We start from the raw sequence: 72089 nt of genomic DNA, 5'->3' as shown, positions 1-72089 counted from the left end.
TCCCGCAATATTAATATTACTAGCCCAGTCACCAAAACAAAACTGTATGCTACTGCCAAATCTGTGGCATCTGTCACAGCTAAAGAGAAAATAAATAAATAAAAAGAGCAGAAGAATGCAGGAATGAAGCAGACAATGAAGGGAAACAGAAAGAGGAAAAAAAAGATGTCAGGAAGAATGAAGCATGATCAATGGATGTAGAATTAAGGAGAAGTAAAGAAGAAGAATAAGAATGGTGGGAAACTTCAGGCTTTACATTTACATTTGAGGTCAGATCACTGGCCATACAGACAAAGTGTTTCAGATTGATGGAGGGAAGCAGGAGGTAAAACTATTATTGTCTTGTCTTGTGAACCTCAGAAACATAAAAATGCACAGATTGGGAGGTGAAATTGGACTGTATTTGTTTTCCCACTTCTCTGGGTTTATTCAAATCTACAGTTAGTTCTTGAAAGTTTATCCTTTCACAAGGTCGTCTCGGCCGCGCTTGCTCCAGCATATCAAACAGCTGATGATCAAACAGCTTCTAGATCTTGACTCTCTTTGTTGCTCTTAACATAGAGGCATGGTGATATTGCTGCTGTCTTCGTCACACCTTCTCTATGCTGTGATTACCTCCTCGCTACTTGTCCTAACATTAACATCAGCAGAACAGGAGATTAAACGGCTGCAACCTTTTCTAACAGTGGAAGAGTATGCAGACAGACATGGGAGAGAAGGTTGAAAATGAGAAAATCTAACATTTGCAGCTTGTATATATAGTAAATGCCAGAAATCTGAGGGGAAAAAAACAAACATGAAAACAAGTTATGCTTGGATGTGTTAGGGAAAAAAAGAGAAGGCTGGTAAAAAACTGAATCTTAAATACACTTTGAGGTTGTGCTGCTTCATCTACTGCAAACAAAGCAGCCATGTCTCCCTGCCACTCATTGGTACCATACCAGAAAACCCTGAAAATGAAGAACAAAAATAGTGGAGGGCATAACGGTTATACATAACCAAAACATACCAACATTAAGTCCACAATCAGGCCCTTGTTGTATTTCAAACCCCCACCAAACTTGCAGAAAGATGAATATAGCAACATGAACTGATTTTAATTTGCCAAAACTTCAGACCATGACTATGACTGTAAAAGCATTTTACTGTGATGCTGACACAGACAAAGGACAGGAGGTTCAAAATAGACACAACAATAGGCAGAGCTTTATGTTACATAGTTATAAAAATAGAATTATTGATTTTTGGAGCTGACAAGCGTGCCATAGAGCAGTGGAGGGAGTGAGACGGAGGCTGAGAGTTGTGTTTGTGGGAAAGAAGAAGGGTGACATGGAGTTACTGTATCTTCTCATCAGTACAGGAAGATGAAAATGATATAAGAGATGGCCTCAATTAGGCCAGGCAACACTGGGAGAGCTGTGTAGCTTGTGATGTGGTGATGGAGAGTGGGGGAGTCATAGCTGTGTGTTAAATATTATGTTAGACCACTGACAGAGGAAGAGAGGAAGCACTGAGAGCAGCAGGACCGTCTGTGTCGGCGCATGTGTGTGGTTAGCATTACAGTAAACCAGAGGCTGTGGTTAGTATTACAGCGGAGAGCAGTGCGACAAGCATTGATGCACTGTGCTTACAGCTGCAATCACCTCATTATCCACTGTACTGACAAGGAGAGGACAGAGCATTAGAAAGAAGATCCAGAGAGAGACCAAGAGAAAAAAACAAGAAAACAGCAGATAGCAATGACACCAAAGGATAGAGAGGGAGATTAATAGCTAGAAAGATGCAGAATTGGGTGTGATATAGCAAGAAATAAATAAAAAAGGAGGCAAATAAAGAGAGAAAAGGAAGTGAATCATGTAACAAAAGAGCCATTGGCAAATGTGTGTTTTCTTCTCTTGTACAGATCTCTGCATGTGATCTCACACGTGTGTGTGTGTGTGTGTGCATATGTCTCTATGGTTGTGTGGACACATACTCTGATGCCATTCTTGTGTGGACATTTTGGCCGGTCCTCACAGCTTCAAATTGTTTTTGAGGGTTAAGACTTGGTTTCAGACTCTGGTTTAGAATTAAGTTTAGGTCATCAGGGTTAGGCACTTAGTTGTGATGGTTAGGGTCTGTCCAGGTAATGCATTATGTCTATGTCCTCACAACCACAGTAAGACATGACTGTGTGTGTGTGTGCGTGTGCGTGCAGCTCAGATCCTAGCTGGGTATCAGCTCCATATTGGGGGTGATGGTTTGTCTGAGCCAACAGTGAGTACCTGCACCTGTGTACCTGCGCGAATGTGTGTATTTGTTTGTTCCACTGTGTGTGTATTTACAGGACAGCCAACTTTATTCACTTAGAGATTTTTAATGGCACGAGGGACAGATTGAAACTCTAGACCTCTAATCAACAACACAATAACTTTGACTTTGATGTGACTATGTACCACTATGAACAACCCCAAACTGCCCACAGCATCGCCAACAGCATCACATGTACACAAAGCACTCAGTGTAATACCACAAAATCCCAGTTTACGCCAACACCAGTGATGCACTATCAGAAATATTTTATCAAGAGGAACACAACATTATTATTTTGTTTTTCTCACCCTGGAGCTGCCCCTGGAGTTGTCTTAAATTACTATTTTTCAGTGGAAGTCACTGTAAAGATTCTTGATTTTTACAAGGTTTTCTCAGAGTCGTTCTCATGAAAAATAGCATAGTCTATGTTACTTATATACTTTACTTGCTATAATCGTCATGTTTCTGGCTGACAACATCACATAACAACTTGGTTGTGCAATTATCAACTTTTCCAAGCCAGCTGTCATTTGTTTGCATTACTTTGTGTTACTTGTTTTTGGTGTGGGTCCATTTTACAGTAGCTCCTTTATCATGTCCTGTCTCAAATTAGTTTGCTCTATGTTGCTATTTGCCTTAAAAATGTTCAACTTTACTGGACTTTTTATTTGGACACTTTATGAAAAGTTATTGCAAGAACATTTTGTCTGCTGTCATGTTTAAAGTTTCTTTGAGATTCAGCAAAGCAGAAGGTGCAATTTAATGAGTTAGAGGTTGCTGCCAACTCAAATACTGCATAACGACTCTATAGTAAGCTGGAAAGGATTATATTATACATCAGAAAACAGTTTTTAACCTTTACTACCAAAACTGAACAGTGTCAGAATAGAACAAAAACATGTGGTTAAAAGCATAATTGCAATTCCAGGTTGAGTTATGTCTGTTGACCCTTCCACACAAACCTCAAACCTGGATTGATGGGGCATTGTATTGGACTATAGTGAGAATATATCTATTCACAATTGAATATAATGGAACAAAGACACTGTGGTTGCAATAGAGTCTAAGGGTGGAAGCACAGGTTGGGAAAATGTGAAGAAGTTAATAGAAAATAAAGGGTCACTACTTTTTCTGTTCTCACTTTCTAAATTATAGCCTCACATTTTGTCAAAGAACTTAATTACAGTATTTTCTTTAAGGTTGTTAGCTATTAAATTTTGAAATTGCAAATGGGCTTGAGAATAGGTTTAATTCTCCCTAATATCTCTCCAGTTGTACAACATGTTTCAGATAACATCTCAAGTTAATGTGTAATATTTAGAGCAATCTATTAGCAGAAATGGAGTATAGTATTCATAAATATGTTGTCATTAATGTTTAATCACCAGAAAACACCAACCGGTGCATTTTCTTAATCTTAGAATGAGCCTTTTAAATCTACATCGGGAGCAGGTCTCCTTTCACAGAGGCAGCCATGTTGTGCTGCATGTTTCTACAGTAGCCCAGAATGGACAAACTAAACACTGGCTCTTGACAGGGAATCACCTTTTGTTTTAAAGGCGACTGCCATCACACCTCACTTGTGCCTGAAAATGGGAGGGGAATGGGGGCATTGTGCAATCTCACAACTAGATGCCACTAAACTGTTCACATTTCAAACAATGGCTCTTTAAGAGAATCGAAATAATTTCATAGGTTCAAGCCCTTAGTGTTGCCTCAATGACAAAACTCCAATTTCTGAGGTTAAAGCTGAGGCAGCTGCTATCTTCTTGCAAAGGGGGGAACTAGAACTCATCTTTCCCATTGATTTCAGAAGGTGAAGAGCACACCTCATATAATAATACTATATTATTATATATTTATATATATATATATATATTTATTATAGGCTATAATAATACTGATCCCCACAGAGAAAGTGTCTTTTCTCTTGTCTTTGCTCCACAGGAAGGTCAGGGTCAACTACAGAACACTGCTGCTGGAACCAACAGGGATTTACTTTTGTGGTTGAGGACATTTTGATAGGGCAGATCCTCACTGGTGCATGGGGTTTGTGCCCTATCCTCCAGCTAAAGACTGGAAGATAAGTGTGTGAAATCTAAACGTAGAACAAGTAGGGATCAAAAGAGGCTCATCAAAGATTTATGGTGGGGTTTCTCCAGGAGCCTGAAGAAGTTTAGTCTGAACCTGCTTCAATGCCTAGATACTCACAGTGCAGCATACAAAAGCCAATTAAAGTACCTTAAATATAAGTTATTTCATGGATGGAAAACTATTCATAATATCTCATGTCATGAGACCAAACTTTTTTTAAAAAACCACATACGAAACTTTATATTTAAAACAGAAGCAAGAAGAGGAGTCTGGTTCATTTTAAGCACAGTTAAATACATCTCTACAGTAGATGTCTAACAGAGCTAGTGGTACACAATTTGCAACTTTATTGTGATCCAGAGTTTTTGAGTAGAAAAAAAAATCTGATCTGGATGAAGTGTTGCTATCAAGCGATGCAAAGTAACCAAACTTTCAATGCTTTCTATATAGCAATTAAATCAAAACACTGATGAAGTCTTGCTCATAGTGCAGAAAACCCCAACTATACAGCTCAATGGAGCCTTTTAACAAGCTCCTAGCTCCTTATCTTAGGATTTGCCTGCATTTCTGTGGACAGTGTTTGCTCACTGGTTATTGAAATGAATTTGTTGACATGTGGCTGTTCTTGTTATATGGCCAAAATGTTCCTGCAACACATTTGTCAAACTTCCATTTTCAAAGTCATGAACACACTTTTATCCTTGGTAATTACATTGCTGATATTGCACTATTTAATGCACTATTGTTTTCACAATATTCTGAAGATTAGTGAACTCTTTCAATCACTTTGTTTGTTAAAACACACATTTTACCCTCATCATATTAGTCTTTCAGTGGGTTTTTATTAGAGCTTTAAACAGCCTGAGACACTATGAGCTTTGGCATGATGAGAAAGAAAAAAAAAAAAAAAAGCTTTCATCCAAGTGATGCAGGACTTGCAGGAGAGTGTTTGGATACACTTTGGGTGGAGGGGATTCCCCAACTCATGAGGAAATTTAAAGGAGAAATCACAGGTTTGTTTAATGGGCCACTTATTTCTCTGTGTTGGAAGATTTGTGAATTAAAGCAGCTTAGTATGTTTGTTTTTATAATGATCCAAGGAGACTTTGATGCAGCGTGTATCTTGAACTGTGGACCATTACACTGTTACAACACTATTTATGCAACACAAGTGCTGTCTCTCTCATTCTGTGAATTCTTCTCCTCCACATTCACCCTGTTTGGCGGCAATCCTCCAGATTCATTACTTGCGAGATCTCCAGACCAATCTTGCACTTTCTCACAGCCCCCATCCACACACTCTCACTACACCCCCACAACTATAACACACACACAGACATACACACACACACACACACACACTCTTCCCACCTCCTCACTGTTACCATCCATGTGTCACTGGCTGTTGCTAAGTTACAGGCCCCCACCAATTTTTTTGCAGCCAATAAAAGCATTGCCTTCACCACTGGTTTTGACAGATACCCCATTTTGTAGGAGCACTTTGTTTTTGCTTTAGCTTTATCTCTTTTCATTGCTTTGCCTTGCAATGAAAAGAGGTCTCCACCTGTCCTTGATTCATTTGTTTTCATGCCTTTCCTTGCTTTGATTTCAGTTTTTTTTGGTTCCAATCTCAATCACTCTTTTCCTTTTAATTCCCTTCCATCCAACTGAGGAAAAGAAGATCATAAGATATAATTATTGAGGAAGAGAGAGAGACAAGGCGAGTCAGACAGCAGTAGATGAGGTGCAGTTTTGGTTCAGTAGTCAGTGAGAATTGACATATTGTTAATGTTAAACTCTACAGATATTTTACACCATTAATCACTATACAATTATACAGAGATTCATCTGCAGCATAGGACACTATACTTATAGCCCTGTGGATGGGTACATAAGTACACAAACATGCAATCGCTTTAACACACATACCCCGACTGATCCCTCACAGAGTGTGTATGCACCAAATGGATTTTACTGCTTTTGAGGTCATTAATAACCAAGCATTCTCACCAGGGTAGGTGCTGCAGAAACAGACAGACACACACACACACACACGTGCACATACAGACGTTAACACCTTCATGCTTTGCACAGATACGGTAAATTACACACATAAGACCCTCTGCAGTGGTTCTGCAAGAACATTGACAGGGTAATCCATCTCCATTGCAAGGTGCAGTGTACTCTGGAAAAGCAGGCGGGACACGGCCTAAGTGAGGGGCCAGAAATACATACACATACACATATACACAAACACAGACACACACACACATACACATACACATATGTAATATGCACACATTTAACACACGAGACATACACAGACACACAGACCAGAATGAATTGCTGGTCCTGAGAGCAAAGATCGCTTCAGTGGATTTTTTCCAATTATAGCATAATAAATGACGGTGCACAGAACTACCCTGATTCTGATACAGCAACAATAAATTGACCATCACTGCACTCCATCTATGCTTGTGGCAAAGACTTATTGTGTTAAATGCAGAATTGAAGAGCTAATCATCTGTTTTTATACTCAAGTATTATTGATTTCTGCTTTTAAAAGCATTGACATTCCTGTAGTATTCAAGCTGCATCAAGTGGGACAAAACATGGTTTAAAAAGCACACCTCTGGAAAAGCAATTATTGCTGGTAATTTGATCTTATTTCATATGCATGTACAAATGACGGCACCAACAGAAACACATACACCTCCAGTAAAAGTGGTGGCACTTTTCTGCTTTGGGGTTATCTTTTGGGTGTTCAGAGTTTAAAGGTGCTGCTTTCAAATCATGTATATAGAGTATAATTTTACAGCATATGTCACTATAGTGCTATAATACTTCTTCAGTGACAAGCCTTGCTGATTGTGAGACAAAAGGTTGCCAACTGGAGTAAAAATTTATCATCCTTACTGTAAATGAGATTTTTTTTTAATTTTACCAAGACATAACATCACTGCCATTGTAAAATTATCCCTCAACAGGCAATTAAGAAGGAAAACGAGATGGCATCTGCTTGCTCAGAGGTTACCTTGTTAAGGCAAAGATAGTCTTATGAGCAGGCTCTATACTCATTTCTGGAAAGTAAAAAATGATTTCTATAATTCATTCAGGCTGATGTATTTCTGTAAATGTTAAAACAAATGTAATGAGAAACTCTGGGAAGAAACTCTTTAATCGATCAAAAAATCCACTCAATTATCCACCTCACTTTTCACCATTCTTCCTCACAAGCTGCTATTTCATTCACACTTTTCTCCTCTTCAGACCTGGGCTGAAGCAGAAATGTTCTATGATAATTTCTCCATCACTCTTAGAAGTTTATTTGTGTCTATGTATTTATGTGTGCAGTGTCTTCTGTTGTTAATTGATGAGGGCTGCAATAAGAGTTTAATTCTATAAAAGAGCACTGTAAACGTTGTCTTTTTGTTTGCCATTGAGTATGCAATGAAATAAAGGAGTTTTAGCTGGCTTCAGGGTATTTTGATCACATCTTGTTGTCACTGATTTAAGAACACCAGCTTAATCACAAGAAAGCCCAATTTAATCGAAAGGAGACTCAAGTTCACTGCTTCCTCTGTCAGGGTAAACACTAGCACTGCAGCCAGCTATATTTACAATAAACACATTAGTAAAAACACCTCGTTGTTTCCATTGATTAGGTGTGAAACGGTGTAGACTTAGAAAGGAGCATAAGAGGCTGTCTTTAATCTTCACAGGTAGGGTCGATATAGCCTGTGAAGGAGATTTCCTTCCCTTTAGAAAATGAACGTGTGGTGTTTTTCCAGTATGTGTTGCTAATTACTGCTTGCTTCTGAACTCTCCAGTGTTACTGAAGTGAAAGCCTTTACACTGTGCCACTGTTTTCATTTCCTCCAAAGCAGTGGTACCCATAAGAGTATTTGAAGTGCTCTGGATATCTCTTGTATTTCTAACCATAGCAAGAACTATTTTGTTGCAAAGGGTACGTTCAAATTGCAGCATTTTCAGCACAGTTAGTATTGTGGAATTTTCAGTCTGCTACAATATCTGCCCCGAACACATTGGAAAATACTATGCCTGGGAGCAGCTGATTGATTCACAAATGCAAAGTGGAGATCATACTGTCAAGCAAAACAAAGAGACTGCCAGTATGTGTTTGTGCCTTACTTTGCAAAAACATAAACATTTGTCAATGCTGTAGACATCACCAATGTTCTGGCAGTTTTTACAGTCATTTATAGAAAATTAATAGCAGTATAGAGTTTTAGAATAACTGAGGCAAAATCGCACTTGATGCATTTTGTCTGTTACCTCAAAAATGTTCCACAGAAACATTACACAAAAATGTAATTATTTGACATTTGGCACAATGTAATACCATGTGTCTAGGGAAAAGATATGTCTGAGAAAATGCTTTTAGTGACACTTTTGCAGTTCATGGACTGTAGCAGTCTGGCATTTGGTGGGCGACTTGCAATGTGTGGTCTGTTTTGCCGGCTAAGTTTGACGGTTCTGCTGTGTTTTCCTCTAAATACTGCAAACTAATCAAAAAGATGCACAAAAGCAGCATGCAAAAGTGACTTTTGGATTGCACCCCTGGAGTTACTTCTGCATATAAAAGATATGGCATGGGCAGTCAGGGATCAGCAGTTCAACACAATTTAGTGCATCTTTACACTGATGAAGCTGAAAGTGCCTCTTGCTAAGCTTCCCTCTCTTGCGTCAGAAAGTAATGATTTGTGGGCACTGATGAGTTTTGTCAATGTTTTCCATGGTTACACTTTTGTTTTCTGAGTAAGCACCTAAGAATTTCACCATCAGTACACTTGTGTAAATGATGTGTGACAATAAAGAGATTTGATTTGATTAGATAAGTTATTTTTGGGCTTCATGTGGTGTTCGTGTTGGACCTATGGCATTTGTGGTATATGGGCAATATGCTTATCAAAGTTGGCATTTAACACAAGTGGAATGACTAATTATGTCTAATGTAGGCTAACTCACAAGGTTCTGCCTTTGCTTAACTGCAGGACACTGCCTGCAGGAGACAAAGTCTAGATAAAATGCCAATTTTCATTCTGCTTATACTTGTGCTAATTAACTGACAATGACTTCCAAAAAACCTTTGTGGGTTTACCAACCAGAGCTCGATCAATCAAGACCACCAAAGTTTATTTCAATCACAGAGGAGTCAAAGTCAAGACCAAGAACATGTCACAAAATGGCTGCAAGTCATTATTTCAATACATTTGCAAACTATTATCTCAACTGATCATATTGTCTACAAAATGTCAAAAAATTGTGAAAGAAATGCATGTAACGATGTCCTAAAGCTCAGGGTAGTACCAACACATTCTGTTTTCCTTAACCAACGGTTTAAACCCCTCAAATATCGCAAAGATTAATCAATTACCAATTAAATGACTAATTACTTTAACTCTAACCATAAGAAGGCTGCAAACGACACTCAAGTATTCTCCCAAGACCAATCTTGAACTAGGAATTAACTAGCAGCCGCTAAATAGGCTACATATCTATTAATTAAAATGTAACCTTAAGGCACAGGATAGTGCGCTGGGTTTTAAAGCTCAGTATGAGAAACCTGCCACTAAGATTCTGAACCGATTGCGAAAATGTAAATTGAAAAAATGGTGGTGTTATTCCTGCACACAACTTTTGGTGACTTTGCTTTAACTCCAGGTGAGCACTAGGCACAGGGGGATTATGCCACAAAAAAATTCCGTCTCCATGTGTTTGACTCTCATGGATTGCATTTTGTGGGTAGGCCTGAAGATAGGTCAGATGCACGATTTTGCCACATAGCTGATTCAGATCAGATGGAGTTGTTCAAAGGTGGAAACTGCAAAGGTCTAGTCTCCACCAAATGTGTCTCAACATTAGTGTTAGCATTTACAGAGCATTAGATCGTCATTCAAATCATTGCCAACAACTATAATTGCCCAATCTAACTGGTAACAAGACAGCTTGGATCTGTATCCTCTAGTGTTATTAACTCTCCATAGCTGAACAAGCACAGTAGTGAGTAATGGTGGGTGACTTATCACTATCATCCACACTGAATTACACAGAAATCCCTATACGTCCATAATTAAATAGCCTTTAAAAAAACAAAAAAACCATACACATCATCTCATGCACATGCAAACTGAATGAGTGGGCGTACTAAGTGAAGGATGTTTGCACTTAAAATCACAGTTGGTACCAATTCCTGCAACATAAACGCATCACAAATACATTACAATAAAACCATCATAAGACTGTGGAAGGGAAGGTTGGGGGAGGTGTGGGTTGGGGGAGTATAAAGTGAGCAAAGGGAACCAGAGAACATAGGAGACAAAGGAAGGGGCCTGTGAAATAAATGATCATGAGAAAACAAGGAAAGCAAGAGTTTGGGAGGGCATAATTAGGTATGAGAATTGCATCCTCTATAGGTATCAAGCCCATCCTTTGAAGGAGTCAAGGCTTTAAGAGAGGAAGTAAAGGAAGGAAGAGCTGTGAGGCAGGTAGGACACCACAGACAGCCATAAAAAGAAATATATATCATAGAAACAGGGATGTTAAATGAGTTGGTGCATTAGTTATAGAGAATGAGCAAATGATAGAAAGTAGGTTCACACTGTATTGCATGTGATGTATTCACATGGGTTTAAAAATAGGAATTGAATGAGTGTGGGGAATGGATATGGGCAAGAGGATGATTGAGAAAACAACAGGTGACTAGAGTGCTGTATGAGGGGAATGGACTGGAGGAGGTGACAGGGAATAATCAGCATAAAGGAGAGAAATATCGAATGACAGGGAGCAAAGATGGAAAGGCTCACAGAAGAACGGTATGGATGCAAGTTTTAGCTAACCATTATTTCTGTTCTGCATTTTACATTGTAGGAGGATGTAGAACATGGAGCATCAAAGTAAATCTATATTTAGCAGGCTCATGCGATTGCCTGCATTTTTAGTTTGTTTGTTGCTTGTAGTTACTTGATAGATTTGCTAGTGACTAGTGGATAATAGACAGATAAGTCTAAGATGTATTAGCGGTATGGACAGGTAGTACACAGGCCTCCTACCAAACAGACTGAATAGAAGTTCAATGTTATTGATTAGCTTGGTAGTCAAACTGGGAGGGCTAATATACCACTGCCCACTGGTACACACACATATCACACTAGTCATGTCTACAGCATTCAAAAGCGGAAGCAGTTCCATATTTAGCTTGTTTAGACTATAACATCTAATCTGGAATGACTTTGGTTACCACTTTGCCCCTACAGTTCAACAGCAGATGACATGAAGGCAACTTAAACTGCAAAAAGAAGGTAATCCATTTTATCTGTGTAGTGAAATGAAAATAAATTCATGTAGCTCAGGCAAATTAATTTGTCCTAATGTACAATGTGTTTGTCTGGAGCCAGGTTCAATTAGCGTAACCACGCATCAAAGCAAGGTTTTTGAGTCACCAGCTTTCTGGAGATGCTACAGAAAACATTTAAAGTTGTTGTAAACACACACCCATGACAATTGTTTAACATTAAATTGTCAGACTATTTATTATATGCCTTTTTATCTGCAGAGTGCGTTTCTGACTGCAATGCAACACGATGAAGTATGAAAATTTAATGGGTTCAACTGAAAGAGCAGGTGAAAGAATGCTGAACTAATTGAGATTGACTTGAGCCCTGTGATTATGTGGCCTTACTCATTAAACTGAATATTTTAGGGTTTTGGACTATTGGGCAGACAAATCACGGCATTTGAAGACGTCACTTAGGGCTCGTTATTTCCTGACATTTTCAAGACAAAACAACCAGTCAATTAATTGATAAATGAATCTGCAGATGCATTAATAATGGAAATAACCACCAGTTGCAACAAGACAACAGTGCACACAAACACACTCCAATACATGCTATTACAAATTAATTGTAGAACATAAAAGCGCACTGTTAAAATAAGGGAGATTTTTTTTGACGTTTTACGACTTTGATTAAATGATAATTAAGATTGTATTCAATTTGGTCTTGATACAACAATAAAGCTTTCAGAGAGGAGGGATAAACATTCTGTTATTAAATAAATTAATACTGTTTATAATCTTTACACATCATTTCATCATTACAGTTGTGAGTGATCATGATATGTATTGCAATTACAAATGTTGGGCCTCAGGTGCTGCTTCTGACAGATGAAGGAGACAGGTGTTGTTGGAAACAGATAAGTGGGATAGTCCTCAGGGACTTTCATGGTGTTAAACTTGAAAGAACAGGTTTGTCTGATGGTTTTTTAATAAAGAGACAATGTCGTCATGTCCAGACCTCCAGCTAAATTACATGGCATAAAAACTAGTCTATGAGACTGAGGGGTTTTGTTTTTAAATGTTTAGTGTTGATAAGAGGAACAGACAAAGTCTGCTTTACAACAACTGAGAGTTGTTGAAGCTTTTGCTTGAAGTAACCGCAGGGAGTCTGCTGTGCATAACTGGGTTTGACAAAGTGCATCACTTAGATTTGAGACTGCAGATAGAACACACATCATCAAACCTGGCCTTAAAACCACATTTCAGTTAGTTACTGGCTGATTTGGGAATTCATAATGTTAAAAACAGCCTTCTTTCAGCATGCAAGCAGTATGAGAGACACAAGTACAGATGACATAAGAACCTTTCCTTTAAATTGCTGGAATTATTGCCATAAACAATACTGTACTACTCCTAACAGGTGGAATGCAACTGTGAGACCAAAACTACAGTTTACTGCTGGATAACAGTGACACTTCACATCGATTTTACATCTTCCCAAAACATCAAGCAATTACTGGCGAGGAAAAAAATCTCCCCTGTGTGCCTCTGGAAAATGTCAGCTTACAATGCACCTGCATGATGATGGAGCCTATTATGAGCTCACAGCATTGTGTAATTTTGTCCAACTCATGAGCAGTGCCATGATCTGCTTCTCACCATCTTCTCTCTATATCCTGACTTTATTGTAAAATTAAAATCTGTTTAAGGCAGTATTATGCTCAGTAGCGGTTTGAATGTAAAATGATTCAGGTCAACCAAGTAAGTGTGTATTTACTAGTTACTGGTTTACGTTGTTTTTTGTCCTGAAAAAGCATCAGAGTGACTAGTAGTACAATTTAAAGAAGCTCTCAGGGCTTTACACAATACTTAAATACTTAAACAGTGACTGATTACGTTTCTCCAGAGATCCTCTCTGGTTTGCCACTTCCTAACAGTTTCCCTTAGTGACACATCTTTGTATCCACTTTAATTCATTGGTCCCTTCTGTCTTCTAGTTCCCCTGTTCCCTGTGGAGGATAATGGATCGGCTGTGGATCTCTCTGCTGTTGCTGGCAGCAGCATGCAGGGGACAGCCGTGTCCGAAACGCTGCATGTGTCAGAGCCTTTCTCCATCGCTCGCCATCCTCTGCTCTAAGACAGGGTTGCTGTTTGTTCCTGCTGCCATTGACCGACGCACTGTAGAGCTACGGCTTCAAGAGAACTTCATCACAGGTAACACACCTGCCAGTCTGTCCTGTGTTACATTCAATTCAATATACTTCCGAAATTCAACTGATGCATTAGGTGCAGAGTAGAGTAGGATGTTATCAAAAACGGCTCAATTGAATTCACCCTCTTATGCCATTGTCTGTCATCAGGTGGGTATTGTCAGATTGTATGGTTTTTTTAAAAAAGGGACACAAAAGCTATGGCTGGTTGATAATTGGCAGCATACTGTATGTGACTTCTTTCTAACTTTCACACTTTCTTTGTTTGCTGGTTCAGCCTAGCAAATCTCATGATTCACCTCCTCCTTATATCAAAGAGTTTTCTTTTATACTTTGAAACATGCTTATTTTTAAGAACTGAAATGTTGCTTCTTTTATTTTAATCTCAGTCCCTATTAGCTCCTACCAAGACAGCCACCTAATCTTCCCAGGCGTAACTTAAAAGAAATTCTATTTTATAGTTAAAACAAAACACACGAAAGCTTTTCACAGGGTCATGAAAGATAATCTGATGTGCTATCAACAATATCACACAGCTGTTATATAGAACACAGTAATTATTTGTCATGTTGTTCACATCCAAATCAAGTGTAGTTAATCACAACACTGTGCAAAACTAAAACCAAAGATTCTGTATCCCATTTTAATCGAATACTAGATTCTATCTGGGTCCCTGGGTGTGAATGCCAAAGTATAATTAGGGCTGCATTCAATATAAATATAAAAAAATGATGATGTAGTCAGCAGTCAAACGGCAGCCTTGACAAATGTGATCATAGCAGTGTTTTCAGTAGCAAGGAGCCTTCATTTCCAGCTCAGAAAAAAAAAAGATTATAGAAAGTACAAAACCTTACAAATCTGCTTTAAAACTGCCTTTTTTTCTTGAATACTGCAGCTATATATCAGACTACTTAGGATCTTAGGTTAATGGGATATTTGTTTGTCTTTATTCTGCTCACTCCCAGCTGTCCGAAGAAAGGACTTTGCCAACATGACCAGCCTGCTACATCTGACCCTGTCCAGAAACACCATCAGTCAGATCCTCCCTTCAGCTTTCAGTGACCTGCGGCGATTGAGGGCGCTCCACCTAGACTCTAATAGATTAACTGTGATCAAGGTAGGCATGATGGATGGACAGATTGGATGGATTAATGATGGTGAATGGGAATGAATAGTCGGATGAATCATTGTACTAATAAACAGCCTTAAAAGCTTAGAGACACACATTTGTAGTTAAAATTGTATGGATGGGTACACACAGCATACACACATACTACTATGGCAGGAGGATACCGTCTTTCTATAGGCTATACAGCATAACCGTACAATACATGCATACATCATCTTTTTATAATTTCTCAGCATTTTCACTTTTCACCCACCAGGATGATCATTTCAAAGGCCTGACCAACCTTCGTCATCTGATCCTGGCCAATAACCAGCTCCACTCCATATCTCCACATGCTTTTGATGACTTCCTGTCCACACTGGAGGATCTAGACCTCAGTTACAACAACCTTGCCGAGGTACCCTGGGACACCATTGGGCGCCTAACCAACGTCAATACCCTAAATATGGATCATAACCTCATAGAAAATGTTCCCCAGGGGGTATTCACCAACCTACACAAACTGGCCAGGTAAATGGGTAGACAGCATGAAGGAGGAAGGAACAAGTGGATGATTACAAATTACATGTAATAAATTCAAATAGTAATTTAAAATATCCATAATTTGCTAAATGATATACTCATTCTTTTGCTAATTTTACGGTGACAGGTTAACTGATTATGACTAAATACATTATTATTCATCTAATAATCTATAATCTTTGCCCCTTCTTTCCACCCATCCTCCCTAAACCCTGTGATTTTCCAGGCTAGACATGACATCAAACAAGCTGAAGAAAATCCCCCCAGACCCGTTGTTCCTGAGAATCCCCGTTTATGCCAAGTCCAAAGGCTCCCCCCTCTCCTCCCTGGTGTTGAGTTTCGGTGGAAATCCCCTTCATTGTAACTGTGAACTTCTGTGGCTGAGAAGACTAACCAGAGAGGATGACCTTGAGACATGCGCCTCTCCACCTGACCTCAGTGCCAAATACTTCTGGACAATACCTGAAGAGGTGATGTTTTGATCTGTTCATTTCTATCATGCAGGAAACTAATAGCAAAGGTGTCCTGTAACTTTGGATCTGAGATAAAACATTTTATCAACATTAATTCACATTTAGAAGTCTTGTATTAACTGTTGTTGCCATTTTAGGAGTTTATTTGTGACCCACCAGTTCTGACCCGTAAGTCACCTCATACCGTGGCTATGGAAGGCCAACCTGCCAGTCTAAAGTGCAAAGCAAATGGCGATCCAGAACCTGAAGTCCACTGGATCAGCCCTGAAGGGCGACTTATATCTAATAGCTCCAGGTATGACTAAGGTCCTATAGCCCAGTTCGACCTACACTACTTTTCTTGCCTGTAGATTGTCTTTCAAAAGTAAAGGCAAGGTGCAAATTATAGGCATAATGACTTGTCTACTGAGAATGGCATTCAATATTCAAAAGTGTCAGAAACCTGGGAACCTAGGTGGCAGGTACAAGAGAGGGATTGTTTAAATACTGTCTTGCATAGCACCAGCTCAGTACAATGAACCAAAGTGCACCAGGGTCAAAAACAGTCTGACATCATTTTTGCTTTGGATGGAGTAGTGATTGTAGGCACCTGACTTGTGTGGGCATTAAAAACAGGATTCAAAAATAGTTGAGGACAGAATTTGAATCTCCTCACCCATAATACTCACATTCCAATCTGTTAACCTAGCTGGCACACTTGACCAATTTGTGGGCTTGTAGCTGTGGTTATGAAATCACTACTAATCCTTTCAGAAGATAATGTTAAAATATTTTAATAATGTTCTTTGCTGCTTTTTGATTTGATTCTGTTTGCATCTTTAGGTACTTTGCTCAGAAGTTAGTTTATATATATACATCACTGGTGAATTTTAGCAGGTACCATTTGATATAATGCCTGAAGCAACTTAACTCTTCAGTGAGCAAGTCGCTGCTCTAATTCAAGATATAATGTAGTCCAGAGGGATACACATCAGCATCAGGTGCTGTGGGGAGAAAAGTGCAGATGTGATTAAATGTGTTGATAAGAACCAGTTGGCTTCTGTGTAGGTGAAAGAAGTATGGCTTATTGATTTGGTGGTGTGAACCAGAATGGTGATGCTTCTATAAATTTAAAGTGACAGAATAATGTGGGTAATTTTTGCAACTGTAAGTAATTGTGTCCTGCTCCCTTATTCATTGAAATGAATGAGAACTGAATTTTCATGCAATGACACCGTACTAGTAGAATGTCATGATTTGGCCGATTTTTATATAATAATATAAGTTCTGTCTCTGGCAACCAAGGCTGCAGAAAATTACAATTGGAAATCTGAATGGCTAGGAGCCAGTCATGGTGGTTTAGAGGGGAAAAAAATGAAGGGGGGAAAAAACTTTATTGCCTGAACTTTTGGAAAGCTTCCTATATGTTTATTACTTTGTTCTAATATCCATACAACATTATTTTTTTAATTTTTAATTTTTGTACTCATTAAGTTGATGGTATATCTCAATTTCCATTTTCAGAACTTTAGTTTTCCCTAATGGAAGCCTAGAGATCAATGTAACATCCCTGAAGGATTCAGGAAACTTCACCTGCATTGCCTCCAATGCAGCAGGTGAATCCACAGGAAGGGTGGAGCTAGTTGTCACGGCGATGCCCCATCTGGCAAACAGCACAAGCCGCAGCCGGGACCCGTCCTCTGAACCTGCCCCATCTGACATCCTAACCTCCTCCAAGGTTGCTCTGCCAAACAATGAGACAAGGGGGGCAGACCGGAGGGTGTCACTGGTGGAACTGACAGGAAACTCTGCCCTCATTAGATGGACCAGTCAGACTCCTACATCTGGAGTCAGGATGTTCCAGGTCCAGTACAACAGTTCTGGGGATGACACACTGGTTTACAGGTCTGTTTCTCTACACTGTCCGTTTATAATCTATCTATCTGTGTGTTTTCATTTTCTTTCTATAATAGTGTCTGTGATGATTTCTAACTTTTTAAGACATAATATTAGAAAGCCTTTGATTGCCTGCACATTTTTGTGAGTGTGTGTGTGCAGTTGTGTGTACATTTGTCGGCAGAATCAGCCAGTGCTCTGAAGATGAGAGCAGATGACAGATGAGACAACTGGAGATTAGCCAGTCACCCAGTCATAAATGTCTAATCAGCTGAAACCATAAAGACATCTGTAGTGGAACTGCGCCATTGTCAAGTTTTCTGAATGTAGGGAAACCTGTGTGAGGAACATACAGTAGCTGTTTAACAAGTTGTAATGCGTGACTGTCAGTTTGCTTCACTGTTGCACTGCTGTGCCGATATTTTTGTTGTGTGGTTTCATGGCTGGTATCTCGTTATTGCTTTTAAATACATTTCTATTTACAGCGGTTTGACTTGACCCTGTCATTATTTTGTAAGATTTCACTCTGACTTACATTTTTTCATTAAGAAGGGGGGGGGGGGGGGGGGGGGGGGGAATCTCATTTAACAACTTGTTGAAATGCTAAGGTAAGTTTTCTGATTTGTGTGCACAGCATGCACAATTACACAAGAAGCAAACTGTCATCCTAATTCTAAATAAAGTGAGAATGAACGCTGACAGAATTTCAATGGATAGAAAGAGCAGTTCAAGGTATTATGGTAATTCTTCTTGATGGTGGTGTGATCGCAGCTACAGAATTTTAATAATGTTATCATTGAAATGAGTCTCATTTAATGCACAGAATCTGAACAGGTGGAAAGGTCATTTTGTGATAAATTGTGTTAATCATAGAACTTCATAAATGCTGTCATTTACAATAAGGGCAGACTTTTGTGGACTTGCTCATGAGTCTCAGCGAAGTTAAATGATTGGCCCAAATGATGTGTTATATAATACACTTGCATTCATTTCATGTGTCATGTATCATCGTAATGTCCATTCCCATAACTACAGCAAAATATTTACTGGCAAACTGTTTCAATCATCTGCCTGGAGGAGGCTGATTATTTCAGAGCACTAAATAGTAATGCATGTTGTCAATAACTATTTTCTGCAAAAGTTGCCCATTCTCCTTATGTGAAAGAAGGAGCGCTGGTTAGGCCTATATATACATATATATGATACACAGACTATCACCTTTCAGCGAGGATGAATGATTTCTATTTATTCACTTTATCTCAACGAGAGAGTGAATCGTCACATTTTAATGAAAGCCGCTCTCTCAGCATATTAAAAAAAAATGCAACACGGGAGTAGGGGCACAATGATATGTGGGTATATAGTGTGTGATGTTAAAGGTCAGGGGACACCGGGGAGACTGAGCGCTCAGAGTAGCATGGCTAGATCCAAAGCTAAACAGCCACGGAAGCTACTGTCAAACTTATCTTTTCTCTGAAAACACAAGATGAAACTTTGACAGTGATATGAAGCACAGCCATGAGCCACAGGATGGGTACCTGTGATGTAGCTCAGCAAGCAGCTCTGCTATGAGATGTCTTCTGGTAGTTATCTGTCGGTGCAGATGACATATCAATACATAGCCATAATCCTGCTGTCTGTTGTGGTCACTCTTACTTTTTTGCTGCCATAAATATCTTTTTCACAACAAATTAGCAAAGGGGTTTCCTTTTTTGATCTTTGTGCTCTCTGGAAATCTTCCACAATGTCTCTGTGCAAAACCAAACCCACTGGCAAAACAATTGTCTAAATCTCTCAGAAACCATGGGAAAGCCCTGTTTATTTTCAGGGATGTTTCATATGTTGTGGAGTTGTCATGGCAACAGGTGGGGAAAATCTCCTAGATGTCCTTATGAGTGACAGGTGGCTTTAATACAATCACATAAGTGCTGTAGACCAGAAGTGCAAATGAAATGGCCAGATATAGCCCTCTGTCTTCTGTGATGACAGAAGTAAATCAAAAATGCATTCACTGTCCTACATAATATTTCTATTTCCAATTTAGCCCAACAGCTGAAATTGACTCTTTGGGGAAACTAATTCATGAAAAAAAAAGAGCCCATGATGGAATATGTCAAATTCATCCATGCTGACAGATGAATAAGACTATTCCTCTTAATATGTAAAAAGTCACTGCTTTTGAGATATGGCAATGGTCTCTGCTGAAAAGTGATTATGATGTTATTTCTAAGCTACAGAGGACACTTTATTCAGATAGTTCAGCTAACTGTGGGAGACAAGTAGCTTCTTACAATTCAAAGCATGGCAACCGTTCTCCTGCATAGCAACCGTCCATCTGCACCTGTCTGCTCAAGGTTGGATGCAGTTAGTGGGCACAGCAGCCCTGCAGGTACAATATACAGTCCTTGCTGGTCAGGTGTAGGTGTGTGCAGCTGTCTAAGCTGTGAATCTTGCTTTTAAACTTCACAGTATCAAACAGATTGTCTGAATGTTTACTATTTTAATTAAACTGTATATCTCTGACCTGAGATAGACCCCACCTATGGCATATAATAAACACACACACACACACACACACAAAACAAGTAGGATTGCATGCAATCCAGTGCAATTGTATCTCCTTAAAATCAGCCGTAGTCCTTAGTCTCTATTCTCTTTCCAATATGCAAGATGTGTATTAAGTTAGTGTTAATGAAAACATAAATTCTTACTCCTGCTGCAGCATTTGTTTATGCTGTATTGTGTTCAACTGGCAAAAATAGGCTGGATTTAATCATGAAGCAAACACATGAATCACAGTGTGTTTGACAGAGTGGTTAGTGTCAGTGGTCATGGTCATATCTGGCTTTTTTTTTTTTTAGCAGCAGTTGAATTTTCTGCAAGAGAGTAATGGAACAAGAAAAAGCAGATGCAGTGAGATGTAAAATGAAGAGCTGCAGGTGACAGGCTGCACACCTACACCTTGTAGGCAAGGTAACCAACTATACTCTGTCCTGCTTTTCTGTGGAAACTTATTTGCATCATGTGAAGCATGAAATCAGACTGTGGTTTTAATTCTTTTTGGTATTTTCCAGTGAAAGAATGAAGTTGTTTTTGGTTGCGCTGTAAGCCGACATGATAGAACAGTTTCTCTGCTTTTGATTTCATTACACAGTGTTTCAGCTTAGTTAGTTGCTCAATGAGTCTGCTTTGACTATGAGATCTTTGAACTTAAGTAATGAAGCCATCACATAAGCAAGAATCTAAATTAACTGTGCTCTGGACCCACAGAAACAACATTCAACATTCTTTGGAGCCCAAATGTATGTTTGTGTGTTAGTCCATCCTACAAAAATCATTGAGGAAAAAGATCTATTTTCAGGTGGTGACAGTCTATGTGGTCCACCTTTACAACCATAGATCTATAAACAGGATACACACTTACCAAGGGAGGCAGAAATTAAAACAATGTGCACATTGTACACATTAATGCTATTAATGTAGGGCTACCGAGTACAGGCATAAAGTGAACTGTGATCTATGATGCACTCCTCCAACAGCCACCTCCTTACAAATCACTCTTCTAATGACAGCAAGTGAATCTACTCACTGCATCTCCCAACAGTATATCAGAGATGACTGAAATTTCAGCCTACAGTTTCAGCCAGAGAAGTGTTCAAACAGCTAATGTTGTCGCCGTACGAGCAAGACGTCAAACACCAAAGTGAGAGTCCCTACTGATTGGATGCTCTAGCACTGGTCACCTAAATTTACCACTTACAGCATTGCTTCTACCAGCACAGAATTTCAAAACCTGACCTTGTGTTGTCAGATTTTTAACAAGTTTGGATAATTTATCTAGCAGAAGGTACAACCACAACAGCTCGGTTCTCCATTAAAGAAAAAGAAAAATATAGCCTTGAATACGTCAGTGAGCATTGTGTGCATAGCACTTCTCTTTGGTCTTTCTTTAGTCAATATCCATTATGGTGGTGAGGCACAGTGCTATGAAGAGAGAGGATGCGGAGAAGGAGGGAAGGGGAGAGGGTACAAATTGCTGAGAAGACAGGAAATAGGGAAAGAGAGGAGAGGTCATCTGAGCTTAAATATATTTAGCTCTGCATTGATTGTTTCTGTTACATTTGTCTGGTAAAACAGCATAGCTTTACACCTGAGATCTTACACTTTGATGTTCAAGTCTACTTTTTAGAATTGATAACATTTGTAAAAAGTTGTAGTTATATAAAAACACTAGTTTTGGCTTTTTAACGTGTTGTGTTTTTCACAGTATTTTAATCACATCAGAAAACATTCAATTAGTTTCTTAAATTACTGAATAAAACAAATTTTCCCACTAAGTAAATTACTGCAGCCATATCATCCTGACCACAGGACACTGTAATTTATACAATGCCCTTCATGTGCTTTTTACCACTTATTTAAGCAGGCAAGTCAATCTAGAACCATTTACACCCCAAAAAAGGCCAATAGCACAGATATTTCAGTTCAGAGAATAAAAATGGCCTTCTGACGCAGCCTCACAACCCCTGACTACTTGCGATCAATGCCATTAAAGCCCCAAGTGTGTGAGAGTCTTTGTGCAATCACGTATACAGTAGGTGGGTGAAAACCACTGGTTGGCTGTATATTAGTTAACCTTGTGTCCGAGACATGCTCTTCAAAACCTCCTAACTAATATAATCGATGTCTATCCACGGGTGTATGTGTGCATGAGGTGCACATAAGATGTGTGTTATGTATCTGCCACAGGGGCAACTGGTAGCTGTGTATTAGCTGAAAACTCAGCATCACTTTCAGTGACATCAACGGCATCAGACCTCTGCAGGACACTTAGACACATGGGCGTCTCTAAGCGTTCAGAATGTATATCTGTGTGTGTGTGTGTGTACGTGTACACTGTTACAATCCTTCACTTCCTTACTCAAGTGCCGTTGTTGCCAAAACCTAACCACACGCTGACAGAATACAGTACCGGTTTCACCAGCTCCTGTGTTAATACCTGGCACTAGAAATATAGCTCACATTGTAAATAATACAAGCAGTAATATATAACTGAGGAAACAAATTAGTAGTACATAAAATTAATTGGAGACAAGGTTTTTTATTGACAAGATTTAGGATACCTGTTCAGAAGGCACAAACTCTAAGTTACTTTCTTTCATCCCCCAGGGTCGGGACTGGGAGTGTGTTAGAGACGCAGAGGCAATGATGTAAGCTGCAGGCAGTTGATGTTGACTTTTAAGTAAATTTGACATATAGGGTGTTTTTCCAGTCTAGGTCACACACACATCAGATAGTGGAACTGATAAAACATTTTAAAATTTTCAACAGTGAACTTAAAAGATGAATTTGACTCAGTTTTTTTTACTAGTGGGATGAATTAGATAAATTCACACTGACATGTTTACTATAAATTTGATGCCTCCCCATTAACCTTCTGTTTTATGTTTCCACCTCGCTTTTTCTGTCCTGATTATTTCCCTTTCCCACCTCTTTTATCCTGTATTATTATTATCCCCACTGATCCTCCACTGCATTCTCCTCTTCCGTTTGCATTTTTAAAGACGTGTCAATGTTATGTAATGTAGATGTCTCTTAATGAATAGGCACTTTCAGGAAAAGGTGCCTGTGGTTATTTCTCCTAGTGTGCTGACAGCTTTATAGAAGTAACATAATGATTACCTGATTGCAATAGATTTTCTTTTTTTTGTTCACAGTCAGCAGTCTAGCAGGATCTTAAAAATCTGGGTGCAGTGAACATCCTGTGTGAATGCAGGGTGTAACTTAGTTATTGTGTCTGCACGGTGACTTTGACATCCAAGATCTGCAGAGTTACCATGAAAATGCGGACCTGAACACCTAGTCGATGCAAACTGGCTCAACATATTGCACTGTGAGCAGAATCTGACTTAGCGGTGCTGAGATATGCCAGTCAGGGCACCTGACAAACTGCAGTGAAAACTTTACTGCATCTGTAGCATTCATTTTGCCCACAGCGCTGATCTCTGCATTGTGGGGAAAAAAATACTACTTTCACCTTAAGACTAACACATGGTATAGTTTACATATAGTTTACACACAGTCAAGTAGAGTATCAATAACCAGAAAAGAAATTTTAAATTTTATTTTAAAATATAATAATTCAATATTTTGGTTTGACTTAAAAAGATAAAGGATTGACAACATTCTGAATTACATTTATTACAATTAATACAATTTATTACAATACAATTTATTTTTTGCAGTGTGATGTGTCAGCCTCTAGAGGTAGATGCCTTCTCTATGAAACACATGGTAATTCTGGTGTGGGAGTATGACTACCTTACAGTACATTAGCTTTCTGACATCAATGCAATGCACCCCCATAAATGCATAACACACACACACACACACACGCACACACACACGCACGTGCACACACACGCACACACACACACACACACGCACTCCTGAAAAGCAATCTCCCATCATAATGTACTTTTAAGCACACACCCTCCATTCTTATTCTAAATTCATATCACCTTCCCTGTCTGGACCAGGTATGACTGAGTATGTTGCTGGGTGCACATTTGTACATTAGTTTGTGGCTGTATGTGTCCAGGATGATTTAGGAAGTTTTATTTGCCCCGGATTTTCCTTGCCATGCACACGCAGAAAGAAGTCAGTGTAAGCCGGTTTCAATCATACAGAGACACACTTAAACCCACACACACACACATCACACACTCACACACACACATTAAAGACAACAACCAATACATGGGCATAACTGCTTGTGACTTAACTCTCTCTCTGTCTTTACTGCATGGTTTGTGGGTCTTTGGGTTATGGACTTAACACACATAAAATAGGATACAGTGACTGCAAACATGTATTTGTAACAGCTCTGCTTTACCAGTTCTTTGCTTAGATACTGTGTACATTGTGTGACGTTAGGAAATGTAACTCTTTGTACTTTATCATTACATGGATGATCACACGCTTTGACATACACGTCTTATTACTCGTCAGATTCAACCATCAAACCTGTTATAATAGGCAGAGCCATCTTTTATCCACAGCTGGGGAAAATGGAATGAGGAATAATATTGTCTATTTTTAATCCTCTGAAACATCCTCCGTTCTCCTTTGAATGAATACAATAGGCATTGTTCATTCAGTACAGAGAACAGTTCTGAAAGCCATTACAGCACTTGGTATGGCATTAACTGTCAAGCATCATTAAACTGAAATATGAATGAACTAAAGTCAGTGCACAAGTAGTTCCTGTGAATGCATATATGTCTGTTGGTGGGTGGTTAAAAAGGTGCAGGGTGCAACAGCATTGGAGCAGGTGTGGGCCTGAGGTAAGCCTGCCCTGCATGTGGGTGACTCTGGGGAAAGAGACAGAGAGATGCAAAAAGGGAGAGTGAGGGAACGTTTGTAGGATGAGATGTTTGCATGTAGCTTACTGTAGGTTTATTGACATTTGCAGAATATGAAGCACAAAGAGGCTTTTTCATGTCTGGTATGCATCCATTTGATTTTTAGCATGTGCGATTGTGGAGGGGGTTACTGTACATAGTTATAATTGCAAATTTCAAAATCAAAAGTAAAAATCACTATAATCGCCATTGTAACAGCCTACAAGAACAGCTCTATGACAGAAACAGGAAAGTATAAAACTTTTATCTTTGCAGAAAATGTCAAGCAGTACTGTTTTATTACTTATGACACAATACACCCTATTTTTAGTTTCGGTGTTACCAGGTAACATACTTAGACTCGTTTCTTCAGTTGTGTTATGTTCTAATTTTTTCCACATATGAAAACAACATCCAACCCATTCAATGAACAAAGAAGGACTGAATAGTATTATCAACTAAAGTGCCCACTGCAGCATTTTATCACTGTTAGTAGAACTGGATTATTTTACCAATTCTAACGCTGTTCACGGCTTATTGCCTACATATTTGTATTAGTGCCTGAAGATGATGCATGTGGGCGTAAAACTCTGGAGAATCCTTCAATCTGAGCTTCTGATCACTTTGTTTGAAAGTCACATGAAAATGTACTGGAGACTGTGGCTACTTAGATGTCCCTACACATGTGCAGAATCCTATTTAATTAATTTAAAGTTATTTTATGCATTCAATGCCACCTTTTTCATGTCAGACATTTACATGTTTTCATAGCTCTTTCACTTAAAAAAAAAAAAAACTATTGGAAGCTACTTTTGTCGTTACAATTTTTACAAGTACTACATTTTATAAACAGTATTATCTTGCCAGTACTATAAGAGTAATGGACCTATAGTAATTGTTGTCAGGTAATTGCTATTACTTAGGGTCTTTTAAAAAAATTTATATTAAATCCGATCTGCAACCAAACAAGCCACACTAGTTTCTTTTTAATGGGTATTCGACACCAGAGAAAAATAATAACATCAAACTGACATATCTGCCCAATTATAACACACACGCACAGTCATGTCTCATTGTACCTATATCACGACACTCATTGACATAATGTCAAAATCAAAAGTCCCCTAACCTACCCTTAACCATCCCAACTAAATACCTAATCCTAACCCTTCCTAGACCTAATTCTAAACCTAACCCTGAAACCAAGTCTTAACCCTCAAAAAGCCAGTTGAAGTTGTGAGGACTGGCTATGATGTCCTCACAAGAATGGTAGAGTAAAATATGTCCACACAACCATAGAAAGACATGTACATGTATATACGCACACACACACACACACACACACACACATACTTATCACATTTATGCATGCTTGTGTGCATATCCTAACATCCATTGCTGGATGAGCAGTCAGTCAGTTTTGCTGTAGGTCACTGTCATTTAATTCAATGATTCACTGCTCCATACTGATGAGCCTAAGGGTCTAATGACAAATGACTGTCCACACAAGTGCACATCCATGTGCACCCTGCACCCTAGCATCGCTGGTACCTGCTGTATTTTGCTAATTAGATGCAGAACTAATGAATCAAATCAGAGAGGTGAAGTTCAAAGACACCAAAAAAATGGTGTGTTTAGTCATTGCTCCTTCTCTCTCCTTCTTTCCTCTGATAAGCTTCTTCTAAGTCTAATTTTCATGGCCCATTATATATTTTGTATTTTTTCATCTCCTTTTTTTCCCTCATCCCTTTCCTATATTTTTCTCTGTTCCTGTTTGTTGCTGCTGTTTCCAAATCTTTCCTTCTTTGCTCCCTGTTCTTTTTTCTGTCCTCCTTTTTTGTTTCAAATGTATCATCCTCCTCTGTGTACTTTTGCGTGCAGTCTTACCAACACTGTTTCACCCTCCCTATCTTCATTGCTCCGCCTGCCTTTCCTCTCCACTCCTGCATATTTGCATAGCTCAGCAGAATGCCATGGGCTGTCTGACCCATAATACCCTTGTTTGGTGTCTTGTTGCTGTTTTCATCATCATCCCAAATCAATGTTTAATTATCCCGTGACACCCCCCCACCCCCCTTTCCTCCTCTCTCCCTCGTTATCCAGCTATTACCCCCCTCCCCTGTCCTGCCTCTAAGCCTTCAGATCTTTGTGGATGGAGGGAAGAGTAATTACACGTTAGATGCATGACATACAGTGAGGGAGGAAGAGAGTGAGTGCATCAGGAATGAGAGGAAAGTAGTAAATGAGAGGAGATGATGCTGCAGAGGAAGAAGGGAGAGGATAAAAGCAAAGAGGCAGTGGGACAGAGGAGGAAAGTAGGGGGGCGGGGGAGGGGAGGAGCAGAGCACAGAGTAACTGGAAAGGATGAGGGAAAATGGGAGGGGGGGGATTTGGATGGTAAGTAGGGATAAGAGATGAGAACTGGTGGATGGATTGCATCCCATAACACTCAATGAAGTATAAACAGACTCTTTATTAATGATTTGAATGAGTTTCTATCATGGATTCCCACAGCTTAATATCCAAACGTGGTTCGTCTGTTTTAACCCAGTAGTATGAAAAGTCCAGGACCTATGAAAGACACTGACATCTTAATAAAGTTCATAACGTTGAGTGCCAAAATGTAGGTTTGTGTTGATCATTATGGCTTTTTCATATGATTCTGTTATTGTAAAAGTATTGCCGCTGTCAACAGAAATTAATATCACAGGCCTTAAGTCACGTGGTAAAAAGTCACCAGTGTGTTCTCAGGGCTCTGATGGAGATGTGAGATGAGGGCTGGGCCTGATTAAAGTAGGCAAAACTATGCCTACTATGACATATAAAAACTCCAGCTGTTAAGCTACAATGTGCTCATTGTTGTTGTGACTAAGCTTGACAGCTTGATAAAATATTTAATTTGGACATTACAGTCTGTGTGGCACTCCGTGCTTCATCACTTAGGTTTCCTGCCACAGACTGAACAAGCACATGCAATCCAGCAAAACAGGAAATGCTAAATTACTAATCGACAATACTGCGTATATGCAGGATTTTGTCTGTATGGCCTGATACAGGACCTCTCTAGTACAGCCCCACCTTTAGTGTGGAATGGAAATAAAAGCATGACAATGAATAGATGGACATTTATAAAATGTAAAAACATGTGACAAGCTCATGATTATCTCAAATGAGGACATTAAGGCCAGGACCAACACTAAAGAAGACAAGTCAATCAGTCAATAAGAATTCAATACAGTGAATACACTGCAATCAGGTTTATTTCAACAGTAAGACAGGATGAGAAGAAAGTATGAGGCTTTTTTTGTCCTTGCCCTATTTGCAACTGCTTTGTAATTGACATAGGCTCATGCTTGTGCATATTAAATGAGGCGACTTTCATTATTATTATTCTGTTAGTTGTGTCTCTCTTGGGGTCGTGTTGACATCGATTACTTGTTACTCCCCATCCTGTCTGAAGTCTTATCCTGCTATCCTTCATGTGCTGGGCTTGCAGGTGAGGGTTAAGGTTAATTCATTATTAGTAGCTGGGTAGGATTAAGGTCAGGATCTGGAAAATAAGTGGCAAATCAATTCAATGTAATTAAAATTTTAATAAAAACACAAAGGGACGCTGCTATCTGTTCTGGATTTTGGTATCTTTTCAAGCAGTTAAATAAAAATGAGGCTTTACGTGGATTTTTTTAAAACATGAAAAACTGAAACTGAAGAACAGCCATAAACAGACTTGGCTATACTAAAGAAAAGCAGCCTCACACAGTACTGCACTACAGTAGCGTGGTCTGCAGGAACAGATTGGCTGAAAACTAAATTCTGAAATGAAGAACAATTTTTTGCCATGTTCTCAACTTTAACACCAACTCAAAAACTGTACAGTTACAAAGGGGGAGAACTTCCAGCACGACCCCATGCACTACACTGACCCTGTACATTTATTGACTGAAGAAAGAAGAGTGGAGAATTTTAACTGAGCTTCCAGGGACAAATAGCTTATCAATCCTGTTGCAAAATGTAAAAAGAAAGAAAAAAGAAAACAATTTTTAACTTTGTTTGCCAACTTTGCATGCCTTAATAACTATTTATGAATAAAGTCAAACTAAAATCATTCACTCCCATTGTATTTTATTTCCTTAGTCCCTTCTTCATTTTATACATTATCATTCCAACCTTGAAGTTTCTTCCCTGTGCCTGTTTTGTCTAAAAACTGCCTTTTCTTTCTAATGTAATGAATAATAAATCATAGTTAAAACGCATTCATTGTTTTTAAAATGCATGAACTTGTTTAGAGTAATAATCCCCTGTACACGAGGAGCTGTTTTCTTGCATGTCCTCTTAGTCCTTCTACCAGTGTCTTACTAGTCTTTTTATCTTCTGACCTATCATTAATTATATAGACACATGCCTCCACCTATATACAGGCATCCAGCATTACCTTGTATCGCTTCATACATTTCTATTATTTGGTGCATGCTGTTACATTGATTTGCTGTATTAGCTGTTAGAAGCTATTGTCCGCACTGAGCCTTTCCTCCTGACATTTTCTCTCTTTCTTCCTCTCTCAGTTTCTCTCTTTCAGCCTCTTTCTTCTGCTTTTTTAATCCATTTGACCCCATTGAGATTCCAGTGCTCCATGGCTGAACCCCTTAGAGATAAGCAGCATTACATATGTATATTAAGCAGTTTGATTTGTATAGTTGCAGTGTATCTTACCTCACAGTATTAGAGCACATAGCTGTGGACATTAGCCTGACCTAGAGGTGGTGGGGGGCTTATTTTGGATCACAAAGTGGTAAAATCAGCTTATTTAAGCGTTTATTACATTGCTTTATTAGTAGTGAGTCGGTGAATTTCAAATATGTCTGACCTCCCAGAAATGTCTGTTTTTTTTTCTTGCGATCATTTATCATCAAAGCAGGAGTTGTTTTTAGATCAAGTGTGTAATCTAGTTTAGTCTTCAGTTTCCCTTATTGTGGATTCATTTCAAGCATGTGCATGATTATTCTTATTTTATAGATTAACCGACTTACCTAAGATAAAAAAAAAAAAAAAATTTAAAAAATGGCACAACCACGGTTAGTGTAGCCTGATAGTCCACTGTTCGTAACTTTTTGTGTGTGTCAAAACTGCTGCACTGTGAACGCTGAATAGCGAGCACTGTAGAACAGACACTGCTGATATTCAAATCCACAATTTTGTCTAGACAAGCTGTGCAACCAACAAAATCACAGCACTGGTAATCTTATATATTCGTCATATCCACAGAACTGGCAAAATACATCAACAAATAAATGGATTATAGTGGAACTGTCCTTTAATATTTTAACAGAAAGCTACTCCCATATATGGTTAATAATAAAGTAAGCAAACACTTTTTAGCAGCTCTTCAACAAAAGAACGCCTAGCAACCTTAAATAATGTCTTATTTGTGTTTCTGAATAATTACTGTACAATATTTCAGAGCACTAATCAGTTTATTAGTAGTAGTTTTATTATACCTCCCAAATCCACAAGTACATGAAAATTAAGGCTGCTGTATGTATTATTACACTTAAGTGAAGGGTAGTGTTGCTGAGGAGATTCTGTGTCTTCAATACAAACCTACACATGCTTTGTTCGTCACCTGTTCACTTTCTCACCATAATAGTTCATATGTCAGCATGTTGAAATGTAATTAAAACAAATGAGCTGAGCAAATTTTGTCATGATACTTCATGTTTGATTATGAACGCTTTCCAATCATAGAATTTACCTTTCTTGGCTCTCTCACTGCTACACAGTTGAATAATGAGCTTGTTAATTTGTTAAATGTGCTGTGATAACTCTAAGATTTATTCTGTCCTTCACAGAGATCAGTCATTATGTTCAGAATAAAATGCAGCCATTAAAACAGCCTAGCAACCTCCACTTTACCACACAGACCTAAAGGCCCGAAACAACATCTCCAGCTCTGCGATGCCTTTCAGATAGATTTAACTTCCCCATCCCTGTGATGCTAAGGAGTAATATTTACAGCATCGCTGCTAATTTTTAGTCTCCTGCCTGACATTTTGGATATTCATTTTTGAGCTGTATTCCAACAAACGTCATTCTCTTTTCAGTCCAAATGACTTCCAACGGACAAATATAGCTTTCAGGGTAGCGTTCTTTGATCCTCATTTATATAACATTTTTTAAGCATTTGGCTGACGCTTTTATCTGGGGTGACTTACAATAACTTCAAAGAGGCACATACAATCATTTTCATTTCACTTTTATTCTTTAATTTTCATATCATTGAGATGCAAGGCAGAGAAGTTGGGGAGGAGTTGTGACATAGGGAGGAGGGGGAAGAGGAAAGTATGAGGAGATGCAATAAAAATGCGAGGAGTTACAGGTTAGAGATGGAGACGGATGAAAAACAAGAGTAAGGAGTTGGGTATAAAGAAGAAAGGAAAGAAAAAAACAAAACCAGGAAATAAGTGTGGAAGGGCAAGGGGCAAGATGAAAGAAGGGGAGAGAAGATGGGGGGTCGATATGGGGGGGAGACAAAAGGTGACAGTAGAGTGAAAAATGAAAGAAAGATGAAATAAAAGTGGGAGGGAGAAGGTGTGAACAACGGCTCATTAGGAGAGAGGACTCAGTGCAACACGGAGCACCTGCTGTTGGGGGTCCTACTGAACGCGTTTTAACGGTAAAGTCACTGTGGTCCTGAACACACCAGCACCATTTCTTATTCATTCAGTTTGAGGGGAAATGGGGGACAAACTCAGGTGAATAACTGATGAAAGAAAAGAGTTCTGCACATGCACACACATACTGAACTTTATCACACACACACACACACACACACACACACACACACACCTGGGCAGAGTGCTGCCAGTGAAAATAAATGACACATTGCAGAGTTTTAACTTTCTTCCCTGCAGATTTAAGTGCATCTCATTATCAGCATACTGCTGTTTTTTGTGGGAGAGATTTGTGGTTATATATTGCTTTTGTCTGGAATTAGTTTTAGTAACATTTTTTTTAAAAATCAATTTGGGGTTTATTCTTGTTACAAATGAATAAAGAAGTCTGAATGCTTGCAAACAAAGGGTGTACTTCTGAATGCCCAACGAACAGAAGTGGTGTGGCGCATTTGGAAAGATGCCCAGACGATGGGCTGTCAGGGCTTCTAACAACCCCTTTGTGTCTAACAATATGTTAGGTTTTTTGTGTTTCTTTGGAGAACAACAATATATTTTTTTATTATTATTATTTTTGGATGATAATAAATAACTTAAGTGATGATGATGCCAAGTTAGGGTCAGAACTAGGTCTCGTAACGATAGAAAAGAGATTCTCAGCCAGCTGAGCATAATGTGTATGGGATTTTTTTTTTTTTTTTTTTTTCATTACAGCTTTTTATTTCCAAATTATTTATTTCTTGTCAGCAAGATAGGCGCTGACATGTTGAAAAAGAAAAATAGGTAACTTCTAATGGAACCTAAAAGCAACAAATTTCCCCACCCGTGACCCGATGGCTCCCTTTGTTTCAGCTTGTTTTGTTTAAGGACAGTGTCTTTTATCACATCACTGAGCTTAGTAGCTGTTCATAAATAAAGGCTCCTGTTATTTTTAGCCTCTGTGTTAAATGGTAAAGCTATTGCTACTGAGGAGAGCGCTGGTATACATGACCTTTTTGTGTGAAAAGGTCAAACAATCTTTGTGTCAGAGACAAGTCGATTTTGACTGTGGTGTTTTGAAGCAAAGGGTTTAATGTCACTCTCATGTCCTCAGCTAATTGCACGTGGACATTGAGCAATCACTGTTAATTGTTGAAAAACAGCGTCCTGTCACTGCTAATAGGCCAATGCCAGAGTAGCAGTCTCTTTTAATTTGCCTATTTGGGATTGTTATACTGGGGTGTGTATGGCATATGTGTTTGTGAGTCTGCAAACATTCGACCTTATGCATGCTAATATGTGGGATCTGTCATTTACTACTGATTCTGGTCATAATAATTCTGCTCTCGCCTTAGTCCTCCTCTTTCTCCCTTTGTTCACACACTTGATCTTCTGCTTTGTCTATAAATCTCTTCTCAGCTCCCATCTCCTTCTTGTGTCCACCCCTTCGCTTTTATTCAGCAGAGTTACAGTAATGACCTGCTCTTAAATAATCACCATACACACACTCACAGTTATATGGCCAAGGCCTCAACACACACACACACACACACACACACACAATTATAGAGACACACATAGAAAGATGTCAGTGGTTATTATGAGGTTCATAAACAAGGAGATGGAGAGAGCAAGGACAGAGAAGAGGTTAGAGTGGGATAGATGGAGAGAGGCATTAAATTCCGCAGAGGGGAATAATCACAACCCACTAACTCCTTACTGCACTGCCTGTGCTCATAATTTACATGTGTGAATGTGTGTGTGCTCTATGTGAATGTGTGCTGCACTGAACAGAACAACACATGAGATAACAGCTGATCTAGCTGAAAGTCTGTGTACAAGCAAGAGTGGGTGTTTATATATCATAGATAAAATATGTATTGGTTATGGAAGTACTGGTTTATGCATGTGAGTGTGTGCTGTTTTCAGCATGTGTGTGTATGAGGGTCTTTAACGTTGTCTGTGTGGATGCATTTTGATTTAATAGTGTTATTGCATTCGCTGATGCAGCATTTGACAAAGCCCAGCAGATCATTTGCAGATCATTGTATGTGTGACGGTGTAAACATGTAACCACCCAGGTCCTGTCATGAGTTTTCCTGCATGAGATGTTCAACGAGCTGGAAAAACTTAGTCTCCTTTTCTCCGTCATTGCTTTACATTCTTTGTTTCTGCTCTTTAACTGTTTGCCTGTTATTTCTCCGAGCAGCTAGCCTCTTCTACATTTTGCACTGTCTCACTTTTCCATCTTTTCTGTTCTACTTTATGCATTTTTGTTCCTTTTATTCATACTCACAGAAACTTAATGCATTTGAATTCATTATGTTTTAATGCATGCATTAAAATCATAATAGCAGGGCAGGAGTGGATAATCCATAAAAACTTAAATAGAAACTTCATATTTTTCCCAGTATGTGGTTTTATTAGAACTTTTTTCATATATGCAGTACCAGCAAAGCAGCTAATATTCATTTCACTGGCGGATTGCAGTGAGGATATTTCCGCTATTCCTTACCTTCAGACACACTTTCAAAGCCCTGCATGAGACTTGCTTTTAGGGTTCAGGTTAGAATGAGGTTCAATGTTAAGGTGATGTTTAGGGTTCGGGTTAGGGAATATATTATGTTAGGGAGTGTCCTCATAAAGATAGCTGTACAAATATTTTTTGCAGACTAGTCTTGAGCAAATACATTTAGTTCCATACTTTATCACAACTTGTCACAAACAATGTATTGTATTTTTAGTGGGCTTTCCAGGGCCCAGGGTCAAAGGCCAATCAACCACATTCAAGTTTAAAAACAACAAATTACCAAAACGAGAATTAGGCAGTTTCTGATTTGCTCCAAAACTACATTAAAAGTGAAGGGTTTAGCAGGCCTGGATCTTCTGCTTGACAGTATTGAACTGAAAACATGTTTTTCCTGAGCCCATAAAACCTCTAGTGTGTATCAAGCACAACTTGTCATTGAAGTCAAAGACTATTCCAGCCCTTACAAGACTTTTAAGCCATTAACAAGCATCAGCCTCAGCCCCACTCTCTCCCCCTATGGCCCACTTAGTGGATGTAAAATTAGGCTTTAATCCGCCAGCTGAACTAAATACATGTTCCCCAGTGTCAACACCACTCATTCCATAATATTTCATCTCTCTCACTCTATTCCACATTTACGTTCTCTTTTCTCCCTTCTAAACCACAAATGTTCACTTCTTTTTGCTCATTTCATTTCTTCCTTTCTGTATTCCATCGATGATAGATGTGCTAAATTTAGTACATGGCCCCTGCTGTCAACTCTGCACTTTAAATGAATTTAATCTCCTCTTTCTCTGTCTCGCTGCCTTTGTATCTGGCTCTCTCTTTTGCTCTCTTTCTCTCTCTCTGTGGTTGATGGGCCATGGGCGGTTTGTGGATCAATACTTTTGATAAATGAGAGGATATGTGGCAGTGGCTCTCGAAAATCTAACCCATTACCACTGGTTTAGGAGCTAACTGTTTAAGTGTCTGTTGTTGTGTGCGTGCATGTATGTGCCAAAATTGCGTACAGACAAAGCAAGGAAAACAGACAGGCAGTGTTGCTTGGTTTTTAAGCTGTGAGCTGGTAGATGGTAGATATCCCCACTGGACACCAGTTCCCTGTGGTCAGTGTCCAAATGAATAAAGAGGTTGTTTATTCTTTATCCAGATTAATTGTTGATAGCTGTTGTTTACTGGCATTATTTAGCATGAACAGAGTTGCACATTTCCACCATCCGTTCATTTTAGCCTAGCAGGCAAAAATGACACACCATCACCTTGCTGCATATTTCCTTATTTGTAAGCAGCTCTCATTTTGTTGTTCTAGTTTTTGCATTTCAAGGTCACAGCAATGCAACATGTCATACCGGTGCTTTTGACAGTCTGTGAAAAAAGAGCCTGGAAAGCGAATTCAACATGGAGAGGGAGGCAGACGACAGGCTGAAAAGGTTGGCAGAGAAGGGCCTCTATGTCAGGTACAATTATGGAATTTAATGTAGTTGTGACATATCTATTTCATCACAGCAGTATTTTGATATTTCATCAAGAGAAACGACTTTATTAGGATGTTGTTAAAGGTATGTCTGGGGAGAATCAGTCCCATTGTATTTCAGTCCCCAATATATGCCAAACTCTAAAGTAATCTTTCACATGTAGAATAGCCTGTACTCTAAACAACCAAAGCAAGTTCACATGGAGTAAGACAGCCAACATCATACGGTCATTCTGACAGGAGAGTTAGCTGTTTAAGATCTGAGATGGAATTAAAGAAGACTTAAAAATAAAAATATAATGAGCATGTGGACCCAAGTTATAGATCCAGGCTCCTGGCCAAAAAGACAAGAATGCTGACTTTCACTTACTGAGGCAGTACCTGTTTCATAAGAATCTCTACACAACTCTAGACATCAGCATTTAGCAGGTGCATTCCTCTCCCCTTTAAAACAATTTGAACATAAATGTTACAATGAATATGATTTCATAAGATAACATGCTTTTTTGGGTCAAAGATTCAATACGTAGTATTTAGAGTGATCTTTTATATAAAGTGAAATTGTGTATCGTTTTCATAAATGTGTCGGACATTGTAAAACTGCATATTATATCCATTTTTGTATATTCTGGCAACAAAGTGATAGATGGTGCCCCTACTATAGTCTTGGTCCCTTCCATTACACAGATAGCATCTGATTTCAAGAGAGTGTGGTACCATGGGTATTATGAGACAATGTTTCTACAATTGAATGGAGGTTTGTTTGTCCAAAGCAGTAACACTGACGTGATCTCAACAGCTTATCTGTATGTGTTTCATCCATTATGAGCAAACTAAAAGGCCTTGTTAAAAGGAGAAAAAAACAAAACAAAACAAAAAAAAACATACCAATCAGCTAGTTTACTGCATGAGTGCATTGGCTGACTGTTGAGCCAAGCTTACTCATCTTCATTCAGAGGCCATCAAATACAGTTTGGTGAGCTCTCCCATTGGTTCTCTGTTCTCTCCCTTTGTGCTGCCTTCTGTTCCATCACCCCAGATCTTCTTAAAAACGATCTGTCTAGGATGTGTGCAGGCATACAATATTTTAAAAAATGGATGGTAAGACCATGTTTTCCCGTTTCTGTCAGCATTAGGCACGCATGTCATTTAGAAGGAAAAAAAATCTTCAGAGAAGGCTTCCCAAACCGTTCTACCACAATAATAGTTTCCACACAAAGAAGCACCACTGAATTTAAAATGAAGAGATAAATGACAAAATTAAAAAGCAGTGAAGCCGCTTTTGTGTAGCACCATTAGCTAGATGTGATGATCTGACACACAACCTAATTACTGTTTAGAAACAAAGAAGATATGAGGATATAAATGGATTAAATGGCACTTCACATCAGGAGTTTTCTAGCTGCACTTGTCTGAAAACTTTGCAGCAGCTCCCAGTCCTATTGGCATGTCTTCTGTATAAAGCAGAATGTTTCACAATGTATTGGTATCCAAGCTAAACTTTACATTGTATATTCATGCATATGCATATCAAACGTTTGAAAAGATTTGGTCTGTTTTGCTATAGTCAACATAATACTGGATTATTATAAGTCAAATTCCTTCACTCATATTTGTATCTTATCAGGTTCTTTGTCCCCATTCAACACTAATTATTTCTGCTGAAACATTACATTTTATATATTCAGAATTTTTTGTGTTTGCAGTACATCCAGAACTGAATAACAGATAAGAGAAAGACAGATAATGGGTAGAGGTACTGTTCATGATTTAGTATAGGCAGAATATTAGAGAGGTACTGCACATGATAATCCACTGCAGGTCTATTCTTACTTTATTTATGTGTTGTTTCAGAAATGTATTAAAATGCTTCTGGAAATCACCAGGCAAAAACCCACATTAACAGGCACTCTTGCATTACAGATAAACAACTGTAAATAACTAACAACAACACTTGCTAAGGCGCCTCACATTACAGATGGACTGAACAAAGTGCTCAACAAACAATAATAACACCAACGTTGAAGTGCAACCTTCAGACGCCCACCCAGACTCAACTACTGTGCTGTTTCACTTATACATGGATTGTATATTCACAGTCACCCTATTGATTTGAACATGTTGCATTCTTCCAGGGTGAATGCCCCGGGCCCTTGAGCAAACTCTCAGCTGAGCTATGAATGCTGCAAACCCCTAACAATATCCTACATTTCGTATAATGAAGACAGATAGAAATATTTGCTCTTGCTGAAGCTATGTTCAAAGCCAGCGTCAGAAAGCCATTTTCCTACTAATGCTAATGTGGCCTATGAATCCACTGTATTGATACCAAAGCTGCTCTTTGAACTATGGGCTCCCTGCGTGTGGCTTGAAGGGGATGGCTGAAGGAGGGATTAGGTTTTGACTGTTTGTGTGTGTGTGTCTAAATCCCTAACAGTGCTAGCTGACCTCGGGGCGGAAGGAGAGAAATGAGTTCATCCTCAAGATAAACACACACACACAAACAGGAATACACAAGTGCACACTTTTTCTCAAGTCTAACTCTCTCTTCCCCAACCGTCCCTCTCTCTTTCAAACACACACAAACACACACGGTTTGGTTGAATAATGGCCCAGTGAGTGGTGTGCCTATGGGGAAAGCTGTCAGTTTAATTGAATCCAGTATTCTCCATTCTCCCTGCCTACTAATTGATTCTGTCAGGCTCTTCTGCTCGACAAAGACACTGACATTTTCCCCTGTGTGGTTATGACTGTCACAGTGTGAGTGACTCGTCTGGGTGTGTGTCTATCAGTTTGTTTTAAGCACACTGAAAATAATGTGTTTGTATGATAAATAGGAAAACAGATTACTACAGGGTCAACAAAAAACATCAGTTTGGCTCATGATTAAAATAGATCCAAGCTTTCTAAGTGACCTGAGTGCCACCTTCTGTTCTTGTTGCTATGTTGGACACCAGGTACTTTTTTTTTTTTTTTCATTTTTTGTCCCCCTTTTTAAATGTTTCTAACATAAAGCTGAGGGACTGGAGAGAAAGGATGACATACAGTAGGTTGTTTAAAGTTCATGCTCAGCTATGAAAGGCATATTCAGGGAAAAGGGCAGCGTTCAGTGGCTCATTAGTAGTTTCAGCATATATGAAGTGCTGAAGTTGGTGAATGGACTTGCTTGAGGTTCTTAAAGTCAATTCAAGAAGCTTCTTCAGTTCTGACTGACTGGGGGAGACCCGGGTATTTAGCTTTCGCAGTTGTTAACACCTCCAGGGCTGTTAAAGTCACATCTCTGTCATTAGGGTCACATGAGTCAAGGTGTGAATGGGTGTTAATCTGCCTTGGAGAGATGACAGGGCTGCACTGTAAGTGGACGATAAGTGGCGTCGTAGTTCACCCTCTCTGTTAAGTGATTTTCACTCCTCTACTCGATCTTCTCTGGCCAAGGCGTGCACATTGTTGTCTTCAACAAACTGTCACTTTGTTAATCATTAGAATTTGTTGAATAATAATTCATTAGCTAAACAATGGCCCATGAAGTGATTTAACTGAAAACTAAGCAGTATTCTCAGTGTTTTGTGTACAAGTTTGTCTTTTACTCTGTAAATTGAAAAAATAAATTGAAAAAAGAAAGGCAATGAAAAAAAGACACCTAGCACATTATTTAAAATTCTGACTCCGATTTGAACATACAACTTTTTTTCCTCTTTGTCTAACTTTACCTGGTTGTCTACCATTATGGCCAGGGGAGCATTTTGCCAACATGTCAACAGCACCTACATCATTTTTATTTCTTTACACGTCTGCAGTTGATTTATTGCATTCACTTGAGTCAAGACACTCCAGGCCCTCTTTGCTGCCCTTTCAAACGATCAGATTGGCAGCGGGAAAAACACACATACCTGTCTGCAAGCGAGCGAGCATGCACATGCGCACACACACACACACACACACACACACACACACACACACACACACACACACACACACACACACACACACACAGAGTGCACGCTCAAGGATTTGACCAATATGCAACCTGGAAATGTCAGTTTGACAGTGTGCATGAAACGGGGAGGATAAAAACTTGCAGAGAATTTTACTGGGAAACAATAAGTCTTACTGTCACACAGGAATGCAAACTATGAATTAAATCAGGACTGTCATGTTCAAGAGTTTTCTAAACTTTGAGTCAAAATAACATTTTTAACACACTTTTAAACGAACTAAAACTCGGCATATATGCAGATGGAAGGTACTGCTCTGGTACTGATTTTTATCAAAATATAAATCAGTCCTGTCACTGAGAACTAACATGTGAACAGAGATTGCTGTGGCACTAAGGTGGCAGCTCGCCATAAGTGAATGGATGTAACAGCAGAAACAGTGAACTTTTAAAACGACACTGATACAGAAACTATTTAATGTACATCAGTCCCATCATGGCTGCTGCCCATTCTGTTTAATAAGGTCAATATTTGCACTGTTAGCCTTTTCAAGCACCTCTCTTTATTTCAGGTGTTTGACCTTTACTATCTCTTTTTTTATAGTGAGTGCTGTGTGGATGGAGCTATTTCAGGACAAATGGCACTGGTCTGGCTCTGTTCACTGGTGTATGGTGCAATATATACGCTTTACACAACATGCAGAATCTGCTTTAAATATTAAATATTTACTATTTGTGCTTTCTGCATAGGTTCATACAGGAAACAAGATAAAATGCATTTCTAGCATTCTCACTTGAAGGCTAAAACTGGCTCTTAGAGCATTGACAGGGAAACTCTACAGGTCACAGCACATGTTAAAAAATATCTAGCCAGGGTACTTAGCTGGCTACCATTTATATTTGAATGGTAGTCAGCCAACTTGACAACCTCTCAGCCTCATTCAGGCAGGGCTGCATGTCAGTGTCTGCCTTCCTGTCTATTTGTTTTTTCTCTCTGTCTGTCAGGCTGCCTATCTTTCTGTGTTTGACTGTGGAATTGGCCCACCTGTCTCTTTATTTTCTTTCAATCCTTCCTGCATCTGTTCATCCTTCCGTCCATTTATCATGAATCCAGTTTTTCCACCAGAGTTCAGACACACAACATACAGTAGACAAGTAATCTCACCATAGTCTCGGGCCAGATTATCTCTTCTGGTTTGCTGCAGTGATGGAATGGGAGTCGGTACAGAGAGACAGAGTAAAAGAGAGAGATTAGAGCTGTGGGCTCAGTGACCTCTCCTTCATACTGACACATCTTCTAAAATAATAGCAGCTTCAAGAGATTTGGTGATGTTTCATTTTGATAAAGACATTCCCGCACATGTTTAGCGCATAGTGTCAGACTGTCAATTTTTTAAAAAAACTGCCATTGCTATGCCACGTTCACTGAATCTTCATATTTAACAGCAGTGTGAACTTATTGGAACAGAGTCTATGTAGAGCTGTTGCATCTACAAATATTTTAGATAATAAACACTGTTGAAAAGTAGTGCTATAAATATTAGATCAACAAACTGCTTGGTGAGTAGATTAAAGCTGAGTCCCTCCTGTCATGCAGTAGTTGGTGTTGTAGTGCAAGTAGCTGGTGTCGTACATGAGTGTTTTTACTGAACATTTAGACTCCAAATCTGTACCCAAATTACCCACACATATCAAAAAATCAAAGCAGGTTTGCTTTAAATTAAATGCTAAATAAATAAGTAAAATGTCAAAATCCACCAACTGCAAATAAAAAGGTACAAAGCTTTTGATGACATTTCATGATGCTGAAAAATGCATTCATGAAATGTTAATTATTTTCAAAGTAATTACATTAGTTTTTTTTTAAGCACTTTCCCTGAGTCAGGATTTTCCTATGGGCAAGGGCCTCATTTATTTTACCATCAATAAGCAAACCATGGGGATGTAATTAAAACACATATGGATCTTTCCAGATTTGTGATTGGCTAAGCCAGTTCTTCTGGTAATGGCCAATCAATCTCAATTTGCATATTGAGAGTAAAATAATTTAGGTCTCACCTTAAATCCTCCTCAAGAAACACACATGAAATGTCAGAAAATGATGTAAAAATAAATTATTCATAACTAGTAACAGATTCTGAGGTGGTAAAAAATATCCACATAATTAATAAGAATTTACTAAATTTGACCATTTATTTTATTTTGTAATATATTTAAGCAAAGTGTTAATTATTTATATGATTTAAGTATCAGTCAGATAAATACAAATGTGTTTCAAATGCTACCACTGTAGTGTTATGGGGTCTGGATTTAATCAAGCTTGGGGTCAACATGTTAAGTTAGAGAGTGATGTTACAACACAGGTTATTACTGAAGTAAAGTATTAATAGAAGAGATGGCAGGGTTATGCATCTATCCCATTAAGGTCAACCACTGTCCTCAAATTTGGGGGTAAGATCAAAGTATTAAGTTAAAGATCATTACTCTAGAGCAGCAACAGCACAGGAGATTACTCTGGTACTCATCGCATGGGATCTCGCTGAAAGAAACACCTCTGCCTTTTTGCTGTACAGGCCTTATTTGTATATAGTCCCTCCTCCTTGCTTTTTGGTAGCAACAGCTTGGATAAAGAAACCACAGCAGGACCTTGTTTGCAGTACTTCCTGCTGAGGAGTCCTTTATTAGGACACTTCCTACCCTGCCTATAGCTGATCTCTCAAGACATGTGGAGAGGCAATTTACCTACAGAGATCAATAACATGTCTCACTATTACCATCTATAAAAGAACAGAAGTCAGAACAGTCAAAAATCAGAAGTCTGAAACATAAAAGTGCAGCTGAGTAAAATGCAATACACATAGCATAAGTGGAAATCTTGAACTGAAAGATTAATAGCAAAAAGAAACATTTAGTATTAAGTATTGCTCTATCACATTTTAGCTAAGGGTCTGCCATTAGGGGAAATTTTCTATTAAGATGGATGAAGCAAAGTGGTTTTTCATCACTGTCAACCTAATATCAATCTAGCTGAATGTAATATGTCAAAACATTACTCCAAAGGTCACTCCTGAGTCTTAACGCTAAAAATTACTTCTGTATTTCCTCATAAATGACTTGTCTCTACTCAATCACAAGGTTAAGCCATAAATAATCCCATCTATGTGTATCATTTTTATATTTATCTTGTACAGAGTCTCTGCTAACAAAGGGCTAAGGTGAGCAGCCTGTAATATAAAAGGGTTTAAGCTAAAATCTAAGTCTTGGCTTGATGTTATAAACAATTCCAACACTGGGGATTGGCGCTAACTTTATCCCATATTTGTTATCTTCTACTCTCTGACTCAATGAGAATGAAGGTCATATATCTCTTAGCACTGAATCATATGTCTCCTAGAAAATACTGATTTACTTCGTCTTTAAAGGACACAGTGTTAATAGTGACAATTAGCTTCAGTCGAGCAGAAAACATGGTGACAGTACCTGTGCTGTTGCAGAGCACATCATAGGCAGCTTTTGCATATTTAATGTAACATCAGATGTGGAGCACCATTAAATCAACTGACCTACATGTAGCAGTGCACACAAGTGCCATTTGTAGGGCACATCTCTGTACCTGTGCTTCCACTGGGCACATGAAATGTATGACAGCCACAAGAAAGACAGTTCCAGTCCACACTTATGCAACCACTTATATTCCATCTCTCATTCACTTTGCATTGTGCATCCCCCTAACAACCTGCCCCCAAAGGTCTGTTCCATATTGAGCAGCACCTTGTCATGTTCAGCCACTGTCTTAACACAGAGGGATGTTATTTCCTGCCTGCATAAGACAATGAAGACAGACTGTACCTGTAGGCATATTCACTTATTGGGAAGGGAACTGTAAAGCCACATCTGACATTAATTGTGTATAATTATGAGGTTTATAGTCATTATCAAAACTAGTCCATTATACTTACCCTTTCCCCCAGCACCGTCCCAGTATGTCATTGTAGTATTTTAAGGGAACACAGTGCTATTGTTTGTGACCTTTGAGGGGCAAATACTGCAGGCTGAAAGGGCATTTACATCAACACTTGTGAACAGTCTTCAGGTATTGTAGAGTGATTGATAACAGCATTAACCGTCAGAAAGCATGTGGTAACTGAAGCACAGGCTTTGTTTAGTGGAACATAAGCATCTTACAACTCTACACTTCACATGTTCACGTTGAAGCCACACCGCTACACTGCTGTGACACTAAAGTTAAAAAAAAAAAAAAAAAAAGGGCAACCATTTTAGTCATAACCTGGAAGGATCAATCAGTGTGATTATTTAATTTTATTCAAGGAATTTATTTCAACAACAGGGGAACTTGATACTATGAGATTTATTGTGTGTCACAGTCATGGCTGACTATTTGTGATCTTTATAAATCAAGCAGACAGTGCATAATTTTACACCTTTATTTTTTTGCTTTATGTCAGGTCTAAGGTGCCAATAGGAAAACCACAGCGGTGTGCACATCTTTTCCTACAGCTACTTCTCCTTTGAGGAGATTCCAGTGAGCTCTCATGCCAGCTGGAAGCCCCTTTTAGCAAATCCTAGGCCTGCCTTGGGCTGTCCTTCTAGTCAACTGTGTCCGATATACATTCAAAGGGATGTGCATGAGGGGTTGGCATCTCTGCCAGATGCCCAACAACCTCAGCTGCAGCTTAACTCTGAGGCCCTCTAGACTGCCTGGCTCCTCACTGTGTCATGGACACCAAGCCCAGTCAGCAGGTGGAGAAATCTAATTGATGCTGCCTGAAACCATAATTGTTTGTGTATGGTCATTACATAAAGCTATTGACCATAGGTGAAGGTTAAAAAAAAAAAGTACAAAAGTATAAATAAAGATTTATGCATGGTGGTTTTACGTTCTATAGCCACGGTCCAACAGAGCCGAGCCACTTTATCTATTCTGCAGATCATCATTCAACCCTTTTCTGATAAAGAGCCGGAGCTTGACTCTGATACCATCTAAAATTCAGCAGCAAAAATGCTCCACTGCACACAGGCAATCACAGTCTGTTAAGCAATGGGAGGACATCATTTGTGAACAGAAATGCCATCATAATGTCAGAGAACTGGACAGTCTCAAACTTCAGCGCTGCTTTGATTTCCTATCCATGTCTGGCTCACAGTGAGAAAGAGAGTGTAAAGACCAAATGTCTCACCACAAAGTCTGCAACACCACACACTCCAACACAATCTGAAAGCCTTTGGCATGCTATAATCACTGTAATCATCCCATTATACTGTTCACAAAAGATACTGTAAAGTGCTGTTCAGCATATTTGTAGTCAATCGCACAAGAAAAGTGACCATACGGGATGAATAAATCCTAATTCAATTCAATTAAAAAATGAAGAGATGGGAACAAATCCATGTTATTATCAGCCATGGGTTTTCTAGCCATCCTTAAAAATTGTGTTTATATCCACTAAACCGCAACACCAATTCTTTTTTGGTAGAAATGTAATTGCAAACAGATTACATTTTCTATTTAAAATAATGACTGCATTATCTGTTAATTTATATATCTGGCAAGTCACAAATATGTTGAAAATGAACTTATCAATAAAATGTTCACAGACCAGGTATTTGTTGCCTGCCAGCGTAACATTTTACTGCCGCCCAGAGGAATAAAACATTGAAAGATATAGGGTCTATGTCATTGCTTTATTGATGAAGCGCTCTTATTTACAGCGATTTAACTAGGATGTGGAAAACTAGCTTGAGGGTGGAGACGATGGATGAGTGTCCTACATAACTGACATTAAAACAAAACTGACTGGTCTATCTGTGAGAATAAAATAAAATAAAACTTCCAATATCCACCTACAGTGACTGCTGCCATATTCAACTTCTCTAAGGCTATGTTTAGTCACAGATAACATTTTTCTTAGGTTAGTGAAAGATCATGGTGTACTTCACTCACAGTCCTGCTATTTCACCATCACTGATCAATATGTAACTTTATTCAGTCATTCAAAAAATGGCCCTGAATGGAGCCGTTTAATTGCCATACAGTTTTTCAACACAACTTCTTGGAGACAGTAACATTTAGAAAACCTGTAAGTTAGATTCTAGGTTTGGTACCATTTTTTAATGCATTTTATCACCCTTTTTAACATGTGTATGTCTCAGCTTTTCTCTTCATCACAGTTATAGTGCAGTCAAGACCCTTGCTGACTTCAGTAATGGTCTGATTTTTGCTTGTTTTTTTAAATGAGAATTCAGACAATCACTGAGACATTAACTTCTTACAAGCTGTGGGGAAGTGATTGAGTGAACTGCATGCTATTTTGTGTGCAACAGATTGTACTTACAGATTTCACCATATTTAGCAAAATTAGATATTTTCCAGGAAAATTATTTCTGTACACCAAAATCTTGACATTCTGCAAGAATATACACTGGGTACGGAAAGTATTCAGACCTCTTTAAATTTTTCACTCTTTGTGTCATTGCAGCCATTTGCCAAAATCAAAAAAGTTCATTTTATTTCTCATTAATGTACACTCAGCACCCCATCTTGACAGAAAAAAACCCAGAAATGTAGAAATTTTTGCAAATTTATTAAAAAAGAAAAACTGAAATATCACATGGTCATAAGTATTCAGACCCTTTGCAGTGACACTCATATTTAACTCACATGCTGTCCATTTCTTCTGATCCTCCTTGAGATGGTTCTACTCCTTCATTGGAGTCCAGCTGTGTTTAATTAAACTGATTGGACTTGACTAGGAAAGGCACACACCTGTCTATATAAGACCTTACAGCTCACAGTGCATGTCGGAGCAAATGAGAATCATGAGGTTGAAGAAACTGCCCAAGGAGCTCAGAGACAGAATTGTGGCAAGGCACAGATCTGGCCAAGGTTACAAAAGAATTTCTGCAGCACTCAAGGTTCCTAAGAGCACAGTGGCCTCCATAATCCTCAAATGAAAAAAGTTTGGGACGACCAGAACTCTTCCTAGACCTGGCCGTCCAGCCAAACTGAGCAATCGTGGGAGAAGAGCCTTGGTGAGAGAGGTAAAGAAGAACTCAAAGATCACTGTGGCTGAGCTCCAGAGATGCAGTAGGGAGATGGGAGAAAGTTCCACAAAGTCAACTATCACTGCAGCCTCCACCAGTCGGGGCTTTATGGCAGAGTGGCCCGACGGAAGCCTCTCCTCAGTGAAAGACACATGAAAGCCCGCATAAAGTTTGCCAAAAAACACATGAAGGACTCCCAGACTATGAGAAATAAGATTCTCTGGTCTGATGAGACCAAGATTGAACTTTTTGGCGTTAATTCTAAGCGGTATGTGTGGAGAAAACCAGGCACTGCTCATCACCTGCCCAATACAATCCCTACAGTGAAACATGGTGGTGGGAGCATCATGTTGTGGGGGTGTTTTTCAGCTGCAGGGACAGGACGACTGGTTGCAATTGAAGGAAAGATGAATGTGGCCAAGTACAGAGATATCCTGGAAGAAAACCTGTTCCCGAGTGCTCAGGACCTCAGACTGGGCCGAAGGTTCACCTTTCAACAGGACAATGACCCTAAGCACACAGCTAAAATAACAAAGGAGTGGCTTCGGAACAACTCTGTGACCGTTCTTGACTGGCCCAGCCAGAGCCCTGACCTAAACCCAATTGAGCATCTCTGGAGAGACCCGAAAATGGCTGTCCACCAACGTTCACCATCCAACCTGACAGAACTGGAGAGGATCTGCAAGGAAGAATGGCAGAGGATCCCCAAATCCAGGTGTGAAAAACTTGTTGCATCATTCCCAAGAAGACTCATGGCTGTACTAGCTCAAAAGGGTGCTTCTACTCAATACTGAGCACAGGGTCTGAATACTTATGACCATGTGATATTTCAGTTTTTCTTTTTTAATAAATTTGCAAAAATTTCTACATTTCTGTTTTTTTTTCTGTCAAGATGGGGTGCTGAGTGTACATTAATGAGAAATAAAATGAACTTTTTTGATTTTGGCAAATGGCTGCAATGACACAAAGAGTGAAAAATTTAAAGGGGTCTGAATACTTTCCGTACCCACTGTATAAACTGAAATACTTCTTCTAACTCAGTTTCCATAATTAGATGATATAAACTATTACACATTCTAATACACAATGTGAAATCCACACAAACTAATTTATAAAAGAAGGGCTACGTTCATAATTTAGTGTTATTTTCCATGAATACTGACTAAATTGATAATACAACTAAAACTGTAACAAAATGTTAAATGGATTTGAAAAGGGCATGTGGGGTACAAAGCTAATATGCAAGCCTACTGGACTCTAAGCACCTACTGTATAATTTGGATGTTGTTTTCATCATTCTCTGATCTTCAGAATTGATCCACCTTTACATGGTTTCATACAAGGTTCAGGGGACAGCTGGAGTTCAGACATCAATGCAGCCTCTTCGATTATGTCTGTAGTCTGCTTATTTGTTCTTCTGTTTGGACCTTGTCATATGTCCCCCCCAAGGCTTTATGCAATCTCTGTAGCTTCCAGTTTAAAACTTCATTTTAACTACAGTATGCAATATGTGTGTTTTTATTAAGCATTTTATTTCCCCGCTTTCTGCTTTAAGCATATCTGGAGCCATTCAGACATAAACAGTGGCATTTATTATACTTTGCTTGCAGAGGGTGAAAATTGGTAGCTGATTTAAAAATGTTCACTTTATCACAGGAATTTTACTCCTGATAACAGAATTACATTAGCTCATGTTTTGACTATAGTCACTCCAATCTACTTGCTGAATTCTCCACAGTAACAACAAAATTGGAAAAAAAAGGAAGAAAGAAAACATTCACCCTTGAAACCAGCTCACACTGTGTTTGTATGTGTCCTTGTAAGAGTTTTGTTTCCTCAAAAGCAAATCAGGCCGACACATTATTCTAAAATATTGTTGGCCTTGTACAAAATGTCCATGTAAGAGAACACAGAATGGAAACAAAACTCAAGTGCAAGAAAAATAATGCTGTTAACAGATCTATTCAAGTGAACAGGTTACAATGCATCCACTACATGCAACTATCCACTAAACCCCTTCTGGCCTTGTGACAAAGTCACTCATTTACAGTGGCCAGTCACATGTACTTTAGAAAAGAAAGATAAAACTGCAGAGGTCACGGCTGCAAATATATCTGATATTTCAATTGCTTCAAACTGAAGCACCTTCATGGCCAGCAAAGTTACCGATAGAGTACAAGCAAATTGTTTGATGCATCTTCTGAGTACCGCTCCTAGATGTCTTTAAAAATTCACTAAAACTCACTTTTTTCTCCTCTGTCAAAGACAATCAGGCTCAAATACAACAAACCCCTTAAAGCTGTAGAAAACTATGAGGCCCTTCTTGTACTCCACAGGCTTTCTTTTCAGAACTGACTCTTTAGGACAACAATCATTTAGATTCACATCTCTTCGCTGTCTTTGTTTCCCAGCCTAAAACATAGAAAACAGCCTATTAACTGCAAGGTGCTGTGGCTGAATCAAACAAGGTAGAGCCTTAATGACAATCAAAATGAAACAAAGTTAATCCACTATCAAGGTAATACCTCTTCCCAGAATATGAATGGCAGCGGTGGAAAAAGTACTGTGATCATTTCCTCAAGTAAAATATCTATACATACCACAGTGTAATAATACTCTGTTACAAGTAAAAGTCTGCATTCAAAAGTTTACTTAAAGGCCCACTTGTGTACGAAGTTTGCTTGCGGAACATCGGTAGGTAGCAGCATTTCAACACATGCTTACCCCCCACCTGCGCTGTTCCTCCGCCACTGTCAGCACAATGGCTTCATCTAGTGTTTCAATACTTTACTTTTTTTTTTTTTTTGACTTATCGTAGGTTTACTTTCACGTACTGCTTCGTTTAGCTAAGGACACATTATTAGCAGTTACTCACCAGTTTAGCAGAAAAGTAGCTGCTGTTCTGTGGGACCAAGTGGGCAGGTCAGGCACTACAATTACTCAATACAGCATCTGGTGTCATATTGTCAGAATGGAATAGCGACGGGACGCAGGACAGTTTGTTTAATTCTATTACACTGTGGGCCTTTGAGTAAAAGTACTCAATGGCACATCTCTCAAAGTATTTTTATATTCTTTGATCATATGTGGTGTTGCATTATTGTGTTCATCAGTTTAATTTGCAACTGGTAAAGGAGGAGCTAATGGTAACTAATATATATTCTTATAATTTGAGTTACTCTACATACTGCTGGGTAGCAGGGATGAACAATAAAGTTTTAGGATTTTACTGAATTTTGTATTACATATCTGAGCGTGGCTAAAATGCCGTCCACCAGAGTGTCAAGCAGGACAGGGCCATGATAAAACAAAGACAAAGCATTAAGAATGATGACAAGAACACATTATAATGACAAAACAATTTTATCTGTCAGTGCATAAACACTAGGATAGGATGTGTTTTTGAACTTAATCTGTACTTCATTCATTTACACTGCAACTAATCGGGTCATATTAACATTCTGATACAATACATCTATTGCTGCCCTATACAGGAATAAGTACAAAAAGTAAGAAGCAAATAAACTTACTGCATGTCATTGAAACACATACACTGACATACTGGTGGAGAAGCCAGATTCTCAGACCTTAAGAGAATGTTAAGATAAAGTTAATCTCAGTAAGTGTTGAGAGTTGCTGTACACAAAAAGTTGTAATGTAAGTAAACACATTACGAACAGCATTGTAATTTCAATTGTTATGTCTGTCAGTATGAATGCTATGCTTAAAACAGTGAGTCAGCATTAAGCAGCTGTTAATAGGAATACTGAAGCATCAGTAATAACTGATGCAAAAGTGCAAATGATTTAAGTGAGAATGTTCGCACAACTCTAAAATCTGATCTCTCTGAACATCTGTGAGAGAGAAAATAAGTATTAATTAGACAGAAAGGCAGAGAGATTAGAGATGATGGGAGAAATTAACCAGGGAAGCAGGCTGAGAGTGATCCGGACAGAGAGGACTACAAAAGGACAAGCAGAAAAATAATAAGGCAAAATGTAGGGGGAGAGAAAGAGAGGTGATGAAAACAGAAGTTGTTTCAAACCACTTCTAGAGTCATATAACAGATCTAGCCACTCCTTGGAACCTTGGAATTGCTGACTCAGTTCCGCAGGGAAAGAAAAAGGGGGGCGCTCACCTGCTAAGAGGGTCAAAAGGATAAGACCCTTCACTCACGATGTCCCAGAAGGGAAGTCCGCACAAATTAATGATTAATTATGTGCCACTTATTTTCATAATTAAAGCACTAAACATCAAACTTTCCCCCCTGGATCCTGTGAAACTAATGGCTTCTCTGTTCTGCAATAAATGACAAGTTCAGAAAATAATTTTAATACATTCTCACTTTTTCAGTAACAAATTATTTCAGTAAATAATAGACGTTCACAGCAGATGCCTGTCCTAGTTTTCAAAAAATTCTCTTTTATAATGTGAGGTTTGATGTCCAACAATCCACTCACCCGTGTTCAGTACATTTCCTTTTTTTTGTGTTATTTTTGCACTGTGTCTAGCAGCTTGGACAGGGTGTGTGTGCTGCAGGGACTATGCTGTCAACCCTTTGCCCTGCTCTGTTCAGTGCTGCCTGTACTGGAGGAATAATTTGGAGATTAAATTATTTAAAAACAGGCAGGGCACATTATCATAAATATTCACTTAAAATTTTGCTTAGATCAACAGTCAGAACCCAGGGCTCCGGATGTCACTCATGACATCTCATGTTTGTGTGTATGGATGTGTATATGTGCATTTTGTGCACCCAGGGGCTGACTGATAGACAGTATTTACAAACAAATCGTCCTCCTGTCAGTCAACATAACTGATTGTAGACAGCAGGAAAATGTCAGGCGCATACGCTGATGTGCATGTGAGTACACACATCCACATGGGGCATGGAAATGTCAGCCACACTCAGGGTGGACACACTCACTCATGAACATACACAGACAGGACTGAGCAACGCAACGCCCCTCATCAGTGTGCTGTTGGAACAAGTGCTTCTAAGAGACAAGACAATAATGACACGCTAACAAAGTAGAGACGCTGATAGCAGGTCTATTAGCATCTATTAATGCCATTAGTGGCCGCTGCCAGTGAGGCCTTTGGCAGCCTCGGACTGACTACACCTCTGCTGTAAAGACACAATGGCTGCTCTCCAGTGACTGTGTATTGAATACCAAATGCGGCGTGTGATTGAGCGTAGTGTGTATGAGTTAAAATCAGCTGAGACATAACATCATAAACATCTGGTTTAAACAAAAGGCTGTGACAACGTTTATACACACAGTGTTTTTGGATACAGTGGTTTTGTGAATGCAGCATAGAATACAGAACATTATAATATATATATATATTTATATATAAATATATATACACTGTATATATAAAAAAGTAAATAACATGCAAACCTCTGTCTTTGACTATTATGGGTGGCAGAAAATTCAACACAGTGACAGGCTGATACATCTGTCAACCTCACAACACCTGCAAACTTACCCCTATTCAGCCTTCATAATTCCTTAAACATTTCTATTAACCATTATCATCAGGAAATGTTTTACAATGTAATACAAGAAACTACATTAGCCTGGGGTGCTAACTGGTTTCATTTTCAAAAGGTCTGTATTGTGTTAATATTTACTTGTTAATATTGTATTTAAATGCTTATGGTATAACAGTGTAACTCAAGATTGTGACTAAGGAGGAAAACCAACGTTTCATAAATGAGTCCAATGTTTTCATTAAAAATAACTATGTCTATGCAAAATTGTATGTAGTGTCCATATGGGGGGTAATGGAGTGGGTGAGTACATGGATATGATACAAAATCACAAAGAAAGAATATTGTCAGATGGCAGGTGAGGAGGAGAAGGAGAGCACCTCAGACAAAGACACAGCTCCACCCGCTTCTGGAACAAAAGTGCTGCCAACCCAAAGACCATCCCTGAATGATTTAGTTTATAGAAGTGTTAAAAGGTTATAGGGTCATGAGCTCTAAACAATAAGTCTAAGAAGAAATTGGTCTATTTTGCATATCAACCTAAAACACACACATGGCAAAGCCTCACATTTGAACCTCTGTCACCAGAGCTTCAATGTGTGCTTTGGAACACAACTTCTCTACACAGTTTATATATATGAAACACTTAACATATGGTACAAACACATGCTTCCTCTCTAAACAGGAATCTATCTCTCTACAGTATGTATGTACCCATGTCTCTATCACTCTCTAACTCAACATTATGCGTAGGCTTTTTGATCTCATGTGTCTTACTAAAAATGTTGTTTGACTGATCTTAAATTGTAGGAAAAAAAAGGTATGCAAATTCCGTTTTATTTGCTTTATTCTCTGTGGGATTTTACATGAGAGTCATCAAGCAGTTAGATGGCAAATTGTGCATTTAAGTTGTGCTTTATGACACAGAGACAAGGAACAACCTGGGGAAATGACAGCAATCTACAGTAATTACTGGTGTTCGATTGCACTAGTGTTGAGAGCAGTTACAGGTAAAAAGCAAAGAAACGAAAGCTGATGAAGGTGGTGACATATCAATATAAATTATCTGTTAAAATGTAGAGATGCATGAGAAAATAGGCCTGGTGGTTGCAAAACACACTGACAGGAGACTGAAAGCAGCGAGCAATTTTCTCTGAACACACCTAAAAATATGCAGAGATGGCAGCATTACCATAGCTGTTCAGCTGTGACAGATTGCTCTCAGTCACAGCACAGGGGGAGGATGTCTTGCTCCCCAGTTCCCACTGGTCACTGTGAAATCTCATTGGACACTCAGTGGAGTTTAAAAATAGTCCATTGCAATTGGTGTGCAATTTAGATTAACAGACATTATTCAGTGCAAATGCCAAAGAGTAAACTGTGCAAAGGAAAGAAACTATTTCGTAAATGGATGCACTACTACATGCATGTACTTACATGCATGGATATGTCTGCATGCAGGTGATGCAACAGTTTTCAAGGTTCTCAACTGATCAACATTTAGATAGTGGAAATATATCAATAAATATAGTGGATGAGCTGGAACTCAGTGCAATAGCAGCACTTCTACATTTGACAAGTTTCCGGTATGCTTTTATTCTGTGTTTCCTTGGTTTAGCTCCTTCAGGGAGTCTCCTCATTCCTCAGAGCTGAATAAGAGCTTTGGTACGTCCTTCATCATGGCACAGTGCAATGACTGGGGTGACCGAGGAGCAAGAAACGATGAAATAAGGGAGTTGGGGTTCACCCTATTTGATGTTCACAGGTTCCTTTTTTTTCCCCCTCTCGACAGGTTATTGCTATTGTAAGTAATGTTAATAAAAATATGATGGACTGGCGCCTAAAGGCACAAAGAATGCATGAGTTAACACAGCTTCAGTCAGAGCCAGTACAGGCCAGAAGCAGCAAGCTGATGTTAGCACCATGCACATGCACACACACATAATATACACCACCATAAAAATATTACAATATCATATTATAAAATGGCACTTTGGCAAATAACTGTCCCTTGAGTAGATAAACTCCTGTTTTGAACAGTGATATATCCTAGTATCATTTATTCACCACAAATTCAGAATGTAATACTTCATGATTTAATGATACTAATCGATACACACACTAACATGTAAAAGTGGAGTAGCAGCACACTTCCACACTTCAAGAACTGGAAAAATGTAATAATGCACAAGAAAATAGAGGGAAGCAGCAGTTTATGGTAAATATTAATATATGTGTAGCTAAAAACGTGTTCAAGTAGAGCACAATCACAGGAACATGAGTGACATACAGCACTCGTGATTTCTATTAGATGATTTGAAACAAATGTTATGACATTTTCATTTGTTGAGCTCATTGCGTTTTGTGAAGCCAGAGAAGAAGTGCCAAGTGCACTGTACTATTATGAGAAACTATATTTACAATATCTACAGCAGCATGTTTTTCATTTTACTGAACTTCTACTGCTGCCCTAAGACAACAAGGACAGATTCCTTTTCCATCTGCAGCTTCATGTCACACAGTAGCAGTGTGTATGTTTTGTAAAGCTGCATGCTAATGTGCAAAGCATGTTTCATCCATTATTGTACTGTAAGTCCAGTGACTGATTAAGAGGATGTAACAGAGCAAATTTCAGTTGAAATTATTTTAGTGATTAAAAAAAAAATGTTTACGCATATTTGTCAGCATAAAGTAACTGTACATAATGTGAAATGTCAGCAGTAAAAAAGGGTTGAAGTTGCACTTGGCACTGCAGCAGCAAAGTGTAAATCTCACCTAAGGTTTTATATTAATGCATTCTCTACATAAACCAGGGCATGTTCCAATCCAAAGCTTCCACTGATCATGCGTCAACAGCCTTATATTCATTTTCAAATAACTAAATAAAGATATACAGTTTTTGAGAAGTTGTCAGCTTATGTAAACACACTAATCAGACTACTGTCATGCTTACAGTATTTTGGTACATTTGTACCAAAGAGCCAGATCACATGGTGTGTGATAATCTGTTCAGCTCAAACAGTGAAATAGTTCAGTGTTTTGTGTATTTGAATGTCTTGCAATCTTTTATCTGTGTGTGAGTGCATGTTCATGTGTGTATGTTTCACGTGTGCCCACAGGTATGATGTTAACCCGAGGAGAGACAACTGACTGTTGATCTGTGTGATGGGTGTGAGTGCAGTTGACTCGTACAAACCATTAGTTGTGCTCTGTAGCTCTTGTGCGTGCTTGTGCGTGTGAATCTGAGTTGTGGAGGGAAGGAATCCATTAAGCTGTTTAACTCTCTCTGAGTGCGTGTGTCTGAGCGAACGTGTGTGTGTGTGTGTGTTTGGCCGTGGTTGAACCCATTAACTGAATAAACCATCCAGTATGATTGCAGTGTCAAATGGCTTGCTAAAGCATTTCTGGCTTACCCAGCAGTCCTTGTCCTTTTTAAAGTCATGACAGACTTACACAAGGCCCCAAAACTCCCAGCCACAGTTAATTATTGATCGCTCGGAAATGCTGCATCAACCCTCACACATCTGTAACACTGTGGATATACAAAACACAAACAGATGCTGGCCAATGGGCAAATTAAATGCCATATGCTGATTACATTAGATATAACTGAAGCTGCTGCTGCCATTTTTGTGCATCTGGTAACAGCACAGGTTTGTGAATAAGGAAACTGTTCTTTGAGGGGAATGCCCAGGTTCAGGCTCTGGTGTCAGCAAACTGTCTTTGAGAACTAAATCCTTTATTGCTCCAAGGTTGTTCTGTAACTTACTCAGGTCATTCTGGGGGAACTAAGAAAGAAATGCATCTGTCAAAGGATATGAAAAATGCATGTCTGCAAATATAACTGTTGATAGTAAAGCATTCATTTCTGTTCAGAACATTTAGGAAATTGTATACCCAACAAACCCTAGTCATTCACATTTAACACGGCAGATGGTTGTGGTTTTTATATATATTTTTTTTTATAATATCACCCCCTAGAATTTCCTCCAAATCATCCCACCCACTCACTCTTCAGTTCCTTTGAGCAGTTAAAGTTACCCAGTTTGATTCCCATTAAGAACAGAGCACGTGTAGGCAGGGTTTCAAGATGTCTACCACATTCTTGACAATGGCAGGATAAATATTATTAGAAGGTGATAATAGTTGGCAAATATTATCTGGGCAGTGTGAAGAGGTTCACAGATACAGTGTCATTAAATGTGGTTGGATAAGACTGATACCAAAATGTCAGCAGATAACAGTGAAGTGGAAAATGTCAAAGAAAGCCATAATAAGAATATAGTGCATTACAAACCCACCTCCTTCCTTAGTTTCCTCAAGTTGTTATATTGACATAATAATCCGGTATAGTACCCTGTCTGACAGATTCTCCTTTTTTCATGTGTACAGTAGCTCAGTTTAAAACAATATCAAAACAACAACCTTTTGCCATTATTTACTGATTTCAGCATTTAGATCCATTTAGAAATGTTTGAAATTTAAATGTCTTTGTCCTGCATTACAAAAAACAACTGTATGCATATGGTGAAAGGTGAGGTAAAGCTAGTATATGAAGCAACATCCTCAACCTGTTCCCTCTGTCTCCATGGCAGCACAATTATGAGTCACAACTTTTACTTTTATATAGCACATTTTTAGTCAGTTTATTTTGTTCCTAAGCACACTTTTATAAATCTCACTCTGTACCACAGCTCATGTTTTCACAAACAGAAAAAAAAATATGTGGTGAAGGTTTATGGAATAAGTTACTTGTTAAAATGGAAAACAGCATGTCAGGCTGCAGATATTAGATTAGGAGCCCAAATGTGCTACTTTTTTTGGTCTCCACTGATTTTTTCAAAGTTTCTCCTTTAATTATCTATGATGCAGTTTGTCTCACTGCAAAGATGAGGACAGAGAAACACTGCCATGCTATAAGTTTGACCAAAAATATTTAGGAGACCTCCCAATTTGTAGCTTGTTTAAGTTTAATAATAGTTTAATATTATTAACTCTTTTTTTTTTTGTTACTACCCCTAAGCACAGCTCTGGTTTCAAATCATTATTTTGCCCTTTAGTAAGACATTGGGGCAGTTAAAGTTTCCTGGTTTGATTCCTATCAAAGACCAGATCCTTTCACACCAGACTTTACAACCCCACAAGGTCTCTCTCTCGCTCGCTTTCTCTTATACACACACGCAGACAGAAAAAGAAACTGTTTTATCGGCCAAGATATACTGTAGTTCCTGGTGGAGAATCAATGCCATCGATGAGCTTGGCACTGAGAATGGGCCAGACGATACCCTGCTGCCCACCGGCTCTCTTAAACTCACACACACTAGTCTCCCATCAGTCCTGCTTCACCCTATACTGCAAAGCCTGTCTGTCTCTGTGCAGAGATAGAAATACATTTAGTGTAGAAGGAGGGGCAGAGCCAGAAAGATTTACTGTGCATTGGGGAAAATGTGGATGAAAGAGAAGGGAAATAGACTCAGTTGGCAGTTTATTTGTTGTCTAATACATCAGTCACCTCTCTGTACACTTCAACTGCATCACAAACTAGAGCTTCCAAAATGATCACACAGTTGAATCAACAACTCTCTAAAACAAACAGAAACTGAACATTATCACCTTCATGATGAAGCGTTTACTGCAGGATTATTGTATTAGATTATATTAGGTTTAGGTAGGTGTAGCAACACATGGATGTTTGAAAATTCCAGTTTTACTGAACAACCCTGGAGAAAACAGAAAGACAAGGAGAGTGGAAGCAGAGCTAAGGTAACTACCGAAAAAGCATTATTCCTGTTTAGCAGGATGATTTTTCTCCCCTGAATTTCCCCAAGGAAAGTGTAAAGGCAAGGAAAAACTGAGCTACACTATTTACCCTTTGAAAGGCCAAGGTAGAAGACGGCAACTGGAAGAATCAGTTCTGTGCTCAATCAGAGAATGGTGATGTCTGCACTTATGGATGATGGATCTATGTGATTATTAGATTCTGGCTCTGTAGGGAATGATGATGATGATGATGATGATGAGGTGGGTGCCACATGCAGCTCTTAGTGGACACATAATGACAATACACGTGTCATCACACCTCAGATTTCATATTATGCAGCATAGAATAGGATACAAAGACACATTACAGGCAGATGCATTCAAAATTGATTTAGTTTGACTTGAGTGGACAAACGGCTGGACAGAGCAGGGTTGGTGTTGTTAAGTATAGTATTTTGGCTTTCTGAATCAGCTCTATGGCAGCTATTAAACTGCTGAGAGCATAACCACAATGTCACTGGGAACAATGTCGCTACAAACACCTCAAAGGTTTAAGATGCTGCTGTTCTTTTCCACGTCAGGTTAAAAACTGATTTATGTCTTTGTTGGTAAGACTTTCTTCTGAGTGTGTAATTTCCTATAAAGTTTCTTTGTAATTTAGTACTAAATATACTGAAAATAAGAGCTGCAGTGAAAGAAAACTTCATTTAAACGCAATGATTATTGAAAGCTGTTCATGCATATGTTGAATTTGCTTTTCAGTTGTGCACATTCAGTTGAGAAGTCGAGGTCACGGTAGTAACTAACTGGATGTGTATCAGCTGAACACTGTCTATATATCCAGTGCAGTTAGTACAAAATTATATCAATTCTCAAAAGAAAAAAAATGAACGAAAGAAAAAGAAAAGACTATCAGGAAATTATTCAAAAGCTTCTGACTCACAAAGTTTGTTTTACTTTATGTGTATTCAGGTAAAGTGCATGTAATTTAGAGTTAATACACTCCCTGATTTCTTTTTTTTTGTCTGGGTTTTTTCAGGATGATCCCATCCAGCAGCAACGACTTTCTGGTTCGGGACCTTGCTGCTGGACGCAGCTACGACCTGTGCGTCCTGGCCGTGTTTGATGATGTTGTCACATCACTGACCGCAACACGGCCTTTGGGCTGTCTGTCGTTCACCACAGACACAGAGTTCAGCCAATGTCAGGCCTTGCACAGCCACTTCCTGGGTGGTACTATGATCATCATCATTGGAGGGATTATTGTTGCGTCTGTGTTGGTTTTCATTATTATCTTAATGATACGATACAAGGTTTACAGCCACCACGGGGCAGGCCACGGAAAAGCAGCCATTGCAGCGACTGCACCAAGACCACAAAGCAATGGACAAGGAGGAAGCGGACAGGTCCAAGTCATGCCTCGCTCTGCCTCAAAAATGACTGACAGCCAGGATGACCAAGTGTTAGTGCCGTCCAGGGCCATGTCACCTAGCAACACTATGAGAGACACTGTGGCACTGGTCGAGGAGGAGAGCAGTGGACGGAGCATAATGACAAGGACTGACTCCTTGGCCAATGAGGAGTTACTCTCGCCCACGAAGGCCCGCTTCTCCTCCAGGGTTGCCATTGAGATGAAAAGCAGGCCGCCATCTGTTGCCAAAGAGCCCACCTCCCCCAAGGAACTGGCAGGTAGTAGAGAGACTGACAGGGAAGAAGACATAGACATAGAGGAGGGCAGGAACAGAGCAAGAAGGAAACATTTCAGAGAGGTGGAAAGAAAGCCAAAAAGAAGTTGACAGAAAAAAAGGCAGGGGAGCCATATGAAGACAGGATAACAAAGAAGGCAGTAAAAGAGAATGAGAGGATGAGAAATAGAAAATGTGCAATTGAGGGTGTGAAATTGAGCAAGATAATAACCAAGAGTGGAAGAGTGAGAAAATGAGTGAGTGTTAATGAGAAAAGGGATAAAAGATGCCATCCTCCTGGACTGGTCAGATAGGAAGGGAGAAGGAGGGTAAGATATTTCTGTCTGTAGAGCTTAAGTACGGTACTATCTAAGGTTGTCTCTCTACTTTATGACTGTGGACAATTCAGATCATAATCATAGCTACACTCACTCTGAATGACAAAGGTTTTTATTCCAAATGAAGCAAAAATCTTAATTTAACATCTCTACTGAAGCAGTGGAATTAACCTCTAACCTTACATCCTCCAAGCACATCGATTTTTGTTTTCTGCTCTTGCCAATTATGAGGTTTCATTTTTTAAAAACTGGAAAATGAGGCATGCAGCTGAGAGGTTAAAAGAGAGGTTAAAACACTGAGTTTATTTTATTTGCTCAAGTGAGTTGGGCATGATGCTGTGACCTTGTTGCCAGACACTACAATTTTTGGGCCTTTTTCCACTGCATACAAAGTTTCACTGTCGGCAGCAAAAAATGAATCTTTGTGCAAGAATCTGTAAGTGCAGGTGGGACCACCCATCACAGCATAGCTAATTCAGGCTAGCGTTACTAGTATGTCTAAAATTCAACACCAGTTTGGCAGAGATCCATGGTTTCCCTTCATTAAATTGAAACTGTGATGTCTGTAAGAAGTTTAAAACACATTGCACATTTTTGCACTCTTTACAAACTAGATGCCTCCTTTTAATTGTAACATCTGTGTGACTACCTTGGTAAAATAAACATGTCTCACACAGTTTTAAAGTCACTGTATAGTCTCTGGAGGGCCTTATGAAAGCAACAAGTATAACAAAAATGCACAAGGCAACTCATACAATCATAATTTTTAATGCATGTACTACAGTTAAAAAACGTGTAAAGATAGGACTGTGATTGTAGACAGAAATCAGCATGTTTGCAGGGGTTAAGAGGCATGCTGGTAATGTTAAGAAGCACTACAAGCACTCAATTCAGGGGCTTTAAAAACCATCAACAGTACAAAAAAAAAAAAAAAAATCACAGAAATAAAAACAATACAAAAGTAATAAAATTATCCAAAAAAAAAAAACAAAAAAAAACAAAAAAAATCAAAGAAAACTGGATGACCTTGGAAAGTGCAGCCAAGATTCGTGTTGAATACTTGCCTCTCTGACAAAATTCAAGTTTGTGCCATTATCAAAAACTTCTGAAGATGTTCCAGTGAGTGTAAATGACAAGTTAAAGTTGAGCATAGTCGCTCCCCAATTTGATGTACTCAAATTGGTTAATTTCCAGCTTCAGAACTATTTAGTACTACATGAGCTTTAGGGTTCCATTCGCTGCCTCTTGATCTTTTGTCTCTCTTGTCTGCTCAGAGATCAAGCTCCTGTGCCAGCTTGAATAAAGTATTTTTAGTTTCTGGCTTACTGACAGAAAATAGCTGTCAGAAAATGGGTGGACAGTTGGCAAGGAAAAGCAAGCTAAAGAGAATTTTCTCTAACAATATTGTAATAATTTATTTAGGAATGTCACGCTACATTTACAGTGTTAGACAAAGACTGTAAAAAGGACTATGGTGAAAGCACTGTTATTATATTGTGAAATACTTCTTCCTTAATAACATGCTAGATGGAAAATTGCTTTTATATAATTTGCCATTTGCCAGAAAAGGCTATTAGATAAAACCTACTTTTTATGTAATCAGGCCCCAGTTCTCTTCGTCTAAACTTCTGCAGTGACTTCCACATGCCCACAAAGATTACTTGAAATGCTCAATAGTGCTATAATAATAGGAATCCACAAGAGCATGTGAATTTTTCTTTACGGGTAGATTTTTCCTGTACTAAGCCCACTCCAGTGCACTTCTCCTTTAACACTAATCCACTCAGGAAATGGGGGTTTCATTAGAACGAATAAATGGAGACACCATTTCACATGAGTGGCTTAAACAGCTGAGTCGAAACACTTTATCAGTAGCTGATATGTCATTCAACTGGCCTCTGTGAATGGGCTGAAATGAGGTGTCACTGAGCCTCACGTTGATAGCAGAGGAGAGACAGGAGATATGTGCAGAGCGCAGCAGCTCAGCCAGAAAGTTCAGGGAAAGTTTTTACCTTTTGAACTTTGCGGAATCACCAGCTGGTTTGATGTTTAGAATAATTAAATGTGCTGGACTCGTATCACAGTCTCAAATTATTGTATGAAAGATTTTTTTATGATACCAAATGCAGCAATAACTAACAGGTTAACTCGGACTTTAAGCGGCTTAAGATGTGGTTTTCTATTTGTTTTTCTCACCTCTGAGAAGTTATGAGAAGTTTGTGCAGATGTAGATCAAGTGTTCTGAGAAGTTGATGGCCAAATTGGAGTTACAAAAGAGAGGAGTTGGGGACTTCTCATTAGGGCTGTAACAACTCAAACTTCTGCAGTGCTTGAATTTTAGCACTGAGATGTCACCATGTGTACAAGCTGAACTAAGTCCCCTACAGGCCTAATTAACAGCTCTAACCTCGTCTCAACCCAACTGACTGAAGCGTGTCAGTCAAAGGAGCTTGCAAAGAGCATCACGGACTACAACAAGATGCACAAACAAAGCCGCTGTTTTTGGTTTTTATTTCTACACTTTACCCAAGAAGAAAAAGTTACAGCTGGCCTTTGTGTTCTTTGTTTCCTTGCTTTGATTCCGGGATCGTTGGCACTTTGAGGGCAACCTACAATGAGGGATAATACTCATGTGTTTGTACAGAGACTGTTGGGGCTTCTCAGAGTGTAGCTGTGTGTGTGATGTGTTTCGCTGGTTGCTGCATTGCAGAGAAAGGCAACATTGATCTGATCAGAGAGAGAGCCGCAGTGAGTCAGAGCGCCAGAGGAACAGAGGATCTGACAGATACACAGAGAGACCCCATTAAAGGCCCGCGGTTGTCAAAAAATGTGACCCAACATGAAAAAATAGGCACATTGTGGGTGATAATTTTTTTTTTGTTTGTTTGCTTGCTTTTCATAAGACAGTTTTGTTCACATTCATATGTATGAACTGGATACATAATTTTGCATTCATTCATCTTTTAATTTAAATGCTAATGTTAAATATTATTTTAAAACAGGTTCTTGGATTTATTAGAAATTTTTATTTTGCCTCAGATAAATGTAGTCTGCCCTAATACTCAAAAGCTCACAAGAAAATGGTTTCCATAATCATACTGGGACCAGTAGTGTAAAAATCACATAAATTTTTCTGGAAAATGCATTTTAAAGTTCAACCGAAAGTTTTCACCAATTGAAGTTGGACAAATCATGGGGATATCTTCCAGAGTAACAGTATGGAGACCTAAAGACATAATATAGCAATCAATAACTGAGTTCTATTATATTAAGATAAAATAATGTAAAACAATAAACACAAACCGTGGCATTCATAGTGCTACCTTGAAGCTTGGATCTAGTTTACGACATAAGGATGTTGTATTTGCATTCATCGGTAGAAGCAGCTCTTTAATGTCAATACATTAATGCAGATGTTTCAAAATTAGCAGGAACATAAAGAACAGTTAACCAAACACTGATTATAAAACCCCCACAAGGTAAACCATTCATTTTAAGGGGTTAAGACTGCTTGAGGTATTGAATGAAAGTCAATGTGACGTCCTCACAAACGACAAACACAATTGCCGTGTATGTGCCAGTAAGTTCGGGTTCAGCAAGCAAAGCGCTGCAGGTCTGTGTATGCACTTGTGTGTTGTTATGTACAAGGTTAAACTGCTCTGAGCCAGTGCAAATGTTCCCACAAGGTTACGCAGAGTAGGAAAATAGTCAAGGATAACAAGGATGTGTGTGACTCTGTGCAAAGTGCAAGTGTATTTTCTCCCCATGGCCCATCTGTGACCCTGGAGTCTGTCTGTCCTCTGTGTATTTTAATCTATCATCACTCCTTTCCATGTCATCCCATATGCCTAGCCTCATTCTTCACTGCCGTCTGTCTCTCCAAATTCATCTCTCGGAATCTCCCTCTCCCGCCCTCGTCCTGCTGTGCTTCTCGAGGTCTCTGTCACTCCCCCCCCACTTTCTCCACTGTCTGACTGGCCTGACATTTTTGCTTCCTCTCTCCCTCATTTTTCTGTGCTGTTAAGCTGCATCTGTTTCAATGTTTTTCTCTGTTTCTTATTGCTTCTCTTCATGTGCCTTTCACTGATTCACTGCTTCAGGCTCTGTTTCCTCCTCTGTTTCTCCATTTCTCTCCCCTATCTCCAACTCTTGGATGCCTCCAGCAGCAGATGAGAGGCGGCTCCGTAGTGTCGAATGGAGAGACTTTAAGATCTGAAGGTCTCTTGCCCTCACAAAGAGATTGCGCCAACTCCACATATAAAGAGTAATGAGTGGCACTTAAAACTTGAACATTGTTTTTTCTTTCTTTTTTTCTCCCTTCTCTTTCTCTCACCCTGTCACTGCTGCCCACCCATCTCACCCTGTCTTGTTTTTTAGTCAGGTCAGTTCACAAAAAGAAAAAAACATTGCTACATTTTTTTCATTGGTTTTGATGCTTTGAAATATCCATCCAGATTTTCAACTTCACCTTAATATAATGAAACAGAATGAAATCCCATCCCTCACACTGAAAAAAAATCCAATAGTAACATTTTGCTTCTAGACCCGCACAAAGAAAGATGATTAATCAATGATATAATCAAGACATTTTTGACACAAAATGATAAACTGATTCAGTTGTTCATTTATCTGTTTTATTGCTATTCTTCCATTGTTTACACTTTGTACATATGGATCGCAGTTTAAACTGTATTTCCTCCAAATATTCTGATCTCTCTCCCTTCTTTCTACTAGGCACAACCTTTTATCCTTGAATTCTCCCTTAGCATACACCGCTTCTTTCCTCTATTACCTCACCTGTCAATGTTTTCAATTTACACCTTTGCCTAGTGATTTTTTTTTTTTTTAACTTCCTATGTCCTATCTATCCATCTCTTCACGTCTCATGCTGTGTTTCCATGGAAGGGAAGAGGAATGCAGTATGATGGAGGAGAAGACTGTGGAGATATACACATATTTGATAGATGGAAACAGGCTGAGGCATTAAGAAGACGCTGCCTCATTCTTAAACTGACACAATAAGCGCTGGCTGTTTATAGATGCAGTTAAGAAATATTCCTCCTGATAAATGCGCTTAAGAGTTGCTCTCCTGACAAAACATACAAATTGCAAATAACAGCTGCAGCAGTATACTGCCAAGGCAAGGACGGCTTCATCACTCTCCGAGCTATTACACATCTTTGCTTGCCCTTTGTCAGCAGACCTGGCTTATTCAGGCATTTGTTGCACCCCTCGGTATACAGCCATTACATTAAGAGTTTAAACTGATACTAAGATGTTAAAAAGTTAAGAAATAGGACTGATGCTTTTTTTTTTTTTTTTTTTTTTTAAGTGCTTTCAGTGGCAAAAAAACAAAACAAATGAAGACATACTGAATTCAGAGCTGTGTCCTTTTCATTTGTTTGGCTCCAGGACAAATCTGGTGGTACCACAGTGTCAGGGAAAAGAACAGGACATTTGAACCTTTACTTCCCACAGTGTCATTGTGTTTCAGTTGTTCTGTATATCCTTAGGAGGTAACAAAAAATGCCAAAGTTTCCTCTGCATACATTAGTTTTTCTTAAACTTTTAAGTCAAGGCAGAAGTTATTAAAACAAATTAAACTGTCTCCTCAGAGAATACTGTAAATCAGGCCTGTTGGTAGAATCAAGTTTAGTTCAACTCAACAGAAGTAAAAGCCCCTTAAGGGTTTATTATACTTTGCTAAAATATATTTTAAAGCACTGATACCCTCAATACTGTCCTAATTGGTGTATTCCAGCTAACAAATGTGCAAAATTGTCTTCTGTATCTCTTGTTAAATATTTTGTTCCTAGAACCTTGGTTTTCTACCCTAGTGTCAAAGCCTGATGTTCTACCCCAGATCCCAGATTTATTTTAGTTTACTTTTCAACCTCCTTATTCTAAATTTCCTTTTTAAAACACATAATTCCCTTGTTGCCCTATTTCCCTTTCAAACAGGTGTTTTTTTGCTCTTTCTCTTTTCTAGAGCCCTGACGTCGTTGTTCTGAGTAGCAGATGTAAAGAATGAACGTCACCACCAGGGAGAAGCTGGTGAAAACTCTGAAGAAAAAAAAAAAGGCCCTATAACTCCTCTCCCTGTATCTCCTGTTTACTGTATCCATTACTTTGTTTCCATGAATATCATGGGGTTATAGACCCTACTCTCTGGTTTACTTTTAACTGTTTATCCTGGTTCGGGTCCTCTATGTCTGTTAAGCAAATGACTGGCCACTCGCCACAGGATGCAGCTCTCGCCATGACCATCTAAATCTTTTTTTTTTTTTTTTTTTTTTTTTAAAATGGAACACCAACCGTTAAATGCTGAATTTCCCACTTTGAAACATCTGTATCAGTGTGGAAGTGGTTACTGTGCGGGTGGATCATTTAAAAAGCAACATTAAGAGGCATATGGATATATCAACATAAAACACACTGAAAATATGAATGAACCTCTCACCATCTGGAGTGGCATCAACGTGCATGGACAGATAAAGAGTGGATGGTAAAAACAGAATGAATGGCCAACCAATAAACCTTGGATGCACAGATAATCACCCTCAACCTGGATAGACAATATGTTAGACTTCTTGGACAAAACAGGAATAATATCACACAGAAAAGCATCTGGATGGGTCTGGTTTTGGATATGAACATATGTTGGCTTAATGCTTCTGCAACTAAACATAAGGGACTCTCAATGTGGCTCTAAATGGCTGCACTTTATTAATCTGTGAGTTGAAATGGAGCTTACTCTTAACAGTAACTGCACAATGTTTTCTCTGAATGAGAAGCACATGCATAAGGAAACCAGAACTAAAATGGTCTGTCTGACCCAGACAGATCTGAACAAATCTGGACCCACTAAAGCCTGAACTGGAGAGGTACACTGACACTGAATGGATTCAGGCTGTAGGTTTTTATGCAGACTAAACTGGATCTAATCTGCTGTGGCCCGAAATCGACCGCTTTCTGTTGGATGAAACTGGTGAAGACCTTTACCAGGCTCTCTCCCAGCTCTCCCAGGCCTCTTCAACAGGTGAGTAATCTACTGATTAGCCCATTAACCTAGTCAAACAAGCAGTCAAATGAGAAGTTCTCTCACCCAAAGACTCGGCCTCATTAATTAGTGTGACATATGGTAACCCACCGGCAGTCACCTTGGCCGTCCACCAATTTTGGGTCCTGTCTCATAGTTTAAGACACACTTACATTCAGCAAGTGGTCTGTAACCTAATGAGGGCAGTGCTTTAGTGAGCACCCCTTCTAATTGCTGTCAGCTAGACAATTAGTGAGCCAACCCTGGCTAAACGATCTGCTTTGTTACTACTCTCCACTGACAATATCACAACAGGCGTCAGGAAATGTATCTCCCCTCCTGTTTGTTTCTTTCTTTTTTAATGTCAGAGTCACTCCTTATCTCTTACTTCTCTTTCCCACTCTGTCCATCGGATGTGTCTTTCTTTTTTTTCTGTCCTTGTGTGCCTGAGGCAGTGACTGTATGCTACTGGAGAATGTAATACACTCACAGAGGATATGGTTTAGAACTAACACCAGCCTTAGGGATGGACTTGGCATGTACCAAAGGTGGGGGTGAGGGGTCTGAAATCATCCATTCCCCTGGCTGTCAACATGGAATTACACATTTATTAGAGGTAATCAATCACATATTTGGTCAGTGAGTCAAACTTCAGAAATGTAGTTCCCACCTGATGCAGACAGTTTTGACTGGTCATACACCTCAGGTACTCCTATCAAATGAAAACATTTCTTTCCCAGGATAATAGATAATTTCCATGTTTCCATTAGACTTTGCCAATTGTATGTCCCTGACACCCATATTGGTAATAAATCGAACAGGAATTTAACATTTCTCTACTGGGCATTAAAGGAAATACTGTGTCAGTAATTGTCTTAATATAGTCCTACAAAGTCCATTTTACACATTGAGACTAATGCAATTACAGTATATGCAAGACGCTTTTAGGGTTGTGGTATAATAACTGTGAAATATAATTAGCCTTAATTACTTTCATTATTTATGCATGTTTACCTTACTTGTTAAACAATCATTTACTCTTACAGCTGCTCGTGCAAAGGAAAATCTCTATTTTCTAGACTTTTAATTTCCTAGAAAATACGTGAAAAAGAAAGTAATTTATTTATATTATAGCACATTTCTGAATGAAAAAGTACTGATCGGCATCTATATCTTACTGTCCTACATACATGTAAGAAATGTTTAATCGGATTATCAGTAGATTAATGAAACAGAAAAAAACAAAAAGAAAAAATAATGATGTACCACAGTGATTTCTGCTGTGTTTTGACTAGATAGTGCACCAAAGATGTTATATTCTCCAGTAAATGGTGGTTACAAGATTTTGCAGGGAACACCAGTAATGACAACTGTCTCCGCTTTTAATTTGCAATTCAATGACAAAGTGACAAGCACTTTCATTGTTCATTCAGTAATAATAGTAACATAACACTCTGTTTCTGATTCTGCACATAGGCAGCAGAACCAGAGTGGCTATTAAAGTACTTCTCCAGACAGTTACCTCTTCTTATACACGTGTGCATCCGCTCAGGATAATATCAACAATATATGAAGTTACTTAAAGTTAATTTTTTTCATGTCAAACATTTTGTCATGATTTAAAAATACACACAGACACATTGCTAATTTAACTTTACCACTAAAGGCCATTGTTCAATGTCAAATATCAGTGTAACCATCCATGTGAATGTTTTCAGTACCACCCTGCTACCACAGTAAGAGTGATGGCGCATGAGAGGGCAGCACATAAATCAGCTGATGAATTTGTCTATAACTGCAGACACCAGAAGCTGTTTACACAAACATACAATTTCCTCTCTGCTGTTGCTGTTACACACATGCCAGAATAATAAAGAGAGAGAGAGAGATAAAGACTTTAAATACATAAACTAATGGTATGGATCCCATATAAAACTAGTGCCCTTTGTTGTGTTCAAATTTAAGAAGAATACTGGTCTACATTATCTAGTATCTTTATCTTAGGTTTAAGATTTCACATGCAAAGTTTAAATGAATATGGCTAATGAAAAACACAAAAAAGATTTAATTGATCAAGACTACATTTTAGGGATCCAATATTAAGTCTCAAAATTCAAAATCTTTGCATTTGTACCTTTTCTCAGTGAAACTGTCCACCTGTGTTAAATGTTAAACTACATATACAGAGCTGTTACATGTCCCATGTTCAGGGGTGCAGAATGTAAAAAATTATTAAAATAAATTTGTGCATTTTGTAACATAAAAACAACTAAGATAAAGAAAGAACAAAGAAATCTATATTAGCAGCCTTGAATCATGACTTCTGTAATCTGATAAATAAATTTCTATGTGGACACAACACAGTTAACCGGCCTGGGAAGCCATGCCATACTTAGCTGGCTCTGGCTATCTCATAGCAACTCTAAAGATCATATGTAGGGGAGCAGAAGGAAAGAGTCAACAAACTGATCTGATCTCTTGGTTGGTGTGGTGTTTGTTGAAGAGATATTAACTCTGCCTTAACACTAGCTAGCCAGCTGCCTGCTGATGTCTTGCAGATTAATTAGTGAGCAGACTTTCATTTTCTGCTTTATCCCCACTCAAAGTGATAGTTAATGTGGATGTCTATACTTAGTTCAAGCATCTGCTACTGACAGCCCCTGTGACTGACTGGCAGCCTGTTCAGGGTGTACCAAATCTCTTGCTCAGTGTCATCTAGGATTATTTTAGTGAGGTGTTAGGCCATCAGGTGCTGCCAGAACAGCTTTACTGGACCTTGGCATTAATTATACAAGACTCTGACCTCTGCTGGAAAGATGAACAACTTTCATCCAAAACATATTCTCTCGTTTGGCATTTTGGTGGAGAGTGCTAACTAACATGTCAAACCCAAATCTCTCATAAGAGCTCAACAGGACTGAGATCTGCAGGTTGAAGGTCGTAACATATGATTCATATCATTCATTGAATCTGTGTGCCTTGTGGATGGGGGCAAGTGACCCCTCCCATTAGGATACAAATGTTTCATCACAAAACAACTTTGTACTGTCGGGGTCAATCATTCTTATCTTTACTTCTTTATTTTGTTAAAGGAGGTGGTAATGAGAGAACAGGTGGAAAGCAAAGGACTTTTTTGTTACAATAATTACGGATGTCAAGTTAAGCTGTAGTTCTGAGCTTCATTCCGACTGAGAACCTTTTTTAAATTATGAACCCATGAGTTACTGTAAAACCTCAGAAACCTTAAAAGATGTAATGTGAAAAACCTGAAAGACTCAGCACCATCTTGTGGTGAGACTGCAGAATACAACCTCATTTACACACCTGTTTCCTGGCGCAAGGAAGGGTACGGTGCCGACACCTTTAAAACAAAACATGATTCCCTGTGTAGAGTCAATGTTTGGTTTGTCCATGCTGGCTAGTGTAGAAATGTGGCCGTGCAAGATGGCTGCCTCTGTGAAAGGAGACCCGCTCCCTATGTAGATTTAAAAGACTCATATTACACACTGACCCTTTAACTTATCACAGAATGTTACTCCACATTATTCTGATTGTGTTACATATCAAGTTAACATCAAGACCTCTAAGCAGAAGAGCCTGTCTGCACTGCCATCCCCTGAAATAAATCCAGGATTAATTTCCCTACCTTTCACTTAGTCATTAAAGTGAATGAAGCTTGCTAGATGCTCCACAGACACCTTGATAATAATGATGAATGACTGATAAATGTTCACTCCTCCCTGACACTGTTCATTGCTCTTCCCTCCTCCCTGTCTGAGGCAAAGCATAGTGGTCACCAAGGCACATTAAGAGATTATTATTTTGACTAAATTATGACCATCTTGTATGATTATAAATATGGGCAGGATGAGGAAGTGATTGTGCACTAATTAAATTTTCATGAAAGTTTGAGTCAGTGTGATCTATTTGGACTCCCTAGAGAGATATATATTAAATATATTATTAAATATGTGGCTATATCCAGCAGCTGGTTAGCTTAACTTACCATATGACTGGAAGCAGGGAAAAATTTTACTCTCTTTTAAGACAGAGTAAATGTTAAAAATGTCACGTAATTATGAAGTCATGTTCAATTAAGTCACACAAGCTATTGAGCATAATAACCCCACACCCCATCCCATTCTTATTATCCTGAAAACCTTCATGAATCCAAATTACTTCTATGCACTGCTGCTCAGGTGCTTTTCAACCGGCACAGGTTTGCTTACTAGTATTCACCTCCATTTTTATTGATCAGATTAATTTACCAACAGTTCAACAGAGCATGCAATTGGTCAAACTACTTCAAATGTTTTGCTGTGCTTATGTCATTACTGACTGTTTTTCTCTACATTCATATAAACAACCCTAAACAGTGCTCCAAAATGTCAAATCTGTTCTTTTAAATTTTTAACAAACATGTTTAAATTGCATTACTCTGCCACCGATTTACAGAGTGAAATATTGTCTGAGCCTCCCAACTTGACAGAATAATTTAGTAATCATTTACCTGATAACGTGAACCAGAAAAACGTTTTATAAATGCCTTTTCAGTTTAACTTTGCATGTGAAGTGTAGTTTGGTCCTGTTTGAGAGGACATGACACTTCAAATTGTGACTGTTTGACATCAACATTTATGAGCTTTTCCTTGCAACCATTCAGATAATTTCATTTATGAAAAACAAATACAGTAATATACGGTGCAAAAAGTCAAAGAAAAACATTTCCATTGTTTTTCTTGATTAAAGCTTTGCACACCATTGGCAATATTGTAACTAACCTAATGAAGTAGTCATCTGGTATCAAAATTTAATTGATGCTAGT

The 72089-nt window shown here is 38.8% G+C and overlaps 1 protein-coding gene across 2 annotated transcripts; it reads left to right on the top strand.

Annotated features, from left to right (window-relative positions):
• The first annotated feature begins 13707 nt into the window (after positions 1 to 13707).
• LOC113122666 (leucine-rich repeat and fibronectin type III domain-containing protein 1-like protein) lies at positions 13708 to 66345 on the top strand. 2 transcript variants are annotated; one of them, XM_026294169.1, is made up of 8 exons: positions 13708 to 13900; positions 14862 to 15013; positions 15282 to 15535; positions 15774 to 16017; positions 16158 to 16315; positions 17524 to 17904; positions 59242 to 59891; positions 66215 to 66345. In XM_026294169.1, exons 1-8 carry the CDS (start codon positions 13708 to 13710, stop codon positions 66220 to 66222), a joined length of 2040 nt encoding a protein of 679 aa, XP_026149954.1. In that variant the 3' UTR covers positions 66223 to 66345. The 2 variants fall into 2 exon arrangements, with proteins under 2 accessions (XP_026149954.1, XP_026149944.1); XM_026294159.1 differs by lacking the exon at positions 66215 to 66345 and adding an exon at positions 64389 to 64441.
• Positions 66346 to 72089: the final 5744 nt, after the last annotated feature.

This window comes from Mastacembelus armatus, chromosome 13, assembly GCF_900324485.2.
Source record: "Mastacembelus armatus chromosome 13, fMasArm1.2, whole genome shotgun sequence".
Taxonomy (NCBI): domain Eukaryota; kingdom Metazoa; phylum Chordata; class Actinopteri; order Synbranchiformes; family Mastacembelidae; genus Mastacembelus; species Mastacembelus armatus.
Note: the sequence above shows the minus strand (reverse complement) of the source record. Positions and strands in the feature narration are given on the sequence as shown.

Bases quoted from the DNA above. Each gene is read 5' to 3' on its own strand.
- LOC113122666 (XM_026294159.1), top strand. From the start codon at position 13,708: ATGGATCGGCTGTGGATCTCTCTGCTGTTGCTGGCAGCAGCATGCAGG. The intron at 13,901-14,861 runs GTAACACACCTG...GCTCACTCCCAG, and splicing joins TCAAGAGAACTTCATCACAG to CTGTCCGAAGAAAGGACTTT. The intron at 59,892-64,388 runs GTAGTAGAGAGA...GGATGCCTCCAG, and splicing joins CTCCCCCAAGGAACTGGCAG to CAGCAGATGAGAGGCGGCTC.